At 44.8% G+C, this 71,581-nt stretch overlaps 6 protein-coding genes and 1 long non-coding RNA gene across 8 annotated transcripts; 2 read left to right on the top strand and 5 right to left on the bottom strand.

The window, feature by feature from the left end:
* Positions 1-320: 320 nt before the first annotated feature.
* LOC100281133 (zinc finger, C3HC4 type family protein) lies at positions 321-2,595 on the bottom strand. The gene has a single exon (NM_001154052.2). It carries the CDS (start codon positions 2,292-2,294, stop codon positions 642-644), a length of 1,653 nt encoding a protein of 550 aa, NP_001147524.2. The 5' UTR covers positions 2,295-2,595; the 3' UTR covers positions 321-641.
* A 608-nt stretch (positions 2,596-3,203) lies between these two features.
* On the bottom strand, positions 3,204-4,180 carry LOC103630459 (Histone H3 K4-specific methyltransferase SET7/9 family protein). Its single transcript, XM_020540255.1, has one exon. It carries the CDS (start codon positions 4,070-4,072, stop codon positions 3,212-3,214), a length of 861 nt encoding a protein of 286 aa, XP_020395844.1. The 5' UTR covers positions 4,073-4,180; the 3' UTR covers positions 3,204-3,211.
* A 10,077-nt stretch (positions 4,181-14,257) lies between these two features.
* LOC100277404 (uncharacterized) lies at positions 14,258-15,743 on the bottom strand. Its single transcript, NM_001365991.1, has one exon. It carries the CDS (start codon positions 15,636-15,638, stop codon positions 14,403-14,405), a length of 1,236 nt encoding a protein of 411 aa, NP_001352920.1. The 5' UTR covers positions 15,639-15,743; the 3' UTR covers positions 14,258-14,402.
* A 2,666-nt stretch (positions 15,744-18,409) lies between these two features.
* LOC100278580 (uncharacterized) lies at positions 18,410-19,901 on the bottom strand. The gene is given in 1 exon segment (NM_001151812.1): positions 18,410-19,901. A coding segment is annotated over 1 exon segment (1,224 nt). The 5' UTR covers positions 19,774-19,901; the 3' UTR covers positions 18,410-18,549.
* Positions 19,902-44,592: 24,691 nt separating this feature from the next.
* On the top strand, positions 44,593-46,184 carry LOC103630456 (uncharacterized). 2 transcript variants are annotated; one of them, XR_002263285.1, is made up of 6 exons: positions 44,593-44,801; positions 44,995-45,057; positions 45,505-45,554; positions 45,661-45,766; positions 45,856-45,973; positions 46,068-46,184. It is a non-coding gene; the product is annotated as an uncharacterized lncRNA (long non-coding RNA). The 2 variants fall into 2 exon arrangements; XR_002263286.1 differs by having other exon boundaries at positions 44,961-45,057.
* Positions 46,185-46,903: 719 nt separating this feature from the next.
* On the top strand, positions 46,904-48,634 carry LOC103630455 (DUF674 family protein). Its single transcript, XM_008651508.2, has 3 exons — positions 46,904-47,545; positions 47,644-48,435; positions 48,524-48,634. Exons 1-3 carry the CDS (start codon positions 46,904-46,906, stop codon positions 48,632-48,634), a joined length of 1,545 nt encoding a protein of 514 aa, XP_008649730.1.
* A 3,131-nt stretch (positions 48,635-51,765) lies between these two features.
* On the bottom strand, positions 51,766-53,155 carry LOC100276496 (uncharacterized). The gene has a single exon (NM_001150270.2). The coding sequence runs from the start codon at positions 53,022-53,024 to the stop codon at positions 51,876-51,878; it is 1,149 nt and encodes a 382-aa protein (NP_001143742.2). The 5' UTR covers positions 53,025-53,155; the 3' UTR covers positions 51,766-51,875.
* Between the last annotated feature and the right edge of the window lie 18,426 nt (positions 53,156-71,581).

Genomic DNA, 71,581 nt, shown 5'->3' with positions numbered 1-71,581 from the left:
CAAGGATCTACTCAAAAGATTCAAGATGGATGATATAAGGCAATCTAGACATCTCAAGTTCTCAACCTAGATAAGGAAGGTAAACCGATTAATCAAACTCTATCGTTTTATGGTTGACATTTTATAATTGGTAGCTTGTTATATTTAACCACATCTAGGACCGACAAAAAAACGTATGATTCATTGGACCAATAGCACATCGAGCTGTTGGGTCAATGATCAGTAGAATCAGAAGCACATACAATTTTTACCAAGTACATTTGTTATTTCTCAGCCAGAGACCAATTTCACCGAGTACAGATTTGCACATACAATTTACTATGAAGAAAAATACAGATCTGCACATACAATTTACTATGAAGGAAAATACAGATCTGGACATACAATCTACTATCAAGGAAAATTCATGATGACCACCGCCAGGTTTCCTCAGTATAACGATCACATAAATTGAACAGGTAGGAAAGAATTAAGGCAACCGACTAAGCTCTAGCTAGTAAACTAGTACGAGAGGAACTTCTTCATACCACATACAACAGATATTACCTACCAAAGAGGTAAAAAGGTTAAACTGAGGAGAGCACACCAATCAAATTAGAATATTGGTGCAACCTGCTAGCTTCATTTTAGTTGTCTTCAGCTTAGTTCAGCCGCCTTCTCTTATTCTGATGTAGGTCCCCACCATCCACATCCAAAGAACCTAAGGCATCACTTCCTCTTCTTCTCAGGGGTCTTGAAGACCCTGCATTACTAGGTTCTCCAGCACTTCCAGTAAAAGCTGCATCTTCCTGAATCACGGCCATGGTGCTCGAATTAGAAGCTTGATCTGCAGCCAGTGCCGTGGCAATTTGAGTTTCACCAAATGGCTCAGGATTTGGTGGGTTGGATGAAGTTGATGCCCCATAAGGGCTTGCCCTAGCAATTCGCCTAAGTTCACTGACAGCAGTCGCAAACCTTTCTGAGTCTTCAAGACCAGTGAAGGCAATGTGTCGCAATAAATCCATCCCTTCTGAGGGAAATGGATTTGAAGAGCGCCTTGGCAGATCGAACGTATTGTTTACAGGCTGCCCGCTATCTGGTGCAGATGAATCAATGGATGTAGGGTTTTCTGCTTCCCTTTGCCACCTCCTTGCTCTCAACCTAGTAGTCATTCGACCAAGACTGCTTGCATGCTGAGCAGTTTCTGAAACAGATGGTTCAGGAGGCCCTTCAAATCTACTCATGCTATTCGCTAAATGCCGATCAAGAATGCGCCTCCACGTAGACAAAAAACCATGTGCCTCACCAAGCCTTCTAGATATGGGTCGCAAATGGTGGAACTGCTGCCTGAAGCTCTCTAGCCGATTCCCATGTGGCCTTGGTGGAATCTTGGGGCCAGATGCCTTTCCATCCTCTGCAACCTTTTTCTCCATTTCCGAACCTGAATTCCCTCTCCCATAGATAGGAGTAATGTTCCCTTCAGTAACCTCTCCTTTGCAGACAGGGCACTCCTTGTGGCTGGAGTGGACATGCAACCACTGATATAAACAAGGCCAGCAGAAGAGATGGCCGCACGAGGTAACCACTGGTTCATCAGCCATTTCAAAACAGATATTACACTCGAACATTGGGGCACTCTTACCATGCTCTGTTCCATCATCCTCTGAGACACCCACAACTGCACCATGGGCAACCACCTTGTTCTCCTCCACGGTATCATGGACAGGCTCTTCCGGTTCAGGTGGTTGCACTGCAGCATCATTCTCCAGGCTAGGGAGCTCTGAGCTGAGAGGTGGAAGGTCGGACCGGAACCGTCTTGGCCGGAAGAACCGTGACCCGCCCAAGGACATCAAGTGGCGGTAGCGCTCGGCAAGATCCGGGCGGAAAGAAGAGGATGCCGTCGATGACGAAGGCCGGTCTAAACGCTCGACCAGACCAAGGTGCGCGTCAGAAAAACCAAACTCAAGCTCATCAGCGAGCACAGGTAAAGCCCCTGCAACCGGCAGTGGTGGCGGAGGCACGTAGGGCGGGTGCGCCTCGGGCGCGAACGGGTTGTAGGGCTCGTGCGCCGGGGTCGGCGGGCGCATCAGGTCGGCACGGGACGGCGAGTAGGGCGGGTGGAGCGGATCCGTCTCCAGCGGCGGCGCGTCCGCGGAGGCAGCCGAGGACGAGGGAGACGATGAAGAGAGCATCGGGGTGCCGAGCGCGAGGTCGAAGCCGAGATCGGGGCGGCGGGCGCGCGGGGCGCGGGGGAGGCCGAGGTAGAGGTTCAGATCCATCCGTCTGCTGCTCCGCGCCGCGTCATCAGCGGCCATCCGGCGGGCGAGGCGCCCACCTTAGTTTTCGAGCGCTCCCACACCTCTTCCTTCGCCGGCGCGGTGCGAAGCTCACGCCTTCCTAGCTCCACCCCACCATGCCAGGGCCCGGCGCGGGGAGCAGGCGGCAGGTGAGGGAAGCAGCTGAAGTTCGGCACATAGGGGGGCACCGGTCCTCGCGGTGGCCGCTGTCGGTGGCTATGACTTCGTTATGCCGTGAAGTTGGTGGCTGCCTGGCTGGCTGCGGGGGCGGCGGCGGCGGCGGCGAGGGTGGGGAATTGGGAACGGTGCGGGTGGACCGGTGGAGAGAGAGGCGAGGAGAAGGGGGAAGCACGCGGTCCGTGCGCGAGGTTTTGTTGTTGCGGGAACAAAGCGCCACGTCAATGCACCTGCTGACGAGGAGAAATTTGTTATTATGGAGATCCTCACGTGCGGCTTCGACGTTTTGTAGGCGTAGGCGAGGGATTAGCTGATATGGAAAAGCAGAGAATATGCCACTCGCTAAAACGAACAAGAACACTCTATTACTTGGTAACCTCTTTGATTAAAACCATGGATACTCACGTCGTCTACATCCGTTACCTCTCTCCTAGCAGCCGTCGTTCTTTTCTCCTCCTCTCTTCCTGCGCAAATTTCTCTGGAATGCAGCAGCTGTTTTCCTCATCCTTGCAACAGCCGCTAGCCCAAACTCCATAGCCGTCGTGCCTCCTCTGATGCTTCTTCTGCTATCCAGCGCGCCTATCTCCAATTCTCCATTTCCTACGTACTGCAGGCGCTCGGTCTCTGCTCCAGCGCGATTTTCTTCTTCCCTGCTGGGCGCACTGCTCCCTGGAGCTCACCGCGCCCAGCCGTTCCTCCCTGCGCGCGCGTCTGCTCCCTGGCCGTCGAGTTCCTCTGCTGTGTGTGCTTCACGGTGTTCACCTGAAATGGTAGCAGCCTAGGCCGTGCTTGACGCCGCCCTTGAACTCGCCGGCGTACGTGCTGCCGTCGGAGCAGGTCTGGGCGCCGATACCGTGACTCTGGCCGCCGGCCCACTCGCCAGCGTAGCCGTCGCCGCTGTAGAATCGGTAGACGCCGTGGCCGTGGCGAAGGCCCTGCCGGTACTGGCCGCGGTACCGGCTGCCGCGCGCCCAGCTCTCGACGTCGTGGCCGTCGTACTTGCCATCCACCCAATCGCCCTCGTACTTGCCCTTCCCGAAGAAGCTATACACGCCGCTGCCGCTGCAGCGGCCCCCGTGGAACTCCCCCTCGTAGCGGTCCCCGTTGCTGTAGAACTCGACGCCCTCCCGCACCTCCGCGCGGCGCCCCAGTCCCAGCCCCAGCCCGAGCCCCGCCCTCCGCTTCCAGTCCCGCTGCTCCTCGTCGTCATCTTCGCCGATGAACCACCGCACGGAGGCCTCGAGCGCCGGCGAGGGCGGGCAAGCGCCGCGGAGCCGCGCGACAGCGGCCGCGGCGGCGAGGGCGAACCCCGCCGCGGCCGCCAGGAGGGCGAGGTGGTGGCCGCCGTCGCCCCCGCGCATGAGCAGCGCGGCGAGCGCGAGGACCGGGAGGAGGAGGAGGAGCGCGGACTGGGCCGGGCCGGGGCAGAACCGGTGGTGGGCACGGCGGAGCAGCGCCCGAGGCTTGCCCAGTGGCGCCTGCGCCTTCTTGTCGTCGGGTTCCGGGTCGTCGAGCGCGTGGAACGATGCGGTGCCGGGACCCGCGCGCATGGTAGGCGACCGGAGTAGCGACGACGGCGTCCTCGTCAGCTTACCGGCTCCGCCGCCGTGCCCGTCCATGCCTCCCCGCCGTCTCGCCCCCGCCGCCGCGTCAGCTCCTCTCCTGCTCTGCTTCCCCCGCGACGAACCGTGCTCTAACTCTCTTTCGTTTCTGAACCGTGCTCTGCTTCCCCCCGCCGTTTCTGAAGCGAGGAGAAGGAGAGAAGAGAGAGAAGGGACAAGACGAGAAAGCAGGTAGCACTCACGGCGCTGGGACGGCGGCTGTCTCAACGGGCTTAATCGTCGTTCACTACTGGTAATGTCGTGGTCATGTCCATTTTGAAGTGTGGGTCGTCCTCTAGTTTTTCATAATAGAGAATCCCTCGCCTACGCCTCCAAATCGTCGAAGCCGCATATGAGAACATCCATAATGGCAAATTTCTCGCTGACGAGGGGTCCGCTCCGTCTGTCTCGCAAGCCGCAGCCGCTGAGGGTCTGTTTGGTTTTCCTACTACAATTTGACTAGCAACCTTATTTTTATTTTTAAGAAACTGGGAATCTAAGGTACAAACTATATGTTGGAATTACCTCAATTTCTACAATTGTAAAAAATTAACATTCAATACATAAAAATAACTTCTATTGAATATAATAAAATTCTTTAATGTTATAAAGCAATAAATGTAAATTATAGTCATAAACACTTATTTGCACTTGATATCAAGCTGAAAATTTTCTACTGATATTTTGTGATACAAAGTCAGTGATAATACTATTGGTCTATTGGTATTAATCTCATCTAATAACATATTATAGTTGCTAAATGATTTAACCTTTCTTGAGTTATGGCTGATCTCAAATAGTTTTTCCCAATATTTTTAGTTTTGAAAAGCTTCTCTTGACAGGCAACAATCACACGCATTGTAAATAAGGTTCGACATGCAATGGAGACATTAAGATAATAACCCACCTCTATGATATGCTCAAAAAAATTTTAAAACACACAATACTGTATCTAAAGATATCTTACCTTGGTATTTTTAATCACTTGGTGCAGGGGTAAGATAAGAATTTGGAACAAAAATCCAGACCTTTAAACCCTATATGGATATAATATATCAGTGAACAATCTTTAGTTAGGTGAGATTGAAAAATACACACATATAATAGAAGGACTAGTACACTAAGCACTATGACTATGGGTATCTAACAAACAATATGAGGCTAGAGGGGTTGTGTGAATCACCTGATGTGTGATGTCATTCATGATCACGCTGTCTCTAAAGATTGAAGAACTCAATTATGAGTTGTAGGAGCAGTGCTAGCATCAGTGAGATTGGGCAGCAAGGCCACAATGGCATCGACAAACTTAGCATGTCATCGTGACATGTTAGTAGTCTATGAAGATTTGTTTTGATTCAGTGTGTCGCCGTGTCGCATTAGGAGTACAAGACGATTTGTTTCCTCTACACCTGCAACAGGCTCATCAATTTGTTTCTCATATTTCTAATATGCTGCAACTAGCGAAGTGACTACCAAATGGTGACTAGGCTAAGACCAATTACTAAAAATTCATAGCATATATCATATACTTGATGGATACTTAGGGGCCCATAGTTTTAGGGACCAGGGCGACTGCCCATCCTGCACCTCCTTATGACCGACCCATGCCACCCATGCCACGCGACCGACTATACTCGGTAAAATTAAGTAAAAATTATGTATAAATAAAAATTTGAACCATAGTTGTTGGCTCTAAACACACATTCACACTCACTTAGCTAATAGAACACACATGTTTTTTGTGTTTTATACTCTATACTCAAGCATAATCACTACATGGTTGAGTTTTAACGACCCTTATTAAGTACCAATTATTGGGTGCTAAATGTTGGTGATTGATGGTTGGTCGCTAAAGACGTTTGTAGCCATGGTAAGTTGGTCGTTGAAACTATATAACTTGAACAACTTATTTGTGTTGTTGTCTGGTGACCGGGGGCTCACCGGACTGTCCGGTCGGGCATCGGACCGTCTGATCCAAGGACTTAGACTCATTCAAAAACGGACCAGCGCACCGGGGGTTTACCAGACCGTCCGGTGGCGCACCCAACTGTCCGACATGAATTATAGTGAACAGGCTAACTTCAGAAAAAATTGGAGCAGGGGGCACCGGACCATCCGGTGACGCACCGAACATCTGACATGGACCAACGACTATCTGCAACAGTCAGAACGGTAACCTGCCAATGCACTGTTCATGGTCTGGTGGCGCATGGTCCGTGCACCACCTGACTGTGCAGCTTTTGCAGCTTTTCTCCAACAACTCTTTTGGTCGTTGGGAGCTATAAATACCCCACAACCAACACATTGAAGAAACAAGACCCCTTCCAACCTACTACACATTAAGTGCAATATATCCAAGCATTCAAAGCCATTCCCGCATCGCATTTGATCGATTCGTGTTTGAGAGACATATAGTCTAACACATTTGAGGATCGGAAGGTCTTGTGATTATTTGAGCTTTGGTTGTTTCTCATTCTCTTCCCCATTCTCTTTGTTGTAACTGTGAAGCAAGAGGCTCCAATTCTTTGTGTGGAGGTCCTTGCGTGACTTGGTGTCCCCCAAGATTGAGAAGAAAGCTCAACGGGTCTAAGTGGCTGTTTGAGAGAGGGAAAGATTAAAAGAGACACGTCCTCAGTGGACTCCTCAATAGGAAGTAGGTTCCTTGGAACCAAACCTCGAGAAACAAATCGACATGTCTTGGCATTTGATTACTTCTTACGATTTGCTTCTTCCTCTCCTCTTTCTCTGTAGTTCTCTTGCTCGATCATTTTTGAGTTGGCTCCCAAAATTATCCGTATTGATTGAGCAACTCATTGCAAGAAGAACTTCTCTTCAGCGCTCCGATTTTATTAATACTCGTTCTAACACTAACCTCAGGAAAAGTTTGTGTTCAAAGTTTGTAATTTTTAGGTTTCATCTATTCACCTCCTCTAGATGACTTTCACATGGCATCAACACAAAGGTCCCATATGGTAGTAGGGGGAGAGATGAGAGTGGTACATAACTCTAGTGTTCTTGTTTCATGCCATCATGCCATTAGTGCACCATTCATATGAATTAACTTAAAGTTTTGATGATTTCTATCTAACGTGACACGATTAGTGACTTTAGAGATCTATTTGTACATTTTAAAAGTTTAGGCATCTAAATAACATCATAAGACAGTTTGGTTCCAAGGAGAATCTGGATATAAAGAATCTCATAATCGTAAGGCTATCTCTAGCAAACGCCCCAAACGGCTACACATACTTATTTTCTGCGCTCGCATTTAGCTGATCACCCTTCTAGAAGAGTGCAGATAATGGCGTGGAAAATGAGTCCTCAACCTCCCTGTACTTCAAATATATGGTTTCTCTATCCTCCACGGTCTATTTGTGTATCCGTATGCGAGCTTCGAGCTCTATTAGAACCCACCTCTCATTTGCTCGCTCGCATTCACACTTCGTCTGATTGGTTCGGTGGATGGTGAGCACATAGCTGGAGCGATCATGCACCGCGGGATACACAGGCCTCTTCTAGCGTCCCTGCTCATGCAGCAAATGACCCTCATGCAGTCCCATGCCGCCTCCGGCGCGCAGGAAACCAATCATGGGCTGAGACAGAGTCAACACATGTGATGGTTCAATATCTACGTGATTGGTTGCCGATGTCTGGAGCGCGTGGCTCGCGTGAGCCTGAACCGGTAGAAACGTGCCTCACTAGCATCTCCGCACATGCAGGCAGATGCATGGAAAAATACCTCCGCTGTCTCTCCTCGTGCAGGCTAGAATCATTTCATACAGGTTACCAATCATCACATGCTGGAGCACAGTCAACGCTCGCGGCCGCTCTGGATGTGGACAGCCTGCCAACCAATCATACGGTATGAGACGGCACACAACCAATCAGATAGACTGTTATTTCGTATTGTCCACATGCACATGCGGCATAGCCTAAGATCTCATCCTAGCTTGATTACTAGGAGTTTTTTTCGAATCTAGATAAAGAGAATTTCTGAGTCCTGAAACCTCATCCTACTACATGATAGATTCTATTGAACTTTTACGCAAAGACACATATTCCAAAGAAACAAGCTAGTTTTTTTATCTAGGTTCTAAAAAGTATAATCACAAGGATCTATTATGCAAAGACACATATTCCAAAGACACATATACAAGATAACAAGGAACATTATATCTAATTTAAGATTGATGGCCATTATTATTAAATATAAGTACCATGTGCCAAATATGTTTCGGAAAAATATAATCACAAGACAACACTCTCTGGGCAGAATTATGAAATCCATTTCACTCATGGGAAAGACATGAATACACAATGAACTATCCAATTTGAAATTCCGACCTATCCATGTCTGCAATCAAATTAACCAGATGACCGAAAGGACGTGATCACAAGTATAGCAACAGAATGTTAGAACTACTGTGTGCAAATAAATAATAGTACATCAGCCCACACATCTAAAAATTGGTCAGCCAATCAAATAATATAATCTTAACGATCCTGCATTGTGAACCTAGCGTAGATTGAGACATTGAGTCATGTGGATAAAATTCAGCACTAACTTATGTATTTATTTGCTAACAAATCATAAAGAAGCTAAAATAATATACATCTGCATTAGTTCATGCATATGTAATCTTCAATGATATTTCCCATAAGAGTTGCACAGAGTACAGAACCGAATTTTTTGTATTTTAGCCCTTAAACAGAAATAAATTCACGTTTAGACCTAAAAAAATTTTAAATGCAGTTTTGGACCCTTAGCTCGGCGCCATAGGCTGTGGCGCCGAGCTAACACAGCTCGGCGCCACAGCCTATGGCGCCGAGCTGTGACGTGGCCGCAACGGCTAGCTGCGTCCAAGGCTGACCTGGCGCTGACGTGGCGGCGGCGCGGCCTCGTAGCTCGGCGCCACAGATCTTGGCGCCGAGCTACGAATTCCTATAAAAACGCCCGCGCGGCTGGCCGAGAGCAGCTCATTTCATCCCATTTCCAAACTTCGTAAAAATTTCCTGGATTCAAAGATTTGAGTTGGTTCACTTCGTAGACCAAGGTATGATTTCGAACTGATTCGTTTTGTATATTAGGTTTTTAGTTTAATAATTTGTATACACCTATTATATTATCATTTCGATTATTAGTTTGTGTAAACTTATTATAAAGCATATTAGGTATAAGTGATAATTATAATCGTTTATTAGATGAAAGACATGTACCGAGAGGCGTTGTGGCAGAAGAGAGGTCGTCCTCGGGAGTTATATCCGGACGTATCTAGTAAGGATGCTCCTGTTCCTCCTGAACTCCCCGTGCCTAACTGTGACTGTGGCAGACTGGCTTGGGTACATCAATCACAACATCCAGACACGGCTGCTCGCTGCTGCTACCTTTGTGGCACTTTGGACGTACGTAGCTTATGACTTATCACTTAATTTTGTTCGCATTCATTTTTTTGTAGATATGTAATAGTGCATCTTTCCATTATTTTAGGGACATGAGAGGTGTTTCTTTTTCCAGTGGATCGATGGTCCTGATAAATTTGACCCTCGATATCTTCTTTTCGTTAATTGGTTGAGTGGAAAGACCAGTCATGAGCGTTTTAAGCGTTGGGTACCTCCTCCCCCGAATCCTCCACCAATGACGGATGAGAAGGAGGTAGCAACAGAAAGACGGATGGACTCACCGTCTCGATGCGATTGTGGAGACCGTGCTGTCATCGACGAAGACTATGACAAGCAGTTCTGTTGTCCGAACATTGATTATGTGAGCCCATTGATACGCTAAATGTATAAACTAGTTTTTATTTACAATAAATTACTAATTTTTTCTCTTGCAGCCATACGGGTGGCGTAAGTGTCGTTTCAGAGAGTGGTTGTATGGTCCTTTGTCCCATTGGCCAGAGCCAGAGGTAAAGGAAAAGAGATACATGGCGTGGGCGGCAGAAGAGGTCAAATTTGATCCAGTACTCTGCAAATGTGGTATTGAAGCTAAGTATGGATTAGTTCCTTCGGAGCTTGGTGTTGGATATTTTTGTGGACATATGGTCGATTACGATGAGGTTGGTATTTTTTTGCACCAGATGTAATGTTATAGCGGTACTTACTATTTTTTTGTAGGAGACGAGGAAATGCAGTTGGGAGAGTTACGACGACAAAGGAGAGGTGATGCGCACAATAGAGTCCAAGAGAATAATGGGACAGAAGATGCGTTGTGGATCTCGACTCGTTGATTCGTACATTAACGATCGCATACACGACATGCGTAGGGAAGCAAAATCTGCCTTTTATGATAGCCCGAAGCGTGCAGAGTATAGGAGGTTGAAGGCGGCAGATGAGAAGAGAGCATAGGATGCAAGGGAATGGGAAGCGGCTCAAGCCGAGAAACAGATGTTGGATAATCTTGCTGATCGCCTCAAGGGAAGTAAGTGAGATAAATGATATTATAATTATGTTAGTACAATTTATTTATCCTGACTTTGCTAACTTAATTTTCTCATTATATTTGCAGAGATTGGAAGCGGCGTAAACTATTTGGCCGATGAGGCGCATGCGAGATATGTTCAGGATAAAATGGCAACGGTTGAGTGAGCTCATCGCACTAGCTGAGGCAAGATTACGTGCTCAAGAGGAAGAGGATGAGTTTATGTCACAGGCCGCCGCAGAGGTAGAGGCAGCTTATTACAAGAAGAAGGCTGATGAGGCTGAGGCTGAGGATGAGCTATTCTCCCAAGCTGCAGATGAAGCATAAGCCAATTATTAAAAAAAACTGGTGAGAAGTGTGATGCAGGACAATGCAGCAAGTGGAATGAGGTTGTTGTTGAGGATTGCGCGACGGATGACTCCGAAGATGAGTTACTCATAGATTGTGATTCAGACTGAAGAATTGTAGCCTATTATGTAGTATTTACGTATCAAAAATAATTTAGAACTCTAAAGATGCGTTACTTATTGCTTATTATGTTTTTTAAAGTTCACAAAAAAATTTTGCAAGAGTTCCCCTTGTTTTATTAACAACCACAGTTCAAATAATCACATATTATAAGACATATAAGCATTTCAACATATAATACATCACAAAATAACATCGAATATAAAAACATCCACAGAACATAGTTCTTCATACAATGTCCACAAACAAAGTCCAAAATACAAGTTCCACAACACATAGTCCAAAACACATAATATGGGACAACTGTTCCATGTGTAATATGGGACAACAAACCCTGCATTGATATTCTAGGGTCGTTTATGTCCCACCTAATCTCCTCACAAGCTCGAGCCAAAAGCTTGTCAAAAGATGGTCTTTCAACGAACAACATGGTCACGATCTTTATACCATCAAAAGTAACACTCCCATAAGCATCTATCTCCACCCTTCCTCCATGGTATAGTGTTACTAGGCTGTCCATCTATTGCAAAAATGGATTACTAACTCAATAATGGCTATATACTTAAGCCTACTAACGTACTAAGTAATAAATATATATTAACTAATAACTATACAGTAAATATTAAATGAACACATCAAACGAAATTACATAATCTATAAATAATGTACGAAAACAATGTATACCTGAACGCGTACGAGTCCAGCTAACGGTGGAGAAGGTTAAGTCGGACAAACACCTACGTACAAAAAAAACCAATTGTCAGTAAAAAATTTGGCAGCACCTCCCCTGTAAAGTGATGTTTATAGAACCTGCGAATAAACGACAACACGATGGTTGCCAACACAGAAAACATGTAATATCAATGCGCTAACTATTTTAATAAAATCACTACGAATTTACTAAACACTAACAATATGCTAAGCACTAACAAGAAACTAGCTAACTATTTTAATAAACACTAACAACAAAATTACTAACTATTTACTAAACAATAAACAGTTTACTAACTATTTACTAACTTTTTACTAACTATTTACTAACAATTAACATTAACAACAAAATTACTAACTATTTACTAAACAATAAACAGTTTACTAACTAAGAAATTAAAAAAAAATTACCGGCGGCAATGGGCGGGCTGGGGCGGTGGCGAGCAGGGCGGGCGGCGGCGAGCAGGGCGGTGGCGAGCAGGGCGGGCGGGCAGGCCGGGCGGGCGGCGGGCAGGCCGGGCTGCCGGCGGCGGAGCTCGGAGCTGGGCCCGCCCCCGCCTGAAATCGCGCCCGCCCCCGCCTGAAATCGCCGCCGCCGCCCGCCCGGCCTGCCCGCCCGCCCAGCTCCGGCGAGGGGGCCCAGCTCCGAGCTCCGCCGCCGGCAGCCCGGCCTGCCCGCCGCCCGCCCGGCCTGCCCGCCCGCCCTGCTCGCCACCGACGGCCGCCGCGCCCCTGCTCGCCACCGCCCTGCTCGCCGCCGCCCGCCCTGCTCGCCACCGCCCCAGCCCGCCCCTTGCCGCCGGTAATTTTTTTTTTAATTTCTTAGTTAGTAAACTGTTTATTGTTTAGTAAATAGTTAGTAAATAGTTAGTAATTTTGTTGTTAATGTTAATTGTTAGTAAATAGTTAGTAAAAAGTTAGTAAATAGTTAGTAAACTGTTTATTGTTTAGTAAATAGTTAGTAATTTTGTTGTTAGTGTTTATTAAAATAGTTAGCTAGTTTCTTGTTAGTGCTTAGCATATTGTTAGTGTTTAGTAAATTGGTAGTGATTTTATTAAAATAGTTAGCGCATTGATATTACATGTTTTCTGTGTTGGCAACCGTCGTGTTGTCGTTTATTCGCAGGTTCTATAAACATCACTTTACAGGGGAGGTGCTGCCAAATTTTTTACTGACAATTGGTTTTTTTGTACGTAGGTGTTTGTCCGACTTAACCTTCTCCACCGTTAGCTGGACTCGTACGCGTTCAGGTATACATTGTTTTCGTACATTATTTATAGATTATGTAATTTCGTTTGATGTGTTCATTTAATATTTACTGTATAGTTATTAGTTAATATATATTTATTACTTAGTACGTTAGTAGGCTTAAGTATATAGCCATTATTGAGTTAGTAATCCATTTTTGTAATAGATGGACAGCCTAGTAACACTATACCATGGAGGAAGGGTGGAGATAGATGCTTATGGGAGTGTTACTTTTGATGGTATGAAGATCGTGACCATGTTGTTCGTTGAAAGACCATCTTTTGACAAGCTTTTGGCTCGAGCTTGTGAGGAGATTAGGTGGGACATAAACGACCCTAGAATATCAATGCAGGGTTTGTTGTCCCATATTACACATGGAACAGTTGTCCCATATTATGTGTTTTGGACTATGTGTTGTGGAACTTGTATTTTGGACTTTGTTTGTGGACATTGTATGAAGAACTATGTTCTATGGATGTTTTTATATTCGATGTTATTTTGTGATGTATTATATGTTGAAATGCTTATATGTCTTATAATATGTGATTATTTGAACTGTGGTTGTTAATAAAACAAGGGGAACTCTTGCAAAATTTTTTTGTGAACTTTAAAAAACATAATAAGCAATAAGTAACGCATCTTTAGAGTTCTAAATTATTTTTGATACGTAAATACTACATAATAGGCTACAATTCTTCAGTCTGAATCACAATCTATGAGTAACTCATCTTCGGAGTCATCCGTCGCGCAATCCTCAACAACAACCTCATTCCACTTGCTGCATTGTCCTGCATCACACTTCTCACCAGTTTTTTTTGTAATAATTGGCTTCTGCTTCATCTGCAGCTTGGGAGAATAGCTCATCCTCAGCCTCAGCCTCATCAGCCTTCTTCTTGTATTAAGCTGCCTCTACCTCTGCGGCGGCCTGTGACATAAACTCATCCTCTTCCTCTTGAGCACGTAATCCTGCCTCAGCTAGTGCGATGAGCTCACTCAACCGTTGCCATTTTATCCTGAACATATCTCGCATGCGCCTCATCGGCCAAATCTTTGAATCCAGGAAATTTTTACGAAGTTTGGAAATAAGATGAAATGAGCTGCTCTCGGCCAGCCGCGCGGGCGTTTTTATAGGAATTCGTAGCTCGGCGCCAAGATCTGTGGCGCCGAGCTACGAGGCCGCGCCGCCGCCACGTCAGCGCCAGGTCAGCCCTGGACGCAGCTAGCCGTTGCGGCCACGTCACAGCTCGGCGCCATAGGCTGTGGCGCCGAGCTGTGTTAGCTCGGCGCCACAGCCTATGGCGCCGAGCTAAGGGTCCAAAACTGCATTTAAAATTTTTTTAGGTCTAAACGTGAATTTATTTCTGTTTAAGGGCTAAAATACAAAAAATTCGGCAAACAGAACACATCTGGGTCTTAGGTATGCATACAATTTCAGCTACTGTTTCGCTGTTTAGCCGAACCAACAGTTACCGCGCGCAAGAGGAACAGACCTGCCTGCCGTCTCAAGGGAGAAGCCAAACCGGAGGAGAGTTGTGCGAAGGAACCCGCTCCGGGAAGTAGAATTCGACGTGGGAAGGCAGCAGCCCTTCCGGCGGCGACCACCTGCCGATGTCGTTGCAAGGGTACTGCCTCTCACTGACTCCACCGAACATCATCTCGGCGTCGTAGAAGCTCTGATCATCCAAGAAGAAGATGCCGTCCTTGAACCCCGGGTACTGACTCACCTCGTAGGACCTGGAGCATCCTCGCCCCACGAACAGCATCCGGTCCAACAATACTGCTTCCACCTCGTACCAGGTCCAGCTCCTCTCATCAGCCTCCTCGTTATCATCGTCTGGCTCGATGATATCGAAAGGCTGCATGTCGAACACCTTGAACCACGACGTCGGCGCGTGATGATGGGCAGCGAGCCTGACGACCATATGCAGTAGCCCGCGGGATTCCACAAGGTAGCAAGCGCGGATGACCGTACTAGCAGGATATTCCCATTCCCATACGCAGTCACGGAAGTTCCGTTCCAGGAAGGGCATTAACTTCCACGGCACTACCAGGATATTCCCACCATCATCATTTTCATATATCGGGGTGCACACGACGATATGCCCAGCATGGGTGAGGAAAAGGAAGTTGCGCCGGTAGTACACGACGTCCTCCGGTTCCCAACCCGCCCCAACTGCAACTGGCGCGCCGGGCAAAACGTTGCAGACGGCCACCGCATCCCCTTGGCTCCAGAACGCGAAGTGGCGTCGGCGCGGCGCGTCGAGGTCCGGCTGATAGGTGACGATGCCCGCGGCGTCGTACAAGTCATCAGGCGTGGACGAGATGGCGGCGGCGAGGATGACCATGCTGTGTGTTTCGTGAGCGGCTTGATCCAGGACCATGTCGGGTAGCGCGTGGGAGTCTCCGGTGCGGATGTTGAGCAGCCGGTGCCCGCGAGTCTGGCCGTAGGCGAGGAAGAACCAGCCGCCGTCGTATGAGCCGAAGTAGCGGGGCCCGGGCAAGGGCAACATGCTGTGCTCGCGGCAACCGCTGAGGTAGCAGTAGACGCCAGTCACGTCCGCGGGTGGGAGGAAGAGCGACGGGAGCTGAAATGTCAGATCCTCTGCCCGCGCGATCCCCGCGAGCCACGCCTGGCAGACGGCGGCCATCCGCGCGCGGTCGATTGCGCACGGGATGCGGTTCATGATCTCCGTCACCAGGTCGATGTTGAGGTTCGCCCACCGCGGAGGCACAGCCATGGGAAACAGGGATGGAGGTGCGAGGGCTCGGGAGGCTCGGTGTGGTGGATGGCGGTTAGCGGTTATTAGCGGGATGATGCCGAAGAGAAGACTACAAGACCTCTGGGGAATGCAAGCCTTGCGGTGTCGGGACTCGGGATCCTTTTTATTCTCGAAGAAGAGCCGTGGCCAAAGAGCGCAGATCCGTTGCAAGTTGCAACTTCCGAGATGCAAGGCGAAGCTCCGTTTCAACAATGAATCGCGCAGTCTTTTGGGCTAAATTTATTTAGGTCGACTAGAATGCTACAAGTCTGAGGCCTTGTTATAGAGTTTGTTCTAGATTGCATCTAGAAATCGTTTAGCCGATGAATACTCCCTCCGTTTTTTAGTTGTCGCTGGATAGTTCAATTTTGCACTATCCAGCGACAACTAAAACGAAACGGAGGAGTACTTATATAGGAGGTTTGGAATGGGTTACAACTCTAGTGTGGAGCTATATTTTATAATATCAATTTAAATAATTTTAGAAAAAAAATAATTTAAATAATATCTACCCCTTAAACCCATCAATTTAAACTAAATTAAGTACACTTTACGAACCATCCCACACACTCATGTCTCTTCTAAAGCCACACACCATTTTAACCCTAGACAAATCCCACTATACAAAAACAACAGTACAATTTATTTAATCTGTCTACTCTCTCTTTCTCGATTTCATCCAGACGGTCATTCTTTAATGGATCATCCCTCAACGCTACTCATCAATCACGAACGAGCATAGGGCCGACAACCACCCTCGCCTCTACCACGAGCACCCTGCACCCACCATCCCCTCCCTGACCCGCGTTTGTCTCACCATGATCAACGCCAGTGGCAGACCCAAATTAAGAAATGAGTGAGTGCCTTATATATAATTTATACCCACCAATATTACAGACTATCAAAACTATACACATGTAAAAGTAAAACTAGTTATTTTTTCTCATAGAGGCAAGAGATAGAAGGGCATTCAACTTACAATTGATTTCAATTCTCAGCCCCACAACGACCTTGCATCTTGTGGAAACGATCGACAATTGTTTCATTAGAAACAGTGTCCAGATGTTCCTTTTCAACATAGCAAATGAGACCAACGCTCAAATATTCATCACCAATTTTGTTACGTTATGCACTTTTCACAATCTTCATAGCAGAAAAACTTCTCTCAACAGTTGTTGTGGCGATAGGGAGAGTTAGTGCTAGCTTTAGAAGCCGATACACTAAAGGATAACAAAGGTGTTTTCTTGTGTCCACCATCAATTTAGCTAAATCACTTATGCTTCACAAATCAGCAAACCTCATGCAAGACATTATCAATGTATAGGCCAAGTTGGCACTCAAGAGTTGCTATATCATTGTGATCAAATTCATCTGGATAGAATTTTGCTAGGACAATCAATTTTTCCTTATCAAAATGAGAGAACAAATCACATGGGCTTAGAGCAGACATACACAGGAGCAACTCAGAATTTACCTCATTGAATCTGTTATTAAACTCTTCTCCTAATAGGTCAAGGACAACAAAGAAACAACCGACTCGATAATGATGCTCATTGTTTATACCAGTCCTTTGTATTGACTTCTTTGGATTAACATAGTCATTTTCCATGTTCATCACTCAAATATCATGCTTATGACAGAAACAATTTACCTTGCTCAAAAGAGATTCCCATCCTTCTTGGCCTCTAATTTTTCTTGCATCTAGAAATCGTTTCAGCTGATCAATACTTATATAAGAGGGTGTTTAGAATAGCTCCAGGTTACAACTCCGGTGTGGAGCTGTATTTTATATCAATTTGAATAGTTTTAATTTTTTAAATTTAAATAATCTCTACTACCCCTTAAACCCACAAATTTAAACTAAACTAAGTACACCAAACAAACCATCCCACACACTCATGTCCCTTCTAAAGCCCACGCCCCGCCTATGGACATACCCTTGTCAACTCTTAATAGGAGTAGAGATTTAAGACTCATAATTGTCATTTAAACATTTAATATGAGAGAGACTAAACTTTAGTTTGGTGAAACCAAACACCCCCTAAGGCCTTGTTCGGTTGCATCTGTATCAAAGGGAATCGAGGGGGAAATACCCTTCTATTAAATTTTGACTATGGAGAGATTTAATCCCCTTAAGGACTGGTTTGGTGGATAGAGAAATAGAGATGATCTAGGGGAAAGAATCTCCCCGCTATTCAAAATTGAATATCGAGGGGATTCCTCCCCATGGATCCCCTCCATTTCACTGTCCACCAAACCAGCCTTTTTGACTGATTTGGTGACCAGAGAAGTGGAGGGGGTCCATATGCAAAGAATCTCTTGCTATTCAATTTTGAATAGCAAGAGATTTTCTTCCCAAAGATCCACTCCATTTCCTTAAGGACTTGTTTGAGAGCAAGGATCCTGGAGAGGGTTGGAGGAACTAAAATCCCTTGTTATTTAAATTGAATAACAAGAGGATTTTAGCCCCTCCAAATGTCCCGTTATTCTTGCCCTAAGGGTTTGTTCGGTTAGGGACGGATTGAGGGGATTGGAGGGGATCAAATCGCTTCCTATTCAATTTTGAATAGAAAGAGATTTAATCCCCCTCTAATCCTCTTGCAACTAAACAAGGCCTAAATCCTTTTCGATCTAGACGCAATCGAACAAACCCTAAAGATTCTGCATTTCTGCTTAGAGCGTCAACGTTAAGAACAGAGATACTCATCTGCATTAGTTTCTTGTTACAGAGGCTATTCCCCGTTAATTCCTGCATTGTGAACCTAGCACATATATGTATGTAAACTGATAAGAGTTACATACATTTTCAGCTACTGTTTCACTGTCAACAGAAACAACCGTTACCTACCGTCGTCTCAATGGATTTCGTAGCTACAAACCTACCGTCGTCTCAATGGAGAAGCCAAGCCGGAGGAGAATTGTAAGATGGAACCCGCTCCGGGAAGTAGAGTTCGACGTGGGAAGGCAGCGGCCCTTCCGGCGGCGACCACCTGCCGATGTCGCTACAGGGGTACTGCCTCTCATTGACTCTGCCGAACATCATCTCGGCGTCGTAGAAGCTCCGATCATCCAAGAAGAAGATGCCGTCCTTCAACCCAGGGTACTCACGTACCTCGTAGGACTTGGAGCATCCTCGCCCCACGAACAGCATCCGGCCCCCCCATGCATTTTCCCCGAACCAGTTCCAGGTCCTAAGGTACTCATCAGCCTCCTCGTCGTCATCGCCTGGCTCGATGATATCGATAGGGTCCATGTAGAACACCTTGAACGACGACGTCGGCGCGTGATGATGGGCAGCGAGCCTGACGACCATATCCAGTGACGCGCGGGATTCCACAAGGTAGCAAGCGCGGACGACCGCACTACCAGGATATTCCCACATGCAATCACGGAAGAAGCTCCATTCCGGGAAGGGCATTAACTTCCACGGCACTAGCAGGATATTCCCACTATCATCATTTTCATATAACGGGTTGCACACGAGGATATGCCCACCTTGGGTGAGGAAAAGGAAGTTGCGCCGGTAGTACACGACGTCCTCCGGTTCCCAGCCCGGCCCAACTGGCGCGCCGGGCAAAACGTTGCAGACGGCCACCTCATCCCCTTGGCGCCAGAACGCCAAGTGGCGTCGGCGCGGCGCGTCGAGCTCCGGCTGGTAGCTGACGATGCCCGCGGCGCATGGCGCGAACTCAGGCGGGCACGAGATGGCGGCGGCGAGGATGACCATGCTGTGTATTTCGTGAGCGACGTGATCCACGAGGATGTCGGGTAGCGCGTGGGAATCTCCGGTGCGGATGTTGAGCAGCCGATGCCCGCAAGTGTGGCCGTAGGCGACGAAGAACCAGCCGTCGTCGTACGATCCGAAGTAGCGGGGCCCGGCCAACATGTTGTGTTCGCGGCAACCGCTGAGGTAGCAGTAGACGTCATTCGCGTCCGCGGGCGGGAAGAGGAGCGACGGGAGCTGAAATGTCAGACGCTCTGCCCGCGCGACCGCCGCGAGCCACGCCTGACAGACGGCGGCCATCCGCGTGCGGTCGATTGCGCACGGGACGCGGTTCATGATCTCCGTCACCAGGTCGATGTTGAGGTTCGCCCACCGCGGAGGCACAGCCATGGCAGCAGGGATGGCGATGCGATGGATTGGGAGTTAGTGGGCTCGGGGCTCGGTGTGGTGGTCTGGTGGATCGGATGGCGGTTAGCGGGAGGCCGAAGAGAAGACTCCAATGACTGTGGGGAATGGATGCCTTCCGTATCGGGACTCGGGACACCTTTTTGTTCTGGAAGAAGACCCGTGCAAGGCGAAGCTCCATTTCCACGAGAGTTATTTGTTATTATAGTACTGATTTCAATAGGCTTCTCTCTTTTAGTACTCTCATTTTAGTCATCTCTGTAATAGTATCTACAAGTTGATTCATCCTTCAAAATAGTATTCTAACCATTTTCAATCATTTTTATTTTCATTTTTAATTTCTCAGAACATAAGTTGACTCTATCATTCAGGGCCGGGCCAGAGAAATTTGAGGCTCTGTACCAAATCTAAAGCAGTAATATATATTTTTATTAAAAACCAGTAATAATAATCTGCAAGTTACAGTAATATATATTGCAATAGAATATCTAAAAAAACATTTCTATTTTATTTGAATAACATCGTTCTTTTGGTGAGTTTTAAAGAAAATTTATATAATATGCTTATATTCGATCTTCTCCAAAGCTTCACTCTCAAGTGCTATTGTGGCTAAATAATACGTTTTTATCATAGTAGAACACAAATATGAATTTAGTAGCTTTAATTTAGAGAACTTCATTCACGCGGACAGATATGTTAAGATTCTATGAAGATTTATTCTTTAGTGGAGCGCTTGATAGTTTCGCTTCAGCGCAGCGGTATGGTAGGGAGAAAAATATGTGCTATATATTAACATGTGTAGAAGATTATAAAACTAGAATATATATATCTACTAATTTTTGAGGCCCTCAAGTTTTGGAGGCCCTGTGCGAGCGCACAGCTCGCACATCCCTTTGCCCGGCCCTGCTATCATTACCCTCGCAGCTATACAAATAACAGAAACACAAATAATCCAGGCAGAGACGCTGGAGTGCAAGACGGTGAGCAACACTGCTATCTTCTGTCTGGTGGTTCAGACCGTAGCAAGGGGTGGCAGTTGGCCGCACGGTCACCATCCAGCAGCGTCGGCGTGCTGCTGCAATGTTTTTTTTTGCCGTCGGTGCGATGCTGTACGTGAGAAGAGAGAGGAGTCGAGCCGGCGATGGGGAGCAAGGAGAGAAGAAAATAGAGAGACGCAATATGGTCAATGGTGAGAAATAAAAAAGAAAATGATTAAAAGAGGTTGGAGTACTATTTTGAAGGATGAATCAACTTATAAATACTATTACAGAGAAGATCAAATTGAGAGTACTAAAGGAGAGAAGCCCCCAAAATCAATATTATAATAGCAAAAAACTCTTTCCACGATAGATCACGCTGAGTCTTTTGGCTAGATTTATTTATGAGCAATACCCCTAATTTGGATGTGATTTTTTTAGACTTTGCGTGTTTGTTCCTAATTTTACAAAACAAAACTGGTATGTGTCTCTACTCTCCATTAGTTACTAGGTCAGTACCCGTGCGTTGCAACGGGAACATATAATACCATGATAACTTATATACAAAATGTGTCTTATATTGTTATAAGAAAATATTTCATAATCCATTTGTGATCCTAGCCATACATAAATTTTGTTATTTTAATTTAGTTGTTTCACTACTACATTGCAACCATCAGTATCATGCAGACTTCGATATATGTCATGATTTGCATTGTCTCATTATTGGAGAGCACGTGCCACACCTGCCGGTAGAAGTTCCGTCGTACATCGTTAGTCATCAGGCACGCACCACCATACACGCTTGCTTAAACAAAAAATGCAAGTGTGTGTTTGCGAAGAGAATTAAAGGCAGGCCGGCACAAAAGGTACCCCGACGATGGCGAGTGGTCATTGTTGTCGGTCCACCTCTACTCACCTCCGGTGTCGAGATGACGCCACAATCCTTGATATAATAGTCGTCGAACGCGCGCGATATGGTGAGTACCGATCACTCTTGGCTGGGCTGCCAAATGAAGTGCACCCCGGGCTCATCAGCGAGGTAGTACACCTGGTTGTTGCACCACCGGATGTGCTACTCCTCTACATACATCTTGTTCGAGGACACTCACACAACAACAACAATGGTCGTCATTCCAGCGCACAAGAATTCATGGTCGGTCAGTAGCGACTTACGTGGCAGGTTAGGCTTCAGGTGGATGATGAGCTAGACGGCGTGATGGCGTCGTCGTAGGTTGCGATGCCCAGAACAACCCGAGAGTCGTCGACATTGGCGACGACCATGAGGTCCCCATGTTTGACGATGAACAGCGCGGTGCAGCCGCTCTGGACCACGTCCAAGCGGCGGCTGCGCCGGAGCTTGCCGTACACAGCGGCGCATGGGCCATGTAGGACTGCTTCCAGAGGTCGAACTGGCAGTCGCCAAGTTTCTTCTCGTCGTCGGTGAGCGACGCCAACGCGAGCGCCTCGTGCTAGTGGTGTTTGTTCGGGTTTCCAAGTAAGAAACATGGATTCATCTTTGACATTGGTTTATGAAAATGATTTATAAGTTAGATCCATGGAAAAATATTACGGAAAATAAATGTTACACATGCAAAAAAAATATTTAAGTTGAAAACATTATTCAAACAAAAGAAATTGCATGCAAGACTCTTCTTTAAATACTACTCCATCAATCCAAAAATATAATTTAATAATCTCAGTGATACTTATCTACTACTACACATTGTGCAAGGGTAGCAGGTGAGCTTCGGGAGAGATGTATTATATGTTTTTACTATAATAGATGTAGACATAAACACACATGTGGTGTAGTAGTAGCTACAAACACATTTATTTGAGAGGTCGCGGGTTCGAATCCACTTGGAGCCTGTTTTTTAATTTAATTTTAGCTAGGCGTGGGATGCACGTGGGAATGGGAATATGCTTTGTGGGAGGGGGAATGAGAAAGACACGTGATAGCCGGGAATGGAAATGTGAATGGGCTTTGCAGGGAGGGGCCGGGAATGAGAAAGACAGGCAGCTGGGAATGGGAATTGAATGGGCTTTGCAGGGAGGGGGAATGAGAAAGACAGGCAGCTGGGAATGAGAATGGGCTTTGCAGTGAGGACGGAATGGAAATGGCAGAACACGGAATGGGGCAGCCTACCCCTTACCGTCTTAATAGGCTTTGCAGTGAGGACGGAATGGAAATGGCAGAACACGGAATGGGGCAGCCTACCCCTTACCGTCTTAATAGGTAGTAGAGATATTTGATGGTGTTAGATGGGATAAAAAGATAAGTGACAATTGTACTAGCGCCTCTGTTTTAGGGTGTAATTGTAGATTTACTTTTATTTTTTATATTTTGCGTATTTATCTATATTATATTAAGAATATAATATCAAACTATTATGGTTAATATGATGTGAGTGTTACGTTGTTAATATGTTCAAAAAGATACTTAAATCACCACTGATTTTTTAATTTTGAAAATATTTCAAATTATTGCTAAATAATTTGAATTATTGTGAAAATAATTTAATTTTTTACTGTAAATATAGCCTAATTGTTATTTAAATGGTGAAGTGTATAGTTGTCTCTTTTTTTATCAAGACTTAACATTGTTAAATATAACTAACGCAGTAAGCTAGGATAAACAATAGCTTCCTTTTGAAAACAATATAGACAAACATGTAATGCCTAAAAAACATAGGTAAATCTGTAGTTACACTCTAAAATACGGACACTGGTGTAATTATCTCATTTATTTAGGTCGACTGGAACGCTAATTTTAAATCTCTACTACTCTATAAAACTACAGTATAGGAGTCCACAACTTGTGCACCATGGTTCTGCCTACGACACCCTCTCGCCCACGCTCCGTTGGTCCCGCGGTCCTCGCCCCAGCCTTCGTCAACCACACCAGCATGTTGGTCGGGGTGCACGTTGCCTGCCTCCCCAGCCCCTGCCCCGCTGCGATAGACGTCGCGCTGCCTACCTCCCTAGCTCCCGCGCGTTGCCCGACCCCCCTGCCTTGCCGCGACGGACGTCCCCCTCTCCTTGGAACGAGATCGTCTGAAGTCACGCGATTCAAATTGCCTTTGCAGTCACTTCTTCTGTGCCCCCATCTCCAGACTTCTGTCGCCGCCAAGCCTCCAGACACGGCACCTCGGGCGTGCCTCTCCCGAGCCCAAACCTAAGACCATCCCACCGTGGATCACCGCGCGAGGAGGGGCGCACCCGCCGGACCCCGGCGGGCCAGATGGTGTCCGGCGCCGTAAGGGGCGAGTAGCGCGGTCGGCGTCCGCGAACGGAATCGGCGGCGGCGCAGCGAGGTGGCGGTCGGGGCGGGGCCACCATGTCTGCGGTAGTGTGCAGCAAGAGGTCCTCCTCGATCTTCGGCGACGATCTTGTACCTGCCACCACCCCGCCAAGAGGGCCCGCTGCTCCCTGACCCGCTGGAGCGAGGTTCTGCTTCGACGACGGAGGCTGCTCCTGCCACGATGACGACTGTTCCGGCAACAACAGCCCCTCTAGAGAGCGTCGAAGGCTTCGAGCAGCCTCCGTGCCACAGTTCCGGTTGAGGTCGGCCGTCTTTTGAATCTGCTGGGGCTTGACAAAGGTCGATTCAGGTTTCCGGGGCGTTCTGTCGTCGTCGTTGTCGTCGTTAGGACAATCTTTCAAAGAATCGAACTGCGCTCCACAGAACTCCGGATTGTTCTCGTACAGAAACCCCTCGTTCAGCTTCTTCAGACCTACATCATTAGGCACAAACATTTTTTTAGATAACAAAGGAAGTGAGCTGTGAGCAGTTGCATCAAGAAAGAAAGAAACCATAGCTGAACTGGATCCTAATAGTTACAAGATGGAACACTTCCTGAAAGTGTGTTGTTCCGGAGGTCTAGCGTTGCAAGACGAGGGATCTCAGCGAGCTTGGAGGGGATTGAGCCGAAGAGTTGGTTGGAGCTCAAGTCTAGCCGTGCCAGCGCCGACAAGTCCCCGAGGGATGCCGGGATCGCGTCGCTGAGCTGGTTGAACTGAAGGGCGAGAATAGTGAGCTTGTTTAGGTGGCCCAGCTGGGTTGGAATGCTCCATGTGAGCTGGTTGTAGCCGAGCTGCAGCACTGCAAAAGGGGAAACAAGCTTGTTAATCAATCTGCTGTTAGAGAAGGACAAGCTAGGACAATTATGGCTGCAAACTGACATTCGGTTTGTTGGTCTACTGAGCTTTGAGCAGGCTAGCTTAATCCTAAAGTAGACAGACGGGTAATGGCAATTATGGCTGCGAGCAACATGAATGAAACCATACTAATTCCTTGAGCAGAAAGGAGAGAGGTGACATTGAGGTCGATGACAAGTGTTCATTACCACGAAATCGTTGTGCACTATCGATTTATGGAATATTTTTTGTGCCATCGCAACGCATAGGCAATTAACTAGTATATATGAACTGTTTCAGCAAGAGAAGTCTGGATACAGTCTAGATGAAAGTTTGGGTCTGAGAAGAAATCCAAATGTTGCAGCTCTTTTATGGAGTGTCCGCCACAGAAAGACAAGTCAACGGCGTGAGAGCATCAAACTCGAACGTTCTAAATGATTTTTAGCACTAACAATTACAATTTACAACAAACACCGTCATTCGTCAATTCTTTAATGTTAATCACTTTTGAAACCTTCTCATGGCTGACGCCTTGTCCCACCTCTGTCATATGAAAGAAAGTGCATCATAGTCTCATACTCTCATAGATCCAGACCACATACTCTATATATAGCCAATAATGAAGACGCGATAGATATATATAGAAAACTTATTCACTCTTTTGTACAAACATAGATAGACATGACATTATCTGAATCCAGCTCTTTGCTGAGTGCTCATCGCTTTGCCGAGTGTTTTTTATCGGACACTCGGCAAAGACTTCTTTATCGAGTGCCGCACTCAGCAAAGTCCTACTCTCGGTAACGACCACATTTACCAAGAGCAGGACTCTAGGCACAGGAAGATACTCGGCAAAGACCGCTTTGCCGAGTGCCAAACACTCGGCGAACGTCTTAATTTGAACTAACTCTTAATTTGGAACAAGTTTGTGTTATTTTGAACTAACTCTTAATTTGGAACAAGTTTGTGTTATTTTGAACTAACTCTTAATTTGGAACAAGTTTGTGTTTGAAGTTGCGTTTTCCAGGCATCACCTATAAGTGACTCTCAATTGGTATTAAAGTCGGTCTCTTGATTTTGGGTCTACAACCCGAAGAGATGGCAGGAATAGATCCTAAAGGGAATGGGAAGGTGGCCGATGGACACGACGAGAAGGAAAGGATCCCTATTGACGACAAGCCCAAATGCGAAAAGCCTGTCAACTCGGGATCAAAGAGGAACAAGGAGGGAAAGAAGAAAAAGCACATCAAGAAGACCGTCAACTACGAGAGCAACACATCTGCATCTTCGCCGACTTTGCGAAAGGACTATTCTTCTTCTTCCAAGCAAAAGACGGTCAAAAATACTTTCAACTGCACTCTTCTAAATTATTCATGTTTTTCTCGTTCCTCCAATGCAACAATTGCTTTCGATTCCTCTAGCCAAGCCTCCTCACTTTGATGGGGAGGATTATTTGTGGTGGAGCCACAAAATGCGTTGCCATCTTTTTTTGCTCCACCTTGCATTTGGGATATTGTTGAAAATGGAATACATATACCTAATGTAGATGATGAAAACTATAATGATGACCAGGAAGAGGAGAAGAAGGGAAGAAGGTCGAGAAGAAGAAGTTCTATAAGAAATAGAAGGGTGAGGTACATATTGGCAAGGAGTGGAATTCCAGTTGCTCATCGTCTGACTCCGATGACATAGGCCTAGCCACCACCTCCTTTGACAAGTTCTCCTTCTTCCCCATGAGTGTCATACTTGCCTAATGGCAAAAGAAAGGAATGTATTATCTAGATCCACTCCCAAGTACACTTCCTCTAGTGATGAATATTCTATCAATGATGAAGTAGATTATATCAGTCCGTTTAAGGGCTTGGATAGATCTAAAATTGCTAAAATTAGTGAATTAATTGATGCCCTTAATGAAAAGGATAGACTCCTAGAAAAGCAAGAGGATTTACTTTGTGATGAGCATGATAAGGTTGTTAATGTAGAAAAGATCTTACTTTAGAACTTTGTCTAAGGAGTTGTCTAATTATTTTTTTATAACGAAAGAATCTCGTACACAGAAACACACACCAACCCTACTAGGGATTACAGTTTTAGGGTTAATTTGGAAACTCCATTTTCTAAAGAGATTCCTATTTTCCCAAAGGAAAATGAACTAGTTTCCCTTGGAAAAATGAAAATCCCTTGGGAAGATGTGGTTTCCAAACTAGCCTTTACAGGGATACGCCACGGACTGAGAAACGAGCATCAAGGACATAATTAAACTGGTTCAAAATATACCAACAAAACCAGAACAGTCTGCTGCCAAAGTCTCGCCTCCTCTCTCAAACGACACACTAACTGCAAGCAGACTGATAAATCGGCCCATTCATATTACCATAACGTCAGATCATTCCCCCACCGATGGCTGAAAATTCTACATATAGCTTTTCGTCAACTCCAAAATCTCCTCCAGCTTGATTTGATCTTCTGGCCTAAGAACCACACTCCAGCTCTACAGAAAAGACATAGCATCATACATAATCACAGAGGTACTACTAGGGAACTTCTTTTAAAATGTGCTTCAGTTATCGCAGCTCTAGCTATTTCCTCAGACTTAAAAACATCTATCTGTTCATCATATTGGTTTATTACTATCCATATATCCCTCATGTCCTCACCTAAATTTGCATTCTTTTCTTATTCAAAACAGTAAAATGATTTGAAGAAGAAGTACCTTTTGGGATATCTTTCTCTTGCGCTCTCTTCATAGCTTTTTCTAGGATAGGGACTCCGTCCTAAACAGTTCTCGAGCTCGCTCTAGTCGCTCTCACTAGACCCTTTACTCTATTCTTTTTCTTCCCTTTTCCGTCAGACACCGCAACCCAATCTTGCTCTCCATCTTCTGATGTAATCTCATTAACTATTTTAGCTAATTCTTCTAGCAGACTCCCATCCCTGTCATCTTTTGAGTCAATATCAAATTTATCCCCATCCTCTATCGTCGTAAGCTCGCAGCTTAGATCACCATGCTCTTGAGAGACTAAAGACTCATATTGTTCCACCATTTTTTGCTTATTAGCCCTGCTGAAACCTCCTTTACCCAAGCTGTTTTTTCTTTTTTCCATGCTAGCTCATTTCCTTTTCTAACCCCACACATCTAGCTTCATAACATCCAGAATTTTCCGCTGCAGCTTTCCATTCACACTCATCAGTTATTCCCTTTTTTTCTGAAAAGACATTTGATCCATCCTCCATATCCATCACTTCTGAATGCTGGCTGCCCACGGGAATTCTTTCAAAGTTCTCTCTGTCCTGAGATTCTATCTTTTCCATCACAACTAAGATTCCTTTCTGGATAGTAGGCAACCCATGAGAATTGCTTTGAGTTTTTCATTCGCTATTTGGCGAGGCAGTGGGGTTAGGCCACTTAGTTTCTCCGTTTTGGTGCTTAATGCCAAAGGGAAAGAAATTAGAGTCCAAAGCAACTGGATCGTCCGCCACTTGAGTTTTAAAATGTTTTGTATTTTAAACTTGTCTTTTAATTAAAAACCCTCTTGATAACAAAGAAGAGCCCTCTAATTGTGAAAACTGAAGTTCTCTTGGGAGAAATTATTCTTGTAAGAAAAAAGGGGGAGAAATTAGTGTTTGATCAAAACAAGTTCTTTCATACTGGTTTGATTTGACCCAGCCTCCCTTGTCAAGTTCCCCACGCCTGACCTCGGGCTCGGTGTCGCGGGGTTCGACTGGGGGTGGTCCTTCTAGGGTTGACGCACCTGCCTCTCCCGACCGACTAATGGGCCCCAGCAATCAGGGGCTCTTTCATCAGCGTGCTGACTAATCGACGGGTCCCAAGGATCATTTCCCTGACAGCTGGTTTCGCCGAGTTTGGCCTCAAAACTAGGCGGTATGGTTCCGACAAGAATCAGAGGCAATATATGGCATTTTCGTGAAGGGTGTGTCAAGGCGAAGCAACTTTGTGATGATCGTTAGATAAAAAACTCAGGAGTTGGTCCATTTCACCCCCGGTTAAGTGGATAAGCTCTATGTATCTAGGGGTAGTTGAGACTAGTGGAATAACCCCTATAAATAGATGGGAGGGCTGTTGTTACACCTATCTCTTTGGGTATTATTTCTTTGGCTTAGTTGTTTAGGCTTTCACATTCTAGTGCTCACTCTTTTTTCTCTAGTTTGCTATAGTCCTTACCTTAGAGATCCGCAGGTGTTTTCTAAATCCACATCCATGTTCCTTTGATTTTGAGAGGAAGTGTGGTTGTACCCATATGTGGTTTAAGGTTGTTCAAATCATTTGTTCAATTTGTTTTTGCTGAAGTTTTTTATTCGTTTTGTATCCTCTTTTGATCCCTCCATTCTCTTTTGATTCTAGCAAGAATCTTTGTTTCCTTGAGTTGTGGTTTTGTTGGAGATTGCCTTGGGGTGGGACTCAGTCTTTAGATCATCACAAACACCATGTTTGAGCATTTTGTAGTCATGACCTGAGCTCACTTCATTTTGAGTTCGTTTGAGAAAACCTTAACAAAACCCCATTCTAGTTGGGATTTTGAATCCGCTAGTGAGATGTTGATTTAATCTAGTTGAACCTTCACAAAACATCTCCTTTCCATCTGCGCTTACTGCCTGTGAAATTTGAGAGGATTATATGTAGATTTTGAGGTGTGGCACTATCGCTCACATGCGCGGCAATACTGCGGCCCGACAGTGCTAGCAATCAGAGCGACATTGTCGCTTGCCCTTATCAACAACTTTGCTTATGGTTTTTGAAAGGGAATTAGGCTTACACCTATTTCCTAGTTAATTTTGGTGGTTGAATTGCCCAACACAAATAATTGGACTAACTAGTTTGCTCTAGTCTATAAGTTTTACAGGTGTCAAAGGTTCACAAAAAGCCAATAAAAAGACCAAGTAAAGGGTTCAACAAAGAGAGCAAAGGGATAACCGAAGGCACCCTGGTCTGGCGCACCGGACTGTCCGGTACACCACCGGACAGTGTCCGGTGCACCAGAGGACTTCAAGCTGAACTCCTCACCTTCGGGAATTTCCAGAGGTGCTCCGCTATAATTCACCGGACTGTCCGGTGCACCACCGGACAGTGTCCGGTGCCCCAAGGGAGAGCGACTCTGAACTCGCCAGCTTCGGGAATCCGCTCCGCTATAATTCACCGGACATGTCCGGTGCACACCGGACTGTCCGGTGAGCCAGCGGAGCAACGGCTACTTCGCGCGCAACGGTCGACTGCAACGCATTAAATGCGCGCCTGCGCGCGCAGAGGACAGAGCACGCGCAGGTGGCACACCGGACAGTCTACAGGACTTGTCCGGTGCGCCACCGGACAGCCAGGCGGGCCCACAAGTCAGAGCTCCAACGGTCGGAACCCAACGGCCTGGTGACGTGGCTGGCGCACCGGACAGTGTCCGGTGGCGCACCGGACTGTCCGGTGCGCCATGCGACAGCAGCCTCCACCAAACGGCTAGTTTGGTGGTTGGGGCTATAAATACCCCAACCACCCCCAAATTCAAGTCATCCAAGTTTTCCATCTTCCAACTACATACAAGAACTCTAGCATTCAATTCTAGACACACCCAAGTGATCAAATCCTCTCCCAATTCCACACAAAGTTTTAGTGATTAGTGAGAGAGATTTGCTTGTGTTCTTTCGAGCTCTTGCGCTTGGATTGCTTCTTTCTTTCGTTCTTTCTTGCGAACGACTCAATTGTAACCGAGGCAAGAGACACCAATTGTGTGGTGGTCCTTGCGGGGAAGTTTTGTTCCCGTTTGATTGAGAAGAAGAAGCTCACTCGGTCCGAGGGACCGTTTGAGAGAGGGAAAGGGTTGAAAGAGACCCGGTCTTTGTGACCACCTCAATGGGGAGTAGGTTTGCGAGAACTGAACCTCGGTAAAACAAATCCGCGTGTCACACTCTCTATTCGCTTGCGATTTGTTTTGCACCCTCTCTCTCGGACTCAATTATATTTCTAACGCTAACCCGGCTTGTAGTTGTGATTAAGTGTGTAAATTTCAGATTCGCCTTATTCACCCCCCTCTAGGCGACTTTCAATTGGTATCAAAGCATGGTGCTTCATTAGAGCCTAACCGCTCGAAGTGATGTCGGGAGATCACGCCAAGAAGGATATGGTGACCGGCGAGAAGCCCGCTACAAGCCATGGGAAGGCTCCATCAGGAGAGTCCTACAACAAAGGGAAGGGGAAGGAAAAGCAATCCTCTTCACACAAGTCACGTCGGAGCGGTGACAAGAAGAAGAAAATGAGGAAGGTGGTCTACTACGAGACCGACACCTCATCACCATCTACCTCCGGCTCCGACGCGCCATCCGTCACTTCTAAGCGCCATGAGCGCAAGAAGTTTAGTAAGATCCCCCTACGCTACTCTCGCATTTCAAAACATACACCTTTACTTTTCGTCCCATTAGGCAAACCACCAACATTTGATGGTGAAGATTATGCTAGGTGGAGTGATTTGATGCGATTTCATCTAACCTCACTCCACAAAAGTATATGGGATGTTGTTGAGTTTGGTGCACAGGTACCATCTGTAGGGGATGAAGACTATGATGAGGACGAAGTGGCCCAAATCCAACACTTCAACTCCCAAGCCTCAACTATACTCCTCGCCTCTCTAAGTCGAGAGGAGTATAATAAGGTGCAAGGATTGAAAAATGCTAAGGAGATTTGGGACACGCTAAAGACCGCGCACGAAGGAAATGAGGTGACCAAAATCACCAAGCGGGAAACGATCGAGGGGGAGCTCGGTCGCTTCCGGCTTCGCCAAGGGGAGGAGCCACAAGACATGTACAACCGGCTCAAAACCTTGGTGAACCAAGTGCGCAACCTCGGGAGCAAGAAATGGGATGACCATGAAATGGTCAAGGTTATTCTAAGATCCCTCGTTTTTCTTAACCCTACACAAGTTCAATTAATTCGAGGAAATCCTAGATATACACTAATGTCTCCCGAGGAGGTTATAGGACATTTTGTGAGCTTTGAATTGATGATCAAAGGCTCAAAGAAGATCAACGAGCTTGATGGTCCCTCCACGTCCGAAGCACAACCGGTCGCATTCAAGGCGACAAAGGAGAAGGAGGAGGAGTCTACACCGAGTAGAACACCCATCGACGCCTCCAAGCTCGACAACGAGGAAATGGCGCTCGTCATCAAGAGCTTCCGTCAAATCCTCAAACAAAGGAGGGGGAAAGATTACAATCCCCGCTCCAAGAAAGTTTGCTACAAATGTGGTAAGCCCAATCACTTTATTGCTAAATGTCCACTATCTAGTGACAGTGACAGGGGCGATGACAAGAAGGGGAGAAGAAAGGAGAAGAAGAGATACTACAAGAAGAAGGGCGGTGATGCCCATGTTTGCCGGGAGTGGGACTCCGACGAGAGCTCCACCGACTCCTCCTCCGACGAGGACGCCGCAAACATTGCCGTCACCAAGGGACTTCTATTCCCCAACGTCGGCCACAAGTGCCTCATGGCAAAGGACGGCAAAAGAAAGAAGGTAAAATCAAGATCCTCCACTAAATATGAAACCTCTAGTGATGAGGATAATGCTAGCCATGAGGAGGATAACTTGCGCATTCTTTTTGCCAACCTAAACATACAACAAAAGGAAAAATTGAATGAATTGATTAGTGCTATCCATGAGAAGGATGATCTCTTGGACACCCAAGAGGACTTCCTTATTAAAGAAAATAAGAAGCATGTTAAGGTTAAAAATGCTTACGCTCTAGAAGTAGAAAAATGTGAAAAACTTTCTAGTGAGCTAAGCACTTGCCATGAGACTATTGACAACCTTAGAAATGAGAATGCAAATTTGTTAACTAAGGTTGATTCAAATGTTTGTAATGTTTCAATTCCAAATCTTAGAGATGATAATGTTGATTTGCTTGCTAAGATAGAAGAATTGAACATTTCTCTTGCTAGCCTTAGGAATGAAAATGAGAAATTAATTGCTAAGGCTAAAGAGCTAGATGTTTGCAATGTTACAATTTCCGACCTTAGAAGTAAGAATGATATATTGCATGCTAAGGTTGTAGAATTAAAATCTTGCAAACACTCTACTTCTACCGTTGAACATACTTCTATTTGCACTAGATGTAGAGATGTTGATGTTAATGCTATACATGATCACCTTTCCATGATTAAACAAAAAAAATGATCATATAGCTAAATTAGATGCTAAAATTGCCGAGCATGAACTAGAGAATGAAAAGTTTAAGTTTGCTCGTAGTATGCTCTATAAAGGGAGACACCCTGGCATCAAGGATGGCATTGGCTTCCAACAGGGAGGCAATGTCAAACTTAATGCCCCTCCTAAGAAATTGTCCAACTTTGTTAAGGGCAAGGCAACCATGCCTCAGGATAACGAGGGTTACATTTTATACCCTGCCGTTTATCCCGAGAGCAAAATTAGGAGAATTCATTCTAGGAAGTCTCACTCTGGTCCTAATCACGCTTTTATGTATAAGGGTGAGACATCTAGTTCTAGGCAATCAACCCATGCTAAATTGCCTAACAAGAAAACTCCTAAGGCATCAAATGACCATAGCATTTCATTTAAAACTTTTGATGCCTCTTATGTTTTAACTAACAAATCCGGCAAGGTAGTTGCCAAATATGTTGGGGGCAAGCACAAGGGGTCAAAGACTTGTGTTTGGGTACCCAAAGTTCTTGTGTCTAATGCCAAAGGACCCAAAACCATTTGGGTACCTAAAGTCAAGAACTAAAATTGTTTTGTAGGTTTATGCATCCGGGGGCTCAAGTTGGATCATTGATAGCGGGTGCACAAACCACATGACATGGGAGAAGAAGATGTTCTCCTCCTACGAGAAAAACCAAGATCCCTAACGAGCTATCACATTCGGGGATGGAAATCAAGGTTTGGTCAAAGGATTGGGTAAAATTGCTATATCTCCTGACCATTCTATTTCCAAAGTTTTTCTTGTAGATTCTTTAGATTACAATTTGCTTTCCGTTTCTCAATTATGCAAAATGGGCTACAACTGTCTATTTACTGATGTAGGTGTCACTGTCTTTAGAAGAAGTGATGATTCAGTAGCATTTAAGGGAGTGTTAGAGGGTCAGCTATACTTGGTAGATTTTGATAGAGCTGAACTCGACACTTGCTTAATTGCTAAGACTAACATGGGTTGGCTCTGGCACCGCCAACTAGCCCATGTTGGGATGAAGAATCTTCATAAGCTTCTAAAGGGAGAGCACATTTTAGGATTAACAAATGTTCATTTTGAGAAAGACAGGATTTGTAGCGCATGCCAAGCAGGGAAGCAAGTTGGCACTCATCATCCGCATAAGAACATCATGACAACTGACAGGCCACTGGAGCTCCTACACATGGACCTATTCGGCCCGATTGCTTACATAAGCATCGGAGGGAGTAAGTACTGTCTAGTTATTGTGGATGATTATTCTTGCTTCACTTGGGTGTTCTTTTTGCACGAAAAATCACATACCCAAGAGACCTTAAAAGGATTCTTGAGACGGGCTCAAAATGAGTTCGACTTGAGGATCAAGAAAATTAGAAGCGACAACAGGACGGAATTCAAGAACTCTCAAATTGAAGGCTTCCTTGAGGAGGAGGGCATCAAGCATGAGTTCTCTTCTCCCTACACGCCACAACAAAATGGTGTAGTGGAGAGGAAGAATAGAACTCTATTGGACATGGCAAGAACCATGCTTGATGAGTACAAGACTTCGGATCGGTTTTGGGCCGAGGCGGTCAACATCGCCTGCTACGCCATCAACCGGTTATATCTACACTGAATCCTCAAGAAGACATCATATGAACTCCTAACCGGTAAAAAGCCCAATATTTCATATTTTAGAGTTTTTGGTAGCAAATGCTCTATTCTTGTTAAAAGAGGTAGAAAATCTAAATTTGCTCCTAAGACTGTAGAAGGCTTTTTACTAGGATATGATTCAAACACAAGGGCATATAGAGTCTTTAACAAGTCCTCTGGACAAGTTGAAGTTTCTTGTGACGTTGTGTTTGATGAGACTAACGACTCTCAAGTAGAGCAAGTTGATCTTGATGAGATAGGTAATGAAGAGGCTCCGTGCATCGCGCTAAGGAACATGTCCATTAGGGATGTGTGTCCTAAGGAATCCGAAGAGCCTCCAAATGCACAAGATCAACCATCCTCCTCCACGCAAGCATCTCCACCAACTCAAAATGAGGATGAGACTCAAGTTGATGAAGGACAAGATCAAGAAGATGAGCCACCTCAAGATGACGACAATGATCAAGGGGGAGATGCAAATGATCAAGACAAGGAGGATGAAGATCCAAGGCCGCCACACCTAAGAGTCCACCAAGCAATTCAACGAGATCACCCCGTCGACACTATCCTCGGCGACATTCATAAGGGGGTAACCACTAGATCTCATGTTGCACATTTTTGTGAGCACTACTCTTTTGTTTCCTCTATTGAGCCACACAGGGTAGAGGAAGCACTACAAGATTCGGATTGGGTGGTGGCGATGCAAGAGGAGCTCAACAACTTCACTAGGAATGAGGTATGACATTTGGTTCCACGTCCTAATCAAAATGTTGTAGGAACCAAGTGGGTGTTCCGCAATAAGCAAGACGAGCATGGTGTGGTGACAAGGAACAAAGCCCGACTTGTGGCCAAGGGATATTCACAAGTTGAAGGTTTGGATTTCGGTGAAACCTATGCACCCGTAGCTAGGCTTGAGTCAATTCGAATATTATTAGCCTATGCTACTTACCATGGCTTTAAGCTTTATCAAATGGACGTGAAAAGTGCCTTCCTCAATCGACCAATCAAGGAAGAGGTCTATGTTGAGCAACCTCCCGGCTTTGAAGATAGTGAGTATCCTAACCATGTCTATAAGCTCTCTAAGGCGCTTTATGGGCTCAAGCAAGCCCCAAGAGCATGGTATGAATGCCTTAGAGATTTCCTTATCGCTAATGACTTTAAATTCGGAAAGGCCGATCCTACACTCTTTACCAAAACACTTGAAAATGATTTGTTTGTATGCCAAATTTATGTTGATGATATTATATTTGGGTCTACTAACGAATCTACATGTGAAGAGTTTAGTAGGATCATGACACAGAAATTCGAGATGTCGATGATGGGGGAGTTGAAGTACTTCTTGGGATTTCAAGTGAAGCAACTCCAAGAAGGCACCTTCATTAGCCAAACGAAGTATATTCAAGACATTCTAACCAAGTTTGGGATGAAGGATGCCAAACCCATCAAGACACCCATGGGAACCAATGGGCATCTCGACCTCGACGCGAGAGGTAAATCCGTCGATCAAAAGGTATACCGGTCGATGATAGGCTCTTTGCTATATTTATGTGCATCTCGACCGGATATAATGCTTTCCGTATGCATGTGTGCAAGATTCCAAGCCAACCCTAAGGAAGCTCACCTTACGACCGTAAAACGAATCTTGAGATATTTAGTTTATACTCCTAAGTTTGGGCTTTGGTATCCTAGGGGATCCACTTTTGATTTAATTGGTTATCCGGATGCCGATTGGGCGGGGTGTAAAATTAATAGAAAGAGCACATCGGGGACTTGTCAGTTCTTGGGAAGGTCCTTGGTGTCTTGGGCTTCAAAGAAGCAAAATTCTGTCGCTCTTTCTACCGCCGAAGCCGAGTACATTGCCGCAGGCCATTGTTGCGTGCAACTACTTTGGATGAGGCAAACCCTTAGGGACTACGGTAACAAATTAACCAAAGTTCCTCTTCTATGTGATAATGAGAGTGCAATTCACATGGCGGATAATCCCGTCGAACATAGCCGCACTAAGCACATAGCCATTCGGTATCACTTTCTAAGGGATCACCAACAAAAGGGAGATATCGAGATTGCTTATATTAACACCAAGGAACAATTAGCCGATATCTTTACCAAGCCACTTGATGAACAAACTTTTAACAAACTTAGGCATGAGTTAAATATTCTTGATTCTAGGAACTTCTTTTGATATTTTGCACACATAGCTCATAAGTATACCTTTGATCATGTCTCTTCTATATGCTATGACTAATGTGTTTTTCAAGTGAATTTCAAACCAAGTCATAGGTATATCGAAAGGGAATTAGAGTCTTCGGCGAAGACAAAGGCTTCCACTCCATAACTCATCCTTCGCCGTCGCTCCGAGCATCTCTCCATCTTTGGTATAATCTTCACTCATATGTTTTATTTGCCAAAGGGGAGAAAGTAGTTATAAAAGGGCTTACATTTCACTCATATCCGTTTTTGGCGATTCATGCCAAAGGGGGAGAAAGTATTAGCCCAAAGCAAAAGGACCGCACCACCACCCTATTTTCAAAAGAATTTTTAAAATTGGTATCTTATTGTGTTCAAAAGGGGGAGAAAGTAGTATTTTCAAAATTGATATCTTAAAACCCTCTTGAACACTAAGAGGAGAATTTATTGAGGGGGAGTTTTGTTTAGTCAAAGGAAAAGCATTTGAAACAGGGGGAGAAAAATTTCAAATCTTGAAAATGCTTCGCAAAATCTTATTCGTTTACCTTTGACTATTTGCAAAAAGACTTTAAAAGGATTTACAAAACGAATTTGCAAAAACAAAACATGTGGTGCAAGCGTGGTCCAAAATGTTAAAAATAAAGAAACAATCCATGCGTATCTTATAAGTATTTCTATTGGCTCAATTCTAAGTAACCTTTGCACTTACAATCTTGCAACTAGTTCAATTATACACTTCTATAGTTTCTTTGGTTTGTGTTGGCATCAATCACCAAAAAGGGGGAGATTGAAAGGGAATTAGGCTTACACCTATTTCCTAGTTAATTTTGGTGGTTGAATTGCCCAACACAAATAATTGGACTAACTAGTTTGCTCTAGTCTATAAGTTCTACAGGTGTCAAAGGTTCACAAAAAGCCAATAAAAAGACCAAGTAAAGAGTTCAACAAAGAGAGCAAAGGGATAACCGAAGGCACCCTGGTCTGGCGCACCGGACTGTCCGGTGCACCAGGGGACTTCAAGCTGAACTCCTCACCTTCAGGAAATTCCAGAGGCGCTCCGCTATAATTCACCGGACTGTCCGGTGCACCACCGGACAGTGTCCGGTGCACCAAGGGAGAGCGACTCTGAACTCGCCAGCTTCGGGAATCCGCTCCGCTATAATTCACCGGACATGTCCGGTGAGCCAGCGGAGCAACGGTTACTTCGCGCGCAACGGTCGATTGCAACGCATTAAATGCGTGCCTGCGCGCGCAGAGGACAGAGCACGCACGGGTGGCACACCGGACAGTCTACAGGACTTGTCCGGTGCACCACCGGACAGCCAGGTGGGCCCACAAGTCAGAGCTCCAACGGTCGGAACCCAACGGCCTGGTGATGTGGCTGGCGCACCGGACAGTATCCGGTGGCGCACCGGACTGTCCGGTGCGCCATGCGACAGCAGCCTCCACCAAACGGCTAGTTTGGTGGTTGGGGCTATAAATACCCCAACCACCCCCACATTCAAGTCATCCAAGTTTTCCATCTTCCAACTATATACAAGAGCTCTAGCATTCAATTCTAGACACACCCAAGTGATCAAATCCTCTCCCAATTCCACACAAAGTTTTAGTGATTAGTGAGAGAGATTTGCTTGTGTTCTTTCGAGCTCTTGCGCTTGGATTGCTTCTTTCTTTCGTTCTTTCTTGCGAACAACTCAATTGTAACCGAGGCAAGAGACACCAATTGTGTGGTGGTCCTTGCGGGGAAGTTTTGTTCCTGTTTGATTGAGAAGAAGAAGCTCACTCGGTCCGAGGGACCGTTTGAGAGAGGGAAAGGGTTGAAAGAGACCCGGTCTTTGTGACCACCTCAATGGGGAGTAGGTTTGCGAGAACCGAACCTCGGTAAAACAAATCCGCGTGTCACACTCTCTATTCGCTTGCGATTTGTTTTGCACCCTCTCTCTCGGACTCAATTATATTTCTAACGCTAACCCGGCTTGTAGTTGTGATTAAGTGTGTAAATTTCAGATTCGCCCTATTCACCCCCCCCTCTAGGCGACTTTCAGTTTTATGTGGACATTTGAGTTGGTTCTGGTCTAGCATTTTGGTTTAGTCAATCGACACTAGATTGATCTGCATAGTGCTACTCTGTTTTTGAGTCTCGAGGGGTTGGATTCAAGTTGGGAACAAGTCACGGTGTGCTCTCAAGTAGAGAATTTTTTTGTGGCTCTCATTCTCCCGTCTCGTCGCCTCATTAGTCCTTCATTATCGTCAAACGCTACGATCCATGAGCTCTAGCAGCAAGGCACGAAGCACCCTTAAGTGCTGGTAGCGACCGCCATCGTGGCCAACGAACATGTGGCCTACCCATTACTAAGGTAGGTCATACAAACACCTTGCCTCGACTCGATGAGCTAACCATTGTGCCAAGGTCCCAGGGGTGTGGTTGCCTCAACTAGACCGCTACCCCCATCGCCTTCAACATCTCCGACCGTCCTAGTTACGTTGGGCATATGTCCTCCTGCTCCTGGTCACTACCACCACATCGACACCATGACCTCCCATATCCTCATGGCTAGCATAGTAAGGGAGAATGTTCTATCAGTCCGTGCATTTTGGTGGCTACAGCTCCCATGCTACTGCTCGATTCTTGTCCCCTCCATGGGAGGTATCCCATGACATATCCACACACCATTGGGTAGGTAACACTTTCCATTACATTCAGTGTCAACAACAACCAACACACTAAATTCATCACTTGTGATGTGGCTAGGCTCCGCCTGCCCTATAACGCCATCCTAGGAGGCCCTGCCCTCCACATGTTCATGGCAGTGATCCATTACGGGTACCTGATTCTCAAGGTCCCTGGTCATCAACGTACCCTTAGACCAGCTAGCTACCAGGATGCATAACCATGCACTGTACACATGGGGTTTCTAGCACCTGGTATGCCTTGCCCTACGACACATCTCTAGGGCATTACCACTCATGTCTTGGCCCCATCGGCAGGATAGGAGGTGTCTACCTCTTCCTCCTCTGAGCGACAACCAGATGGCTTGGGGCACTCCATCAACCACCACACCTCATCTGGACAGACGTTCTAGGTGAGGGGGGTCCAATCAGAACATTAAGCGTCGGTCACCCTGGGAGGATGACCCAACCCAAGGAACCACCCTCTCAGGCCCACCCCATAGCGGGGTTGCAAAAAATATAAACAAATATGTACCTTATGGGTCCTCCAATGGATAAGCAGCTGGCCTCTAGAGATCCTTAAGGTAATATGGGTCTTACCCTTAACTAACATCGATGCTCCCCCGCGTAAAAATTTTTAGGTACAAGTAGGCTCTCTGGTACTACCACAAATGACATATGTAGCATGAGACTCTTCTGGTTGGGGATCTGGTGCTCTAACGCATCCTCTTCCATGTTGGACTGAACAAGCACTCCCCAAGCTGGGAAAGACCCTTCAGATTCATCGGGGCCCCAATACCTGGATGTGTACACCTTGCCATGGAAGGCGAGACCCCTCTCCCTATCCCATGGAATATTTAGCAGCTATGTAAGTTCTATCCATATGATTTTGTAAATGGTTAATGAAGGACCAGTGAAGCGACCAGAGGGTTAATGAGAGTCACAAAAAATTCTTTACTTGAGAGAGCACACGTGATTTGATCCCAACTTCAAACCAACCCCTCGGGACTCCAAAAAGTGCGTAGCACGACACATATCAATCCAGTATTGACTACACCAAACTGCTAGGAGAGATAAACCCCTTCAGAAAACTGCAGAACAGGGCAATGTTGCTCTGATGGCCGGCAATGCCAGGTAACGATAGTGCCGCGCGTAGGAGCGGTAGTGCCGCACGACCAAAACTGCACATAATATTCTCAAAGTTACATAGTAATAAGCACAAAGACAAAGAAGATGTTTCATGAAGTTTTAACATGAACAAATCAAGATTTCACGAACATGTCAGAAAAACTTGGTGTGAAGTACCAAACATAGCAGAATAATTGGCCTACGAGGCTGAGCTAATAATTACCTACTGTCCCATTCTATATCCGCTCGGTAGGTTTTGTTGGTGTCTCTTTCTCAATCACAAAAGATTAGAATGTAGGCATATGCAAGTTTGGAATAGGGGGGAGGGGGGAGCTAAAGCGACGTGGAAACCATCCTCCACTAAGAATCTGTTGTACTACTAGCCTCCGTTCTCGAATATTTGTCGGCCTCTAGTTCGTTTTTGAACTAAACTATAACAAATAAAAAAGAACGAAGGGAGTACATAATTCAGCTCCACTGCAAATGCATGACATGAAATAAATTCACATATCTAGATCTTTCAGAGAAAAATTCCGAATTAGAAAAATATGAGAACATATTTAGTACACATGGTGTACATATTAAGTCATGATCATTCATCCGAGATCTAACATCTCTTACTGTTCAATATATTTTACAAAGGACATCCTTTGAGTAGAATGGAAGTGGTGGATAGTAGTAGTGGAGGGTGTTCTTTGCAAAATATATAGGACAAGGGACATTAGATCTAAGATGGATGATCATGATCTATTATGTGTACCATGTGCAGTCAATATGTTTCAAAAAAATAAGCAAAAGCAAATGCTCTGTTTGCTGAATTATGAAATTGAGTCACATATTTCATGCTATTCCATTTCAATCTTGGGAAGGAAATGAATACACAATCTCTACTACTTATTAAGACGGTAAGGGTAGCCTGCCGTTCTGCCATTCTGCGATCTCAGCCGTCCATTCTATCCTGTAAATAATCTGAGTCGTCCACGTCCCACGACTTCTGTCGCCCGCATCCCGCCTGAGGACGCGCCCCGCATCCCGCGACCTTCTTCCTCTGCTGCCTCCTGCCCGCATCCCACCGGCGGACGCACCCCGCCCCGCATCCCGCAACCTTCTTCCTCTGCTGCCTCCACGGGAGCCTTCTCACCTCCACGCGTCGTTGTGTCAGATCCGTCTGCCGCTAGAGAAAACCCTACCCAATGACCACATGCATTCTTACTCGGGCGACGCCACTATTGGCGCAGAGGAGCAGATATGGCGCATCGGCATGTACTCCGTCGCTGCCCTCCTCGACTCCGCCTCTTTCTCCAATGCCACAGGCAAGGAGATGCCTGTCCACCGCCCCGGCACCCCCCGCCCTCGCCGCGCACACCCCCAAGCCCCGCGGATCACAATCGCCTCTACCCTAGCGGGAACCGCGCCCGCACCCACATTACCCGCACGATGGCAAGAGGCAGTGGCACAAGGCCACGGCGACTCCTCGAGCAGAGGAACCCGACCGAGCGCAGCAACGCAAATCTTCAATCTCAAATCCCTGCTGCGAGAAAAGGTATTTTTTCAAGATCTTTATGCTCAATAGTCAGTAGCTCACATCAATTTTGATTTTTGCCAGTGGCAAATTTTTTAATGAGAGCTTCCGCGTAGAGAGCTCCCACAAGTGGTATGGCTCGATAGAGGTAATTTGGATCTGTGATGCGATAGAAATTCATGGGTTTTTAGGATCTGTTGTGTACATGCATGGTTTAAAGATAGGGGTGACGAGCAGCCGCGGGTGGCTGAGCACTTGCTATCTTGCATCAGGGCTGAAGGCAGCTGCAGGGATTACGTGGCTATAAAGATGGATGGCTCGAGTATTCTGCGACTTCTTTAGAGTAAAGTGCTTTCGACAAGGAGAACTGCAGTGGGTTTGCTCATGGAACTGGTCTGCTTAAGAAGGTGCAGTTTCATTCAGAGTTTTTTTTCTTAAAAAATTATGACAAAGCATATGTATATGTGCTGCCATCTTAACTGCCGATCACCACCAACACTCTGATTTCGAACAGGAGAGAAATGGTTGAATTGCTCCTACAATCGAGAGCAGAGTCGTGGAGGCAATGGATGTGCTGCTGGAGTACCTCCGGAGCTTGCCCACAGAAGAACAAGCCCCAATCGCCGTTCTACTGATGTGTTTGGATGCATTGGTATACAGCTTTAAACCCAGAATCTCTTCTTGTTGTACGCTTACATTTCCACTTCCACGAAATTGTATTTCGTTTGCTACCCGCCTCAGACATCGCCTGGAATTTAATAGTCTGCAGAGAACTCTAACTAAAACGCGTTGCAGGTGGAGCCAAACAGAAACAGCACGTACAGAGAAGAGGCGATCAAGACCATCACACGTTCTCTGAGATGCTGCCTGTCAAAGGACACTGTCGTGCCCAGCACTCGGAGAGCTCTGCTGCTGCTTCTCAGGCGACCTTCACGTAGAGGACCGGATGCTGGAACATGCCGGCTTCGTCGACCACTCATGGGCCACCACTGCCACTTCTGATGCTGCTGTACACGTACAGTGCTGCACACCCGGTCACCTTTTACACACAGGAAGGCACAACACAGTATCGACGAGTAGTTTCTGAAGTTCTCTTTGCGGTGCCCAGGACAAGGAAGCGGCCAAAAACGATGCGTGGCTGAGACACGTGGCCGCGGCGCTACTCGGCAGCCGTAGCGGGATCAGGAGACCGTTCCTGGAGGCGTTGTCCAGGTGCCTGGGCTCCCCTGACGCCGGCCTAGTGGGGGCGTGCCTGACGATGGCCTGGTGGAGGTTATAAGTGAGAAAGTAGATATCTGGGTAAACCACCTCTTCAGCTATGATTTTGCACTCTGGTTTTATGCAAATGTTTCCTATCATATTATTGAATTGCAATTATTTTTTTGTACTGGTTAAATACTAATAGTGCCATGAGTTAACGTTAGTGTTTGTGATTTTTTACAGGCTCTTGGGTGTCTCTTGTATAGAATCTGCACAGAATATTAACTGTTAGTTATGATTATGGAAGGTCTTGTTTTCAGCTCATGAATATAGGTTTCAAATTTTAGTTGTTTTTTATTAGGATGGTCGAATATAAAAGTAACTGATTTTATTGTATGTACCTGATTAATCTAAAAGCATTGAAATAATTCTGCTCTTGGCTCGAGTATGTATCTGAAGTATATAGAGAAATGGAACGTGCTGGATGCGCTCCAGATAGAAAGGCTAGAGAAATGTTTCATATAAATTTTTTTACTACCGTCGCAACGCACGAGCACATACCTAGATGAGTCTGTCTGTTACTGTGAAAAGCTACATACAAATTATAATTGAGGGCACATTTTCATTACTAATAGTTTTTTTTGTTTTCCTTCTTTTTTACCTGAGGTTACAAAGGGTGCATGGTATTCTCCACGTCAGTGTGTCCAATGATCCTAAACAAGGCAATATGTATTTGCTCTTTATTATCAATTCATGTGAAAATCTGAAAGAACGTGGAACCTGAAACTATTGTCTGGTGAGCTGGTGGCTGATTTTCATTCCATTGGGCTGGTACACCTCTGTTTTGACTCCCATAAACCAAGGTATTTAGACACCCATATCCTCCTTTGAATCCTTATTGTCATGGTCATCTTGTGTCGTGTCTAGATCTGACGAATTGTGTATTGTTTAATGCACAGAATCGAGGCCGCCTGCATCCGTGGGAGTAAGACTCTCCGGCTTTGAAGGAGGAGACAAAGGCCGAAGGGCAGACACATTGCCTTCTGTTCATGCTGCTTGATGTTGAAACACCAACCACTCACCAGTCATTTACTCTCTCACTTGCTCATTGGATCATGTGCACCACCATAGTTAGAATCCTTTATGTCACAGTTAGCGCAATGCATTGAGATTTTTTTTGCTATGCACAGAATACGAAGGTTATATTATCTCTCTATATTTTGAATGGGAGTCATTGAAGCCTAGGCAAGGTACTTGTATTTGGATCTGGCATAATTACAATCATCCTGTCATCATCAGTTTCACTCCTCTGGCTGCTCCTTGTGTGTGTGTGTCCACTAATGCGTTCAGCATTGCAACTGCTGCTGCCAAATGCTGAGGTATGCCCTTTATTTTTCAACAAAAAGTGTCTTTGTGACTACAAAACAAGTTAACGTTCAGCGTTGCAGTAATGTAGCAAATTTTGTTCTGAATTTTTTTATCTTCAATGTCTGGTCCGTCCGTCCGTATAAAAAATGTCTGCATTCTTCTATCTTCAGGCAGCAGTATACATAGCTGGTTCAGTTTGTGCAGCATTCGTTGCCAACATAGATGGTCACTCTGATAAACTGTCACCTTCAATGGGAGGATGCTCAGGTCTGTCAACATCCTTCACATAAGTTCCTTGCACTTGTGTTGGGAAAGAAAGATTGACCACTAATATGATTCACAAGCCTATTTTGTCTATTTTTATTGGATTGTAATATTAAAACCCACGAATGAACATGAAAAATGCAATGACAATTAATATTAATATCATATTACTAATTAATGTAATAGTTGGAAAAAGTTAGATTCGCAGGTCATAATAATAAATCAAACTGTATGTTGTCATTTCCTTGAATTATACTAGAATAATCAGAAGCTCACAATGAGATTTATTGGTCTAAAGTGAATCAGAAGTTAGTTCACATAAAAAACTATGACCATGCAGTTACATGTGTTGCATAGCTCCAGAAGGTGGTAGCACAAATCCCATAGGCCCAGTAACCCATCCATAAATTTTTTTTGACTGATTGCTTGATTCCCTATTCTCACTTGTAGGTTTTGAGACCGAACCTATATGTACCACCAAAACAATATCCTAATTGCAAGTAAGCGCCAGTGCCAGTGCACAGCGGTCTGTCCTTGCATAGTTTTGTTGTGGGTACCTAATGGCCTCGTCTCGCTCTTCTTGGTTCGGTTGTGTTATGCTACTAGGGAAGGTGACCTTCCTCTCATCATCGCGATTGACTAGCAACCAATGACCCTGATAGGTGTTATGCAAGTGTAGGGCGACATCACTAATGCTCGGACAACGGATGTGGTGAGACGGACGCAAAAGAAGTATAGGTTTTTGTTGCTGCAGTTAGCTGGCTGTGACTAATTAGTATGGATTTGGTGTCATGTTATTAGGCATTTCGATGGATGCAAAGCAGACTTGGTTGTTTGCGATGGAGGCTTCGGATAGTAAGATATCATATGAGTGCAAGAGAACTACTCCCACCATTAACTATAACAAATTTTGTCACCAGTGAGGATTACATGATTACTGCTCTTTTGGGTGACTATAGTTACTGGCCACCCTGATATTTGATACAACTGATCTTTTTTATCTCATGCTAAAGAAATTTGGTGGCTGGTGGATCTGCTTAAGAATCAAAAGTCAGACAAGGTGGACATCACCATCCAACCGGAGGAGTAGGAAGCCATGAATGATGTTCTAGCAGCCAGGTGACGCCTGATGTCTTTGTTCAGTTGATATAGTTGTCTGATTTTTTTCCCTTCTTCTTCCAAGTTAGAACAGTCTTTCTTATACGTGTATTTCTACTTCTTGAACATGTGGAGGCTTATTAGGCTCACTTTATCATTTGATTTAATATGTGTGGAGTAATCCTTTTAAACTTTTGCCTTATCCGCATGTACTGTGGGCTACTAAGACTCATTTTGGTGTTTGAACATGCATGAAGCTAAAACCCATCAAAATCGGTTCAGTATTGGTTGTTGGTAAAGATTTTAGCGAGGTTGATGACAATATATATATATATATATATATTGTTCATTTTCATGTAATCATTGTGAATTAATATTTCATTGAATGATTTATATTCTATCGCAATGCACGACACTCTACTATCATATATAGAACTAATGATTGCAATGTGTGAAATAGTTAGATTAAAATAACAATATAACATACATTTATACATAATTTACCGTGGTATTATACTTGTGTAAACTGGAAAACGAGAAGTTTCTGAAGTAAATTAGCTTCAATGCCCGACTCTTCGTGCGAACTGGAAAGACGCTTTTGTCGTTTCGTTTTCTGAATTGTGACCTGTCAGATTCCAGGGCGACCATTGGCACGCACCAGGTATTTTAAGGGGTCACACTTGCTTGTTTCATGTACTAGCACAAGAAGAGACCGTACCACTTCCTTGAGCCAAATCGCCAGCAATCCACCATGGCTAAACCAGAGGGGCCGACCATTGGCGTGAAGCTGTCCGTGGACAAAGAGAAGAAGAAGGTGCTCTTTGCTGAGTCCAACAAGGAGTTCGTCGACGTGCTCTTCAGCTTCCTCACCGTTCTGCTCGACACCATCGTCCGCCTGCTGGACAAGCAGTCTCAGTTGGGTTGTCTCGACCAACTGTACAAGAGCGTGGAGGACCTCAACTTGGAGTACTTCCAAACCAGTGCTTGCAAGGCGATGCTTCTGAAACCGCTCAACGCGGCTTCCGGCCACTGCTGTCGCCTCAAGATCAACGTCGATGGAAGCGTTCCAAGGGTGGTCTATGTCTGCAAGGACACGCGGTGCAGCGCTCTTAGCGACAACGCGTTCAGTTCGTTCCCTGGCACGATCTGCAAATGTGGTAAGGTCATGGAGTCCATTGGACAGTGCCCAAAATACGATGGTGACACTGAAACCGCCGCCGCCACTTGTTCAGAGGATGGAGTTTTTGTGAAAGGTTGCTTGAAGTTTATCGTCACTGATGATCTCCAGGTTGCGCCAGCATCTACCTCTCTTATGATGTCTGTCTTCGAGAAATTTGGTGTGCTTGATCCAGCTGTCCTAGAGCAGCAGGTTCTGCAGTTCAGTTCAGAAAAGGTTCGTCTATCTGAACTTGTGTGTCGGGAAAAAATAAACAAACCCCACTGTGCTGTAATTACTATGAACTTACGTATTTAATGTTCCATTTCATCCAGATAACATGCTTGCTGAAGAGATTGTTGACGTCTAAGCAACCTCTCACTGATCATTATTTCGAAGCTCCTGTTCCACAAGATGATGCAAGCCTAGAAGCGCTTGTTCAGAACTTACATCCTAAACAAGAAAACGAGGACCAGGAAATGCCAGGAAACCTGAAGATCAGGGTTCTTCTGACGAAGGACAACTCCGCCCTGCTGTATGCTGAAGTTGGTGTCGATTTTGTGGACTCTCTCTTCGGCTTATTAAGCATTCCACTGGGATCCGCAATTAAGTTATATGGCCAGTGCTCGGCAAAAGGCTGCCTCGGTAATGTTTACATGAGCATAGATGGTAGTGTCCAAGTATTCGTCAGAGAGGAGTGCCAGAGTCTCCTTCTGGACCCAAAGTTGCCACCCTTCTTTGGTTGCTGCGCTTCTAAGATCCTTCAGGTTGACGAATTAGCTCCAAGAGAACTGACGATCAAAGCCTGCTTTGTTTGCTTCAAGAGTTTAGGGTTTTCAGGTTGTAGTCGTTGTCACGATATCCCTTACAAAAATTCTTTGCGACGCTATGAAGCTTTTTGCGCAAATACGGTGAAGTCCATTAAACTTTGTGAGGCGAATCCAAAAGAACCAAACGGTGGAAGCGAGAAAGGCGAAGTATATGTAAGTGGGAAGACGAATTTCCTGGTTACTGATGACCTGCGTGTTCTTCCACTCTCATTAACATCCACTGTTAAGATTGTTAGTGATTCCAAAATTCAGACGTCGAATCTTGTGGTCAAAGAAATTACACTAACAAAGTCCAAGGTATCTATATCTGCTACATAACTCACATTCTTTGCATTGTGCTAGACTAGCTATTCACTTGGTCTTGTGTAACTGAATCTTGGAACAGGTTATGGAGCTACAGAGGGTTGTCCTGCTGCTGAGTCGTACCACACTCAGCTCCGTGCTTCTACATCCTAAGAAGACCAAGAAGCTGCACCATTACCATCGCGTGTATTAAAGCCGTCGTTGTTGCTTTACTCTATGATTAGCCACAATAATAACTATGTATGTCTGTTTTCCTGCTAAATTTGTAAGTTTCATTTTCGCCACTGATATTTGGTAACTATTATAACAGTTCGAGCATATAATAAATATAAACATTTGATTCGAGGGTTGGTAGGGTCACACGAAAGCTTGCTCTTCTACTAAAAATTGAGACGTCCCTATATTTTGTTGCAAATACGACAATGTCTTAGAGCATCTCCAAGAGATTGCTAAAATTTTGTTTCCAAAAATCTCGTATTGGGGACTGCTGAAAAAAAAGATTCGTAAAAAAATATTAATCTCACAGCAGACTGCTAAATAAAAACACCCTAATATTTTTGAAACATCCTACATGGGCCATCACAGCTAAATGAGCCTGGTTTGCTGCCCTTTTATTTTCCTACTGTCCTTCTAGCTTAGTTCCATGTGCCTTGATTTATTTTTCCGGCGACAGGAGCCAAGAGGACAAGCGATTTGCATTAATAAATCACTATAGAAGTGATGTTGCTTCTACTCCACCAAGAGGGTATGCTTCTACTCCAGTAGGACAAAAGCAACGGACGTCGGGGTGCTCCTCCACCCTGGAACCACAATTTCACTACACCGGCAGGGGCATGGTCTGCAGCACCTCCCATCTGAAGAGACGGAGGCGACACCGCTCTGGATCTGCTTGTCCATGAACCGCGACACATTCATCGTGGCGACTTCGAGCTTGCTTCTCCCGCAATGGCTCTCAAGGTCGAAAAGAATGCGGCAAACAGGTGGGATGTGCGGGTGTGAGATGATTGGGGAGACTTTGCCTCATGCAAATATACGGGATGAATCGCCAGAGAAGCGTCACCGCGAAAAAATGGGAAGGATGCGGGTTCTATTGGAGGCGGAGAAAATGGAGTTTCCCTCAAATACGTTTTTTCAGGGCCTTTTAGCAATCTCTTGGAGATGCTCTTAGGCCACTTTGCAATTGACCCTTGCCTTTATCTGATTTGTATGATCTTTAGATGCTAAAAATCATTTTTTATGAGACTTCTAAATTTGTGTTACGATGACTCGTTTTGTTTCTATCAAATAGTAAAATCTATTACTAGCACGGCGAAATAAAACTAAGGACAGATTTAAAAAAACGAGACATAATGAAATTCCAAAGCCCACCTCATCACTAATGGGTCGGATCTTTGTGGAGGAACTGGTGTAAACGAGACATAATGACATAATTTCAAGTTTAAACAACCATGCATATTTTACTGATTGAACAGATGCAACACGTTATTGTGTACCATACTTTGTGTAAGTCGTCGACTTGGTTGACTTGTATGTGTGGTACGTAGCATGCTATTTGTAATACTTTGTCAACTGCTATGTCCTCATTTATGTCGGCGCTTGTTCCGTGAGTTTCATTCATGTGAGTTTTTATTTTGTCTAGACTCCCCTCATTTTCTTATGTGATTATGCATGTATTCAGATCTCATATACCCACATGGCCACATCATACCGAGGATAAAGTTCTCAAATGAAACTGTGTTAGTAATATTGATTCTATATCACCCCCATGCGTGAAAATGGCATTACAAACTTGGAACTAAGATATTCTAAACAACCATTAAACCCTGGTCATGTTTTCCAATTAGCATCTAAAAAGTACTTTAACAACTAGCTAAGAGTACTTCTATATTTGAAAGGATATAAAATAAAAATAAAAAAATGCATGGAACGCTCGCTCGCCACACGGTTGTGCTGGTCTACTCAGGCCACTCCTGAAAACCCAACTAATCCCAACCTTTCCCTATCTATTTCACTTACAAATGGACCCCGCATGTCGGTTTCTTCCTCTACACGTTCCCTTGTCGCATGCTCGCTGCTCAATGCGTGCCCTGCTTTCCTAGCCGCACTGCCACCCGCGTATCCTGCACACAGCCTGGTTCCATCATGCTTGTGATCCCCTTCCCTCCATCATGTGATCATTTCTCGTTTTCTTCTTTTCTATGCGTGTTTCCTTACCAGTTGTGTAGCCACTATTAACGACAAAGCAGAAATGGAAACTTCAGTCGAATCCCTAAATTATGGCCCCAAAGCATTTTAGCTCGAATCTAATTTGTGTCCGTGGCATTTATTAGGGTAAGTGTAGTACGTTCATTTCAGGTTCAAACATACATTCCGATTACATAATACAAATTTAACATTTTGTTCTCTACTGTCTTTGTGTGTAGGATGCAAATGTGATTAGTCTCTTAAATTATGAGGACAATTCGTACCGATATGTTATCTCTGCAAACATACAACATCGACTTATCGATATCGCTAAAAAGGATTAGATTAGTGTATGGTTGTTGACACATTTGTCTCTCATTACAAAATTCGAAATTGACTCTTTAGAAATAATTTGTGTGATATTGATAATGTTTACCATACGGATTTTGCATATCATAGTGATATTTGTCGTTCCGTTTCTATGTTTCATACAAATTTTTTTACTCCCGTCGCAACGCACGGGCACTCACCTAGTGAACTATTAAATTTGAAACTCCAACCTACCCATATCTCCAATACAATTAACCAGATGACCAAAAAGACGTTATCACAAGTATATATAGCAATAGAATGTTAGAACTACTATGCACAAATAAATAATAGTATATCAGTCCACACATCTAAAAATCGGTCAGCCAATTCAAATAATTTTAACGATCCTGCATTGTGAACCTAGTGCTAGATTGAGATATTGAGTCATGTGGATAAAATTCAGCACTAACTTATGTATTTCTTTGCTAACAAATCATAAAGAAGCTAAAATAATCTTCTTAAAATGATTAAAAAACATGTGTTGTACATTACCGAGAGTGCACAGAATATTCAGTGAGACTAAAGAAGCATGTCATGTAAGCCTAGCTAGCAGTCTGAAAGAATACCAAATAATTGTTACTCAGGCATCCTAGATTGTGCATTTCTGCTTAGAGCGTCAATGTTAAGAACACAGATGCTCATCTGGATCAGTTTCCATGCATGTCTATCCAGTTTCAAGACAAGGTGAAGGAACCATCACGCATCACAAAGTACAGAACAGTAGGAATGCTAGGCACAACAAACAGAACACATCTGGATAAGCATATATTTTCAGCTACTGTTTCACTGTTAAAAGAACCAACAATTACTGCAAGACGACGAACACACACACACGCACATCATTTATGGCTTTCAAACACAACAGATTTCGTAGGTATCTAAGGGAGAAGCCAAGCCGGAGGAGAGTTGTAAGAAGGAACCCGCTCTGGGAAGTAGAGGTCGACGTGGGGAGACGGCCTATCCGGCGACCACTTGCCGATGTCGCTGCAGGGGTACTGCCTCTCATTGACTCTGCGGAACATCATCTCGGCATCGTAGAAGCTCCGATCATCCAAGAAGAAGATGCCGTCCTTGAACCCCGGGTACTGACTCACCTCGTAGGACCTGGAGCATCCTCGTCCCACGAACAACATCCGGCCACACAATGCATCCTCCTCGAACCAGGTCCTAGGGTATAGGGTCATCCGGAACACCTTGAACGACGACGTCGGCGCGTGATGGTGGGCAGCGAGCCTGACGACCATCAATAGTTCCCCGCGGGATGATACGAGGTAGCGAGCGCGGACGAACTGCTCGTCACTGCACCCCCCTTCCTGGAACTGGAAGCGCGTTAACTTCGATAGCGCTCCCAGGATATCCCCCACACGATTATAGTACGGTCGGGACACGAGAATATGCCCATCTTGGGTGAGGAAATAGAAGGAGTCCCGGTAGTACACGACGTCCTCCGGTTCCAAACCCGGCCCAACTGACTCGTTGGGCACAACGTTGCAGACGGCCATCTTATCCCCTGGTCGCCAGAACGCGACGTGGCGTCGGCGCGGCGCGTCGAGGTCCGGCTGGTAGGTGACGATGCCCGCGGCGACGCATGCCAGGTGATCAGGCGGGAGCGAGAGGGTGGCGGCGAGGACGACCATGCTGTAGGTTCCGACAGTAGTGAAGAGATCCGCGACCACGTCGGGTAGCTCGTGGGAGCCTCCGGTGCGGATGTTGAACAGCCGGTGCCCGCGAGTCTGACCGTAGGCGAGGAAGAACCAGCCGCCGTCGTACGAACCGAAGTAGCGGGGCCCGGGCAACATGTTGTGGTCGCGGCAGCCGCTGAGGTAGCAGTAGACGCCAGACACGTTCGCGGGCGGGAGGAAGAGCGACGGGAGCTGATATGTCAGAGGCTTTGCCTGCACGACCGCCGCGAGCCACGCCTGGCAGACGGCGGCCATCCGTTCGCGGTCGATCGCGCACGGGACGCGGTTCACGATCTCGATCACCAGGTTGATGTTGAGGTTCGCCCACCGCAGAGGCACAGCCATGGGAGACAGGGATGGAGGTGCGAGGGATTGGTAGTTGGGGGCTGCTTGGGGTTGGGGCTCGGTGTGGTGGATGGCGGTTAACGGGACGCCGAAGAGAAGACGACAAGAACTCCGGGGAATGAAAGCCTTGCGGTGTCGGGACTCGGGACCCCTTTTTGTTCTGGAAGAAGAGCCGTGGCCATAGAGGCAGAGAGCGCAGGAGAGCCGTTGCAACTTGCAATGGATTGAGCTGGAAGAGTCTTTTGGACCAAAAACAATTTAGGCAACGTATTTACCAAGTTTTCGTGTAAGCTACATATAAATCAATTAACAAAAATCTTAAAAGTTTTTAAAAAATTATAGATATACTTCATTGCTCACTTTACCACTATACAAAATTTCAAAAATTCAAATCCGTCGTATGTTAAGAGATAAAAAAAGAAAATTATGAGAAACAAAAAGTGAAAATTATCTCAGAGTTTTCTCTTTTTTTTTGTAACTTCTAATATATAATGATTTTGAATTTGAAATTTTATACAGTAGTAGAATTTGCAATAAAGTACATCTATAATTTTTAAAGAATTTTTTTGTGACTTGTTAGTTAGTTTGCAGAGTTTGTATGAAAATTTAGCTTGCACCTGATATGTTGCTATTTTTTTAGGTCGACTAGAACGCGGCAAGTTTAAGTGCAAGCCAACTAACAAGATAAAGTTTTGTTGTGAGAAGACATTCGAAAGTTGCAGCTGGGTTTTTAGAGTCTCGGCCAAAGAAAGACCAGGCAATGGTGTGAGGGCAACTACTGCTATGTAAGCATTACCTATGTGTAAGTGTGTAAGCGAACCATCTGATCTGTTAAATCGTGATTCAACCATGTATTATATTTAACAGTTAAACCCTTCCATTACGAGCTCAAGTACCTCTATAGAAAGCCCCTAAGGCTCACTCCAACGGGAGGCATGCAAATTGGGCAGCCATCTGTACTTTTGGCTGGTGTCTGTAGTTTACCTGCCCAGCCATACGTTAGATCTTTCCAACAACACAGCTATCCATACGTTCAGCTGGAATGGAGTAGACGCTGGGGTCCAGTGGTCAGTCAAGAACGAAGAATTTAGCTGCTGGTCACAGTACCAGGCAATATGGCTTTTCTCTCTCCTACCTTCCATTTTACCTGACCCGTTTAGCTGCTCTGTTGGAAGAAGGATTGCACTGCTACAGTGGCTCCAGGACAACTATTTTAGCTTTGCCTGGCCGGATGGCGGCTCCATTGGAGTGAGCCTAACGGTTGTATCTATGGCTAGATTATAATCTAACAGGTTTTTGTGCGAAACATTTTCGGCCAGAGGTATTTTCGACTCTGGTCGCCGAAAATAAAATGTAATTTTCGGCGGCAACTAAGGCCGTCGAAAGTATAGGCTATTTTCGACGGCCAGCTGGACAAGCCGGCGAAAGTTTCGCGAGCCATGTGGACAAACCGTCGAAAATAAAGGTATTTTCGTCGGGCACCTGACGCGCCGCTGAAAATAAAAAAATAACCTACTCGTATGCTAGCCCGAGCCATTCGATTAGCTGAAGTTGTCGTCGCCGGTTCGAAGCCGCGATCGCCCAACTCCATTCCCACCGCCGCCCAACTCCATCTCCATCGTCGACCCCACCCTCGGCCCCTCCCTGACGCAGCTCCTCCCGGACGTCACTCCTCCCCAAGCTCTGGCCACCCTATTGGGCGCCCGCCCCCGACCCCGGTAGCGCTCAACGCCAGCCCTGCTGCCTGCGCCCCTCCATCTCCACCCTCGGCCGGCTCCGCCCGGCAACACGTACACGTGTTGTCCCTAGGGTTGAAAAAAAGCTCGAGGCTCGCGAGCCGGCTCGGGCTCGTTCAGGCTCGGAGAGGCTCACGAGCCAGAATGAGCCCGAGTCGAGCCTACTTTTATAGCTCGATCAAAAAGCGAGCCAAGCCATGCCGAGCCTTAGCGAGCCCGAGCCGACCAATTCATGTATTTCTATATTATGACACTATTACATTACTATGTTATTGATTTATTTTCTTATTTTTATGGACCTAATGCTAGATATAGTTTAAAATATGTTCCTCAATTTTTGATACATATTTTATTTTATATATAATGAAAATATACAATATATGCTTTAAATTAGACTTGTGTGCCGGCGAGCGAGCCTGAACGAACCTGAGTCGAGCCTGATCTCTGAGCTCGCAATGCGACCGAGCCGCACCGAGCGAGCCGAGCTCGGCTAGGCTAATTTCCAGCCCTAGTATGTTAATGTTGAATAGGTGCTAAGTGAAAAGACTAAGAAGTTCAACACATGGAGAAAAATGTGATGATCCACACAAGCTGAGATGATTATGGTCTGTGGACATCATAAGTAAAGTTGAAGGATGGGCAATGACTATGTGGAACTCGATATGCTTAACTTGGAGATAACTGATCGAACTGAGGGTGAACTTCGAGGGACCCAGTGCACGAGAGAAGGTCAAGAAGATCAAGGTACCTAAAGCTAGGGGTGAAGAAGATAACTTGCCATAAGTCAAGGTTGGTGTCACACCCAGGCTTTAAGGGACAAAGCCGGGTGCATCTCATACATGCGCCAAAGAAGACAACATATATAATAACAGAGTGTATAGAGATAAATGTCACAATAATCAGAGTATTTATTACATAGCGGAAGTCTTACAAAATAAAATATAAATATAAAAGGATCTAAAATCCATCATTGGCGCCAGAAAGTCAACTGGGAGACGCCACCTAGATCGAATCGAACTCCTCGATGTGCGGCTCCTCTTGAACCACATGTTCTTCTCCTGTGGGGGTGTGAGACAGCAAGGGTGAGCTCACATACGTTCATATCTCAACAAGTTGTGGAGAATAATGTGCATGAACTCACCAAAGGTGGGAGTTCATGTGAAGTGTAAGGCTGATTAACAAAATAGAGATTGAAGCTGAGCATTGCTTTTATAAGTTAGTCAAAATTTTATTAGCAATTACTAAGTATAAGTAAATACCAAACCTTAGTAATAATAAGTAAAAGTAATAATAAAATAATCCCAATGCGATGCAAATGACAAATTGAGTTTTAATTCCATAGATTAATCATGTGAGGGTCCGAGCTGCTCATGACCGTGAGCACGACTAGTATACCAGTTTTACAATCTGCAGAGGTTGCGCATCATTACACACAAGTCATGTTACCCTTCTGCCAAGGGGTCATGAATCCCATACACCTCTACCGAGGAGGCGAGGCAGGGTGACACTACGAGGCCTTTACAAAGTTCCACTAGCTTCAGAAAACCCGCTACAGTTTCTAGGAAGATAATGTAGGGATCCCTCGCCTGACCGCCATCGCAGCAAAATCAACCCAAGGACCTCCCTACACTGACCACTCCCCTGCTGCCCTTGCCCCATTCGGGTAAGGTAGTCATCCACTAGCTTTCCTAGTTAATCAGCCAAGGCCCAAGGGCATCCCATACTACCCTTGTGGTAGCACTGTTTTCCCGGATGGTCGCTCCATGTTCCCATTAACATAATGATCTTATCATGAACATAAATAACATAACAAAATAATAGAAACATGGATATAATGAAATATTAACCTGTGAAGCATTAGCATAACTACCTAATGATTCAGGGGTAAACAAGGTAAAAAGATAAAAAGTCTAGGGTGACCTATTGGGTCCCATCAAAATTAAACCTATGCATAAATAAGTGATAATAAAGAGCATTATTGGGTAACAAAAGTGGATCAAGGGCACAACTTGTCTAGCACTTGAGATTCCCGTTACCAGGGTGATTCTTCAGATCCTCGTGACCTCATGCTAGTCGTAGCAATACAAACAAACATGGTATAGATAAAATTAACATCACACCAAACATAAGTACAAACTTAATAATAATAATCTACGCGTCGCTATGAGATCGTGGGAACGAGAACCACTAAAATCGGAGTTACGGTTAAGGAGTTGTGATTCTATAGAAGATCTGTGTGATTAAAATATTAAACTATATTATAAATTGGTTAATATAAATCATATGAGAGATTATTCTATAAACAATTACCTCAACTTTAATCTAAGTTATAAATTGACCATAGATCATTTTCTATTACATTGATAAGCAGATTAACAAGACTAACCGACATAAGTTAAATAAATATCTAATTGTAAAAGAATGAGACATGGTATAATAAATGTTGTTATTGTATAGTAAATATTCGTACGAGACTAACACAACTTGAACGGACCAAATCAGAATCAAAGATTTTAAGTTATGAATTTCTAATGATTTTATTTGTTTTGTACAAGATTAAATAGGATATCAATTTTATTGTGACATTCATGTCAAAACAGTGGTACTAAATGATAAACAACATTATTACAAAATTATAGGAACTGGAATGGATTAATTTGGACTTCGTATGAATTTTCTAGGAATTTAACATGTTTCTGCAATTAATTTATACTGAAAAACATTTTCTAAATGAATTTCCTGATTTTAATAGGTGTCTGGACTGCGCGCTAAATAACCAGAAACATAGGGGCTAACTCGCAAGGATTCCCAAGACTTAGGCTCATGTATACTAGACGGCGGGTTGATTATGAAGAACCCCGAGGGCTCTTATGCAAGATGCGCTGGTTGAAGGGGTATCGGCCGCGATCAGCCGTCCGATCCGATCCAAACGGATCAGATTAGACTGAGCCCACCGCGAAGCGGTATGCGTTCCCGGTCGTCGGATCAATGGCGAGCGGTCCGGATTTTAAAGTATTGAAATTAATCCAGATCCATCCGATGCTAGATCAATGGTGTGCACCCCACATCCGAACCGGTATCCTTTAGATTTAATCGTGACCGTCCATCTCAGATTGAAGGGCCAGAAGGCCATCTTCTTCCTCCCCTGGTTGTCAACACGGTGGCGCCCTGCCACCGCACGGTGGAACAAATCACCGACGACAAAGTCAGCGGCCCCAGCGTTGCGACCTACGCAAGACACGCACTACCCCATGCGGAGGATCTAATGAGTGGAAAGGTTATCCAATACTGGCCTTAGGGGTAGAGGAAAGTCGGGCCACGGCGCGAGGTGATGTGGCGGCGGCGCAACAACACCCAGCGCGGTGGTGGCCATGGACACCGGTGGCGATTTCCATTCCCCGGCGAACTAAGCTCCGCGCAACGAGATCCTACGCCAAGCTGGCAATGCAGTTCAATCAGGAGCGACGTCTTATCGTCGAACGACCTGAAGGTGAACGCGCTTCTCCACGCCGTGCGGCACCTCCGCCTAGATGCGCCCCTTCCTGGAACCTCCCCGTAGCTCTGCCCGTGCGCACCTCCGCCTAGATGCCCGCACCGGACCACTACGCACTCCCCCCTTCTTCTCTCTCTCCCACGTCGTCGAGTTCTAATGGAGGCGAGGGCTTTTCTTCTGCTGGATGCAACTGGACCAACCAGGGGGATTAAGGCGGCGACATGGCTCGGTTGGGTTCGGTCCTATAGCTCGGGCGAGGGCACAACAACAGCGGCCGAATCGGTCGGGAGGTTGACGAGGTCTGGTTTGGTCCACAGAGCGAAACCCGCGCGAGGAAGACAATCCAGGGAGCGTGCGCGGGGTTAGTGGCCGAACCCTGGGACCCGTGCATCATTCACCCGCGGAGGAAACAAAGAGAAGAAAAAAACAAAGGGGTGGACTGGGCTGGCGCAAGGAGGAAAAGAAAAGGTGGGCAAAGGAAAGAATTCGGCCCATTAGGCTTCTTTCTCTTTACTTTTATTTTCTATTTTTTCTCATTTGAATTTCAGATTCAACATCTCCATTTAAATTCAAATTTGTGACTTATTTGTACTTAGATTAACTATTCCACTTGCTCATACCCAAAATATGAAGAGGTTCTTTATTCATATATTTATTTTGTTTTGTATGAGGTTTCTTCCTTTCTCTTTTCCCTTTTTTGGTTTTAATCCAAATCTTCATATCTTTGTTGTATTCCCTTATTATTCCTTCTTTTTTTTTGACCTTACAAAATTTCAATCCCAATCCTAGATATAGTTTAATAATTCAAATTTAATACCCACTACAATCACTCATGATTTAGAAGAATCTATTTATTCTAATTGATTTATTTGTTTGATAAATGTTTGAAATATGAGGCACACTCATATTGTTTCTTTCTTTTTAGAAAAATAGTATTTTGAAGGTGGGATAAGAAGTAAGAGTTACTTCAGGATTAAATATTCATGTAAATAAACGCTTATGGTGCATCATTTAATAATATGCATAATCATTTAGTTGATATAAAACTTTTCTATTACTTTTTTTTTCTAAAATAGTTCTTGGTTTTCAAAATTCAGTCCTCAAATTTCAACACTCAATTATAATTTGAGATATCTGAATTTGATATTTTATTTCTTCATATATTTATATTATTATTATTATATTTTGTATACACATTTTGGGCCTTACAGTTGGTCAATATGAGAAGAGTTCTAGTGCATCGAGGATTACAACATAAGGACATGACTTAAAATCATTCAGGGAATGAAGAAGTATCAAAGTCAGCACCTGGAAGGGACCCAAAGGAGCTAAGTATAATTTGCCTTTTATTTTGGAAATGTTCTTTGTGACCATTGCAGGGTGTTGGAGCTCAAAGATGTCAAATATTATCAAGTTATGTCAACTTGAGGATTTGGAGTCCAACCCCGAGCACAAACATGCCAAAAAGGGGAAAACAGTGAAAAAGGTTAAGATGGAAGGTTTGAGTATGTGAATATGTTGCATACACCTTACTCTACGCATTTGGCACTTTTGTTTGCTCTCTAACTTGGTTTATAGAGAAAGTGTCATTTGGGGCCCAATTTTTGAGAAGAAACAGAACTTGATTTATAGAAAAAGTGTCATTTGGGGCCCAATTTTTGAGAAGAAACAGAGAAGTTGAGGAGAGAATGAGAAAGAGGTAAGATTTTGTGACTTAGTCAATTGGGTCATACTCTAATTATGTGTGTCTAAGTCACAAGAAAATCCTCCAAAAAGTTCAACTCAAATGGGGAAAGAGATGGAGAAGAAAGGCCGACTGCAGCATGTCTTGGCACACCGGACTAGCTACAGTACTAGGTCTGTGCGCATCGGACCAGTTCTACAGAAGCCTCAACCTAAGGCTTCAGGTAGCTTGGTGCACCAAACCACCTATATGAAGGAACAAACATACTTCGGGAATTATTTTTAATAACTCATCGGACCATGAACAGTACGGGTCCAGTGGAGCACCGAACCGTCCTGTAACATCTACTTCACAGGCGCGCTAGCCACCCAATGGCTAGCTAATGTGGCACCCAGTCCCATGACCAGTTAGAGAAAGAAACAACCAATCAGATCGCATTTAGGCAGGTGGTCGTTGGAGGTCCGGTGTGCATCAGACTGGTCCGATGCCCTCCATATTTAGGCAAGTTTCCTAATTTTGTTATAACGGCTATGGAAGGTCTTGGGGCTATAAATAGGACCTCCCATGATCTCAACCAGTACACCCTTGCATCATACAAGCGTAGACACATTGTGGAATAGTTCTATATCCCTCTCTTGTGTATTTCTCTCTTGATCTAGTGTTGGCGCAGTTATAAGCCAAAAGAGAGAGGAGGAGTGCTGCTGGGAGATAGAGCGGAGATCTTGAGCAAGTGGCGGTACTGTTACTCTGCCGAAGAGCTGCCGACAGTTGTGATAGCCTAGGTTCTGTGTAACCAACATTAACATAGTGGAAGACTTGGTCCTTCACCTGATGGTGAATATGAGCAAACAGAGGAAGGAGTTGAAATAGATTGCAACCCAGGTTGGCTAACTCCAATGTGGATGTAGGAAAGCATTTTAGGTTTGGTCGTACAACAAGATAAATCTATGTGTCTCTGTCTCTCTGTTCTGTTTCTGTTTGTTTTATCATTAGCACTTCATTACTTATCCTTTAGTATAAGCTATTCTTGAAGTGCAAGATCTTTTGAGACAGAAATTGGTATCTCGTTGCGATCTACTCGATTCGACTACATTCCGTTGCATACACTGCTTTGAGTACAGTAAAAATTTCTAAGTTTTTAAATATAATTTTTATTCGCCTATTCACCCCCTCTAGGCGACATCCAGATCTGTGTTTCCCAAAAAGGGATCTTTCAAGACCACCCTGGAAAGAAACTCAATGTCATGTTACAACCCTTGATTGAAGGGTTGAAGGAGCTTTGGAAAAGAGTCGAAGCATATGATGTTTTCAAAAGGCAGAAATTCAACCTTTGAGCTGCATATTTGTGGTCGGTGCATGACTTCCTAGTGTTTCAGTTGGAGTACACATGGTAGATTGACATGTCCGTATTGCGGTTCAGATACATAATGCTTTCGTCTTGCTCATGGTTAGAAGATGACTTACTTCGATTGCCATCGATGTTGGTTGCCCAGAAAACACCCCTTTAGGAGTGATAAAAAACTATATAAGGAATACTGTGGTCACAAAAGGACCGACAAAACATCTGAATGGAGCAGAAATTTATGCTTAGGTGAACAAAGATTCAGAGTTGAGCACAACTAGACACATAAATGTGGTTTGTGGGAGCTCCCTTATATGGTGCCATTGATTATTATGCAAAACATTGATGCCATGCACCAAGAAAGTAATGTTGCTGAAACCCTCATACACACCTGCATGCATTTTGAAAAAAAAAACAGAGAACAATCCAAAAGCACGAAGGGATGTAGTAGAGATTTATGACGACCAACACAAGTTCTAAATGACAACAGCAAACCACCACGTGCCTTGTTCTATCTTAAACCTAAGGACATGATCGTGGTGATGACATGGATGAAAAAACTAAAATTTCCTTATGGTTACGCTATGGGCTTGAAGCGAGCTGTGAATTTGACAATAGGAAAATTAACTGGGTTGAAGAGACATGACTTCCATATACTAATGGAGAGGATTGTCCTTGTCATATTTTGTGGTTACATGTCCAAAGCCATGTGGCAAACAATAGCTGAGCTAAGATATTTCTACAGGCACATCTTTGTAAAAAACCAGTAATAATATGATGGAGAAGTTGGAGAAAGAAACATCAATGTTACTATGCAAGCTAGAAAAAATATTTCCACGATGATTTTTCAACCCAATGCATCATCTACTTATTCACATTCCATATGAGGGAAAGGTTGGCGGCCTTGTATAATATTGGTGGATGTATCACATTGAAAGAGCACCCAAATACCTGCATGCCATGTTTAGAAATAAGCCAAAAATTGAATGATGCATCGACGAAGCTTTTTTGCTAAAGGAGGTTTCATACTTCAACGTGTGTATTTCATAGAGGAACACAGTATCTATGCTCCTACAACGTGTTACAATATCGACGAGGAACTTCCTGTCAGTAATCTTAAAATTTTCCAATGGGGAGGCACAACTTCTAGTAAGGGCACCTTTTACCACCATAGCATGGATGAACGAATGTCTACTTTGCTATACATGTTCTCGAATATGGAAAAGATGGAGACATATTTCATGTGTCTTTCTTTTGCCCCATAAATTCTCTGGCATTGCCTGAGCCTTTCTTTAATTATCGTACAATAAGTTCGACGAGAAAAGTGGACACATACCCATCAGCCTACAAGTAAACAGTTAGATATGATGTGACATCATGGGAGATATGGAAGATATGATGCAACAGTAGGGATCACCACAGACAGGTTAATCAAGTCTTATGTGACCTCTACCGTCTACAAAATCTAGGAATTGTTACCGACTTGAAAGGCATGGCAGTTCCTTGCACTAGCTGGTTGCACTTTGCACTAGCTCCACATGCTACATATGGAACACCTTAGGGTGCTGTCCAGCACGACTTTCGGGTAAGAGTATTATTTGATACTAATGTTTTATGAATTGTTTGAGACTAACAATATTTTCGATGTTGGACAGAGACACTATCTTGTGGAACCTGAGGCTCAGAAGCATGGATACCGAGTATTAGAAAAAAATGCGAAGAAGGTGTGCAAGGATGCATTTACTCGTCTATAGGTTGCGACCATGTACATGAAGCGTCGAGGTCATTCTATCAACAACTTTCGACAATATTCATATGTCTACTTGTGTATGGACCAGCACATGGAGGTAAAAATCTAATCTACCAGTTCATTCAGATGTGAATGTTATATGCTAACACTTGGGTGTATGTAACTCTTCCATGGGTGGAACAACGGCCACATGCTTATAGGGCTTTGTGTGAGATTTGGGCTTCACCGGAGTGGATTACAAAGTCAAACAAGAATCAACACAGGTAGAGCCATCAGTAGGACGAGGACAATGATGAGGTCGTAGTCAACCATACCTATGGGGCTGATGGACATATTCGATTGGCGAAACGAATGGTGAGTATGTCGTATTCTATTTTACTCAGAAAAGAAACTGGTTTAAACTCATACATTTGCAGGAGGCTCAATCTGGAGTTGTCCTGAGCCCAATCAATATTTACAGGAGAGGGCAAAGGGGAAACAATGAAAACCACAATAAGCTATACAGTCAGGCGACCATTGAGCGTCTAGTTAGTAGTTGTTAAGATTAATGTTTTCTTGCCATATAGCATTACATGTGTGATGAACCTTTGTATTGTATTGCATGAGACTTATGGGCAGGAGATGGTTAGGAAGCAGGGTGAAGACTATGATTGACGAGGAGCACCTACCATCGATGTTGAAGTTGTGCATTCTATCGGAGGAAGGGCCCACAGACTATATGAACTTATGATAATTTTTCAATAAGATTGAAATTATGATCGAATATCTAATTTTCTTATTTTTCAAGGTATTCTATGTTTACCGGTGTGATCGATTTGACAAAGTTGCGCTCTCATGGGGGCTCTTCATCGCAGACGGGTTGTGGTAGCAACATTGGTCGTTGCTGGAGTAGGGAGCAGACTTAGAGGGGTCGCGAAGAAAGGTTTTGTGAAGAGATGCGGGAGGAGCAAATGTCATTTATCCGACAACAATAAGAGTATATGGCTACTTACACTGCTCAGGCGCAACATGCACTTTGGTGAGTGTCTCATTTATTCTTGATATGGTCGTATATTTGTCCTATAACTAATATGCTATATTTGCAACACAGTCTTGGTTTCCAGAGCAGGCACATCAACAACATTTTGTTTATGGATTTTTGAAGTGAGTAGTCGAATTCTGTCCAAATCTGGACAGAATTTACGTTTAGCACTGATTGACCTTTCAAAATGTCGAATCATATTGTGATGATAATACAAAAGTTGTAGGGGATTTTATAAGCTTTCTAGAAAGCCTTAGTTCACTATTTTTGGATTAATATCTTGTGAGTTATGAGCAAAACAATTGACTGCTGAGTGCTGTCCAAAAAACATCTGCAATTGAGTGAATCTTTTGGTATTATACTTTAGCTAAGGAAGACATGGCCTATATATATAGTTTATTGTTGTTGAATGATTTAGTTAGGTCTGATTAACTGAAAGGTAATGATTTTTTGTAGAGTTAGAGGTATCTAGTGCCTGCACATATGATTTGTGATACCTTGTTTTAAGTGTTTAATTCTCTTTTATGTAGTATTATGTTAAAGTGTGCTATTCCTCTGTATGCTCATCCATATGCATTATGCGTATCATTTAGGTACGTTAATAGATCACATGATGTGTAGGACAAGAGTTGGATTAATCTCAAGGTGATGATGATGGACGAAGCTAAAGTGGATGAATCAAACAAGTGCCAGGATGGGAGATGCTCACCAAGTGATCGTCATCTAACCAACACTAACTTAGTGTTATCCCAGGCAAGCCCCGTAGCATTTGCCACCTCCTTATGTTTTTTAAAAATTTGTTTCACTTATATGATGCTTTAGGTGATAGAAGTTGTGTGAATAAACAATTGATGCATCACCATTTCTTGGAATTTGATTATCCTCCTTGCTACCTGTTTTATAAAGAGAACTAATGAGGCTTAGCCCTGCTTAGAAAAACTAAAAGTTGTTTCTTTTAAAAAGAATGATGTGCAACACTGGATATGGGTTTTACGAAAAAGGAACTTGTAATAATGAAGGCATCACTCGCGATGATGAATTCATTATTCAAGTATTGTACCTTTGTGAGGCACATAGTTTTGGGAGGTAAATAATAAGATAAGACCAGACATTGAGCAGGATAGGTCACCCGTCTGTGTCGTTTAAGGACCGCAACGATTGTTGGCCTGCTGATCTAGGACCCTTTAACTGGCCACATGCCTCATCATGGGTAATCTTAGCCTCGGCCGAACCAATACCAGAACAGCTCGCACGCACTGGGAGTGGAGAGATGGCAGAAGTAACGTGTGCCCACCTGGCAAGTGGCTGGATGGTGGGGTACTGTGCTCTCGGGTCGCGTGAACCCATTCTGGTCTTGAGAAAACCGGGTGCGAGTCATATGCAAGAGTTAAGTGCTACATATGTTGTGTGGTTGGAGATCCCCAGCTGGGTATTAATCGATTCAGATCGTCGTACTTCTCGGATATGAAGACCGGATCTTCGACCCTCATCGTAGATGACAAGTGAAACTAAAGCTGCTAAAATGAAGCTAGTGTAGGACAAGTGAATGCTCTAGATTAGGCAAATCTAGATTCAGGAAAAATACTGAAAGGGAAATGTGCCCTTGGGCCATTTCTATAATGTTTTGGTGATTAAGTGTCCAACACATAGTAAGTGAGTTGCTGTGTGCCAAACAAGCAAAAAGTGCAAATCATATAACAAGGTATGTTTCTAGACTTAGTAATTGGTTTTTGTATACTAATGTATTTGTCTAAGTGTTAGAAATAGAGCAGAGAAGAAAAGAAACGAATTGCAAAAGACTTGGCTGTGTGCAGCCGAAGTCTAGCTCGGCCTGGCACACCGGACTGTCCGGTGCGCTAGGCCGGTCTCCGGTGAAAATGCCGCTCTCGGGATTCGACGGCGGCGTACGGCTATAATTCACCGGACGGTCCAGTGGTGCACCAGACTGTCCGGTGAGTCATCCGCGGTGAACTCGTTGCCCTCGGGAAAAGCAAATGGGCGACATGGCTATAATTCACCGGACTGTTCGGTGGTGCACCAGACTGTCCGGTGAGCCAACAATCGCCAGCGCCAACGGTCGGTCGCGCAATCTTCGCGCAACGCGTGGCAGCTCCAACGGTCGACAGGGGGCACCGGATAGTGTCCAGTGCGCCAATGGGTCCGGAGCTGCAACGGTCGTCTGTGCCTGATTTGGAAGGAAATCGCGCACCAGACAGGCTACAGTAGCTGTCCGATGGCGCACCGGATTGTCCAGTGCACCACGCGACCGAAGGCAAGGATAGCTGTTGGGGACTTGTTCTCAAATGCTATGAATTAAGAACAAGGCAACATAAAATGTTAAATGTTAACGTCCTCCGTCCATGAAACATTATTCCCTTGAGGATAATGAGCCTTAGACGAAGGTTAACGAGAATATGATTACGAAGCTTAAATCTTCGTAATAAAATTTCAATAAATATTGTAAGATAACGTAGAATAAAGAGTATAAAAAGGGTGAATAATTCATAAATGAATTATATTATACTATGTTTATTTGATATGATGAATCATTGAATACAATAATACCTCTGCCTTGGTAAAGGTTGGATTCCGAAAGATTCGATTGCAATTATCAGAATCCCTAAACAGTAGAGGAATACTGTTCACTATTTATAGGCACAGGGCGTAGCCTGTGAGGAATTACAAGTATGCCCCTTATAAAAGTTTACAACATTGACTCAGACCTTTATGGACTAAAAGGTCATTCTATCTTTAGGTCGGTTTGTAATACCGAAGCTTTATGAAGAGGAACCTTCGGCCATCTTATACAAACGGCTTCAGCAGAAAGCCGCTTCTTCCTAGAAGACCTTCGGCGACGAAGCATAGGCCCAACAGTAGCCCCTTTCGCGGTGCTAGATCGTTTTTCGTAACGAGCTTGATCCGTGAAAAAAGTCTCTTAAGCTTCGGAGCGCCGAAGGTCTAAAAAACACCTTTCCTGAGCTCGTTGTTGAAAGGGAAATGTGCCCTTGGGCCATTTCTAAGTATTTTGGTGATTGAGTGTCAACACAAGTGTTTAAATGTGAATCTATGCCCATGGGTGAACAAAGTGCAAATCAAGAGCAAAGGTATGTTTCTAAGTCTTAGTACATTGGTTTTGTGTACTAATATATTTGTCTAAGTGTTAGAAACAGAAAGAAGAAGAAAAGAGACGAGTTGGCTGTGTACAGCCAAAAGGCTGTTTCGGTCTGGGGCACCGGACTGTCCGGTGGTGCACCGGACAGTGTCCGGTGCGCCAGGCTGCCTCGGCCGAAGAGGCCGCTCTCGGGAATTTGCTGACGGCATACGGCTAAAATTCACCGGACTGTCCGGTGTGCACCGGACTGTCCGGTGAGCCAACGGTTGGCCGAGCCAACGGTCGGCCGCGGATTCTGCGCGCGACACGTGGCCGAGCCAACGGTCGGAAGGGGGCACCGGACTGTCCGGTGTGCACCGGACATGTCCGGTGCGCCAACGGCTCCCGCATCTGCAACGGTCGACTGCGCTGTTTTAGGAAGGAGATCGGGCACCGGACAGTGTCCGGTGCGCCCGACGACAGAAGGCAAGATTGGCCTTCTGGATTTGTTCTCAACGGCTCCTAGCTGCCTTGGGGCTATAAAAGGGACCCCTAGGCGCATGGAGGAGTACACCAAGCATTCCTACAATATTCCTAAGCACCAAGACATCGATCTCACGCATTCGTTTCATTGTGATAGCATCTAGAGCTCTTGTTGAGTTGCAAACTCTTGGAGTTGTGTTGCGAGCTCTTGTTGCGACTTGTGTGCGTGTTGTTGCTCTGATCTTTTGAAGTCTTGTGTGCGTTGCTCATTCTCCCTTACTCCGTGCTTCTTTGTGAACTTTACGTGTAAGGGCGAGAGACTCCAATTTGTGGAGATTCCTCGCGAGTGGGATAAAGATAAGCAAGGCAAACCACCGTGGTATTCAAGTGGGTCTTTGGACCACTTGAGAGGGGTTGATTGCAACCCTCGTCCGTTGGGACGCCACAACGTGGAGTAGGCAAGTTTTGTACTTGGCCGAACCACGGGATAAATCACTGTGTCTTCTCTGTGTTGAATTCTTTGTGATTGTCATATTGTGCAAGATCTCCTCTTTAGCCACTTGGCAATTATTGTGCTAACCCTTAACAAGTTTTTGTGGCTATAAGTTTAAGTTTTCACAGGATCACCTATTCACCCCCCCTCTAGGTGCTCTCAATTGGTATCAGAGCCGTTCTCTTCAAGAAAGGGACTAACCGCCCGAAGAGATGGATCCTAAGGGGAAGGGAATCGTGATCAACGACAAGGAAAAGGAGTCCTTCGTCAACGAGCCAAAAGATGACAAATCCAACGACTCTGGCTCGGGCCACAGACGTAAAGATGGGAAGAAGAAAAAGACAAGACGTATCAAGGAGATCGTCTACTACGACAGCGACGAGTCTACTTCTTCCCACAAGGACGACGACTACGACAAACAAAAGACGGTTAACTCAAACTTCTCTTTTGATTATTCGCGCATTCCGCACAGCTCAAATGCTCATTTGCTCCCCATTCCACTTGGCAAGCCTCCTCACTTTGATGGAGAGGACTACGGATTTTGGAGTCACAAAATGCGTACACACCTATTTTCTCTCCATCCAAGCATTTGGGAGATTGTGGAAAGTGGAATGAAATTTGATAGCTCGGATAGTCCTTCATTTATTAATGAACAGATCCATAAAAATGCACAAGCTACTACTGTGTTGCTAGCCTCTTTGTGCAGGGACGAGTATCACAAGGTGAGCGGCTTGGACAATGCCAAGCAGATTTGGGACACCCTCAAGATCTCTCATGAGGGGAATGATGTCACCTTGCTCACCAAGATGGAGTTGGTGGAAGGCGAGCTCGGACGATTCGCGATGATAAGGGGCGAGGAGCCGACACAGACATACAACCGGCTCAAGATCCTTATCAACAAAATAAGGAGCTACGGGAGCACGCGATGGACGGATCACGACGTCGTCCGCCTAATGCTAAGGTCATTTACCGTTCTTGATCCTCATCTCGTGAACAATATTCGTGAGAATCCCAGGTACACGAAGATGATGCCCGAGGAGGTACTCGGAAAATTCGTAAGCGGGCGGATGATGATCAAGGAGGCAAGATACGTCGACGACGCCTTGAATGGTCCAATCAACGAGCCTCAACCCATTGCTCTCAAGGCAACAAGGAGCAAGGAGGCGCTACCCAGCAAGGTGGCACAAATTGAGGCTGCCGGTCTTAATGATGAAGAGATGGCCCTCATCATTAAAAGATTCAAGACGGCGCTAAAAGGTCGAAAGGGACAGCCAAGCAAGGCTAAGACCAAGGGAAAGCGATCATGCTTCAAATGCGGTAAGCTTGGTCATTTTATTGCTAACTGTCCCGACAATGATAGTGATCAGGATCAAGGGAACAAGAGGGAAAAGAAGAAGAACTATAAGAAGGCAAAGGGCGAGGCGCATCTAGGCAAGGAGTGGGATTCGGACTGCTCCTCTTCCGACTCCGACAATGAAGGACTTGCCGCCACCGCCTTCAACAAGTCATCCCTCTTCCCCAACGAGCGTCACACTTGCCTCATGGCAAGAGAGAAGAAGGTAATCACTCGTAATGATGTCACTTATGATTCTTCTAGTGACGATGAATCTAGTGATGATGAAATAGATTATTCTAGTTTGTTCAAGGGATTGGATAGAAATAAAATTAATAAAATCAATGAATTGATTGATGCCTTGAATGAAAAGGATAGGCTTTTAGAAAAGCAAGAGGATTTGTTGTATGATGAGCATGATAAGTTTGTAGAGGCACAAAAATCCTATGCTTTAGAAGTTAAAAGAAATGAAGTACTTTCTAGTGAATTATCTTCTTGTCATGAAAACATTGCTACTTTAAAGAGTGTTAATGATGATTTAAATGCTAAGCTAGAAAAATCTAGTAAATCAACATCTTGTGTAGAACATGTTGTGATTTGCACTAGGTGTAAAGATTTTGACATTGATGCGTGTAGTGAACATCTAGCTTCAATTTCTAAATTGAATGATGAAATGTCTAGTCTTAATGCCCAACTTAAGACTAGCAAAAGCGAATTTGATAAATTGAAATTTGCAAGGGATGCCTATACGATTGGTAGACATCCCTCAATTAAGGATGGACTTGGCTACAAAAGGGAAGCCAAGAACTTAACAAGCCATAAGGCTCCCATTCCCGCTAAGGAGAAAGGGAAGGCCCCTATGGCTACTAGTGCTAAAAGGAACCATGCCTTTTTGTATCATGATAGGAAAAATTCTAGAAATGTTTTTAGAAGTTATGATGCCTTTGATTCACATGCTTATGATTCTTATGCTATGACTGCCTCTAGTTCTCACGTTGTGCATGATAGAAAGGTTTGTAGAAGAAATGTTATTCACAATATGCCTAGGAGAAATGTTGCTCATAGGAAAGTTCATGGACCTTCTACAATTTATCATGCCCTAAATGCTTCCTTTGCTATTTGTAGAAAGGATAGGAAAATAGTTGCTAAGAAGTTAGGGGCAAAATGCAAGGGAGACAAAACTTGCATTTGGGTCCCTAAGGAAATTTGCACTAACCTTGTAGGACCCAACAAGAGTTGGGTACCTAAGTCCCAAGCCTAAATTTGCCTTGCAGGTTTATGCATCCGGGGGTTCAAGCTGGATTATCGACAGCGGATGCACAAACCATATGACGGGGGAGAAGAAGATGTTCACTTCCTACGTCAAGAATAAGGATTCCCAAGATTCAATTATATTCGGTGATGGGAATCAAGGCAAGGTAAAAGGGTTAGGTAAAATTGCAATTTCTAATGAGCATTCTATCTCTAATGTATTTTTAGTAGAGAGTCTTGGATATAATTTGCTATCTGTTAGTCAATTATGTCATATGGGATATAACTGTCTATTTACAAATGTAGATGTGTCTGTCTTTAGAAGAAGCGATGGTTCATTAGCTTTTAAGGGTGTATTAGACGGCAAACTTTATTTAGTTGATTTTGCAAAAGTAGAGGCCGGTCTAGATGCATGCTTAATAGCTAAGACTAGCATGGGCTGACTGTGGCATCGCCGCTTAGCACATGTGGGGATGAAGAACCTTCACAAGCTTCTAAAGGGAGAACACGTGATAGGTTTGACTAACGTGCATCTCGAAAAAGATAGACCTTGTGCAGCTTGTCAAGCAGGTAAACAAGTGGGAGGAGCGCATCACAGCAAGAATGTGATGACCACTTCAAGACCCCTGGAGCTGCTGCATATGGACCTCTTCGGACCCGTCGCCTATCTGAGCATAGGAGGGAGTAAGTATGGTTTAGTTATTGTTGATGACTTTTCCCGCTTCACTTGGGTATTCTTTTTGCAGGATAAGTCTGAAACCCAAGGGACCCTCAAGCGCTTCCTCAGGAGAGCTCAAAATGAGTTTGAGCTCAAAGTGAAGAAGATAAGGAGCGACAATGGGTCCGAGTTCAAGAATCTTCAAGTGGAGGAGTTCCTTGA

This window comes from Zea mays, chromosome 6 (assembly GCF_902167145.1).
Source record: "Zea mays cultivar B73 chromosome 6, Zm-B73-REFERENCE-NAM-5.0, whole genome shotgun sequence".
In the NCBI taxonomy this organism is placed as follows: Eukaryota; Viridiplantae; Streptophyta; class Magnoliopsida; order Poales; family Poaceae; genus Zea; species Zea mays.
This window is presented reverse-complemented; position numbering and strand designations above follow the sequence as displayed.

Coding starts and splice junctions, on each gene's coding strand:
- LOC100276496 (NM_001150270.2), bottom strand. CDS start 53,024: ATGGCTGTGCCTCTGCGGTGGGCGAACCTCAACATCAACCTGGTGATC.
- LOC100277404 (NM_001365991.1), bottom strand. CDS start 15,638: ATGGCTGTGCCTCCGCGGTGGGCGAACCTCAACATCGACCTGGTGACG.
- LOC103630455 (XM_008651508.2), top strand. CDS start 46,904: ATGGCTAAACCAGAGGGGCCGACCATTGGCGTGAAGCTGTCCGTGGAC. Junction 47,546..47,643: donor TGCAGTTCAGTTCAGAAAAG/GTTCGTCTATCT, acceptor CATTTCATCCAG/ATAACATGCTTGCTGAAGAG. Junction 48,436..48,523: donor TTACACTAACAAAGTCCAAG/GTATCTATATCT, acceptor ATCTTGGAACAG/GTTATGGAGCTACAGAGGGT.
- LOC103630459 (XM_020540255.1), bottom strand. CDS start 4,072: ATGGACGGGCACGGCGGCGGAGCCGGTAAGCTGACGAGGACGCCGTCG.
- LOC100281133 (NM_001154052.2), bottom strand. CDS start 2,294: ATGGCCGCTGATGACGCGGCGCGGAGCAGCAGACGGATGGATCTGAAC.